Here is a 72,089-nt window from a genome sequence, read left to right as displayed (position 1 = left end):
AGGAAACCGTGTGTCCGTGGAGCTTGCCGGGACAGCAGAGACACGATTATGACCAATCCTCTGACACCGCAGTGGACCCGAAAAACAACCTGGCCTCATCTACACAGTGCCAGAGTTGGGCTCAAGTAGCATATTCAAGTCCCATTGCCCTCAACTGCAGGTTGCCAACGGAACATGAAAGGGGCCGGCCGGTGGTGCAGCGGTGAGGTCCGCACCTTCTGGGTCAGTGGCCCGGGGTGGGCCGGGTGGACCCTCGGGTGAGCCTGCTCACCACTGCTTCAGGCATTCTGGGGCAGGCGTCCGAGGTAGTGTAGAGGCAGATGGGAAGGGACGTTAGACAGGGCCAGACTTCCACAGCAAATACAGGAGCATTGCCAGCAGATGTGAGCTCAGCGATGCACTTCTGCCAGAACAAAACCGATTCAAAGTTGCAAAGCATAGAGAAACTGAAGCTGAAAAGAAAAAGTGAACAACTGCATGCCAGTGAGAAGGATGAGATCTCTATGAAGAAACTTAGCAAAACAGGTGAAAGCCAAGGCAATGGAAAACTAACAAACGTTGGGGGACAGAAGTTCAAGAAGACACAAGGAGAAAGAAGGAGATTCCAGGATCTAGGAGTGGAAGCATCAACACACTGGAGACGTCCCTACCGGAGCAAGGAATCTCTGGATTCCATGCAATCCCAGTCAAAGTTGCAGCAATGTTTCCCACAGAGACAGAAGATGGAATCCTAAAGCTTCTAGCCAGCAACAAGAGACCCTGACTAGGCAAAGGAATCCTCAGGAAAACGAAAAAAGCAGGACGTGGCACACTTTCCGATTTCAACATATAGGACGAAGCACTAGGTACCGAGACGGCACAGTCTGGGCCCCAAAACAGGCACACAGACCCATGCAACAGAATCGAGAACCCAGAGCCCAACTCACACGTACATGGACAACCCATTTTCGACCAGGCAGCCAAGAGGAGACAGCGGAGAAAGGAGAGTCTCTACCATAAACGGTGCTGGGAAGCCTGCACAGCCACATGGAACACAACGAGAGTACACCATGATGTTACACCTGGCACACACACCACCTGAAATGGATCAAAGCCTTGAATGGCAGACTTGAAACCGTGAACCTTGTAGCAGAAGACCTAGGCAGAGTGCTCTTTGCCATCGGTCTGAGCCGCCTGTTTGGAAGAAGCAAGTCCGACTGGGCCAGGGCAACCAAGTCAACAAGAAACCAACGGGACCACGTCAAATGCACACACTTCTGCCCAGTGAAGGAAACCATCGACTGAATGCAAAGATAGCACAACGACTGGGGGAGGATGTTTGCAAACCACACATCGGACAAGGGGTGAAAAGCCCAAAGATGCAATCAACTCGCACGTCCCCACAGGAAAAAAACAACAACAAGCCAGTGAAAACCTGGGCAGAAGATGGAACCGGAGATTTCTGCCAAGAAGATCGAAAGAGGGCCAACGGGTGCATGAACACTTGTTCACCGTCATTAAGTCTCAGGCCAATGCAAATGCAAACTGCAAGGGCACAGCAGCTCACTGTGGTCAGAATGGCTATAAGGAAGCAGACAGGAAGCCACAAGTGTCAGAGAGGAGGTGGAGAGAAGGGAAGCCTCCTGCACCGTTGGTGGGAGTGCAGACCGGTGCAGCCACTACGCCAAGCAGTGTGGAACTGCCTCAGAACTTTAAGAATCCATGTCCCATATGATCCAGCTATTCCTCTGCGGCGTGTTGATCCAAAGAACTCGGAAACACTCCTGCCTAAAGACATGTGCACCGCTGAGTTCACCACAGCGTCGCTCCCACTACCCAAGACTTGGAAGCCTCCCTGGAGCCCAGCAAGGGACGAGTGCAGAAGGAAGATGGGCTATAGCCACGCAATGGCATACCAGTCAGCCGGAACCAAGGATGCAATCCAGCCACTTGTGACCACCAGAATGGCTGTGAGGGTTTTAGGGAAGTGAAACAAGCCCCAGGGAGCAAGGCAAGTACCGTAGGACCTCACTTAAGAGGAGAAGAAAAAACAAGCGGTCAGGAACAGGTGGCACGGGACATTTCATTGGGGGTTCCCAGAGACAAAGCGGGGAGGTGTGAGAGGGTGAAACAGATGATGAGGCACAAGTGTGTGGTGAGGGCCTGCTATTAGGCTTATGCAGGGGAAGATGATGTAAGCTACACGGAAGTCTACATCGATGAGGATGCAAATCGGAAAGATATAGGATGTTCTAATGCAGGGTTGCGGCAATAAATTCACCTAAAAGCAAAAAAAAATCCAAAATGGGGTCCAGAATGACGGCATAAAGCTTTGGGGCTGAAAGAGATTAGAGAAGGTGAACTTCCAAGGCTGGAAAATCACCTCAAAATGCGTACTGATGCTACAGAAAGGTAGACCCTTCCAAATAGATGAAGAGGAATACTACCCACAGAACATGCTGCCTGCTAAACCCATGCACCCACGGAAAAGGTTACCGTCCAGGATGTTACTACTAATCACCTTCACGAATAATCCAAACAGGCCCACGTGTTCCCAAGCTCAGGCAAAAGGTTGGTCCAAAAGTCCACTTCAGGGCCGGCCCTGTGTCGGAGCGGGTAAGTGCCCACGTTCCGCTTGGCCGGCCCAGGCCTCACTGTTTCACCTCACGGGTGCAGATCACATTAGCAGTGTTAGGACATACAGATTTCATGGTACGGTGCGGACAGGGATCATAAACTAAGTAGCAATGGTGAGGTCTCGTTATCAATACGCACCAGAAAAAGAACCGTGAGGCTTTTACAATCCATGAACGCATCTGGTACACTTCCCCAGAGGAAGAAGGAAGGAAAACATGGGACCTGCCAAGGTGGAATCGGCAGAGTGCTAGGAGATGGCACGATCACTGCGCATCAGAGGACTGCCCGGGCAACTTCAACTTGGGAGGGAGTCCAGGACTTTCTCTGGGGAACGTCCACCCACTTGGCCATCTACATAAAATGTAAGAGGTAAAACCCAGGATAATCTTACAGGACAGAAACCAGTGTCTAGAGAGAATGTAGCAGGCCTTCCAAAGTTCGAGGAGCAAGACAGAAACCGACAAGAAATCGAGAAAAAGGAAAACTATCCTACCAGGAAAGGGTGAGGAGTCGGACTGGCCTGAGATGGCTCTGAAACTCTGTGTGCACGCAGGCTGTCAGGACAACTTCGAATTTTGAGGTTGTTTATGACATCACGAGGATCATGTCCGCCAAGATGGCCGCACGGTTACAGACTGAGGATTGGCCTAGGCTAGGCTATTACAGGGAGGGATACCCAGAAACAGCTTTGAGAAACAGAAAGCGGACACAGAAACTGGAAGACATAAAACAGACGCTGATTCGAGGGGTAAGAAAGGAATCCTTGGCAAGAAGCGAGAATAGAGGGACAAGCCCCGAGAGGAGAACGTTGTCATCTATTCAAGTCTATGGGGAGGCCATGCTGATTCAAGCTTGCAACTTGATTGGAAGCAAGAGGCCGGACTTGGGCCTTATCAGACCTACGTGGTCCTTCTGCCTTAAGCATAAGCCAAAGTCAAGAATGAGGTCTTGAGGACGTTGAAGAGAAGACTCGATGCCTCCTTTCCTAGGCCCCTGGCATTCTTTGCAGATCAGTCTCACTTTCCATAGCTCTGGCGTCACGGGGGCCCACCGGGTACATGCTAATGTGTCCCAAGAGATGTCTTGGAAGCCTTGAAGGAATGGAGCCCCGTCACGCTTGGGCTACGTCTCTTTGTTTGGAAGTGCTCTACAAGGGTGCTGAAAAGCACCCTTTTCCACAGGGCTTCGTTCCTTCGTGAAGGCTGCCCTCCCAGGCTAGTGTGCTCAGTTTGCCTCCATCGAAATTCTCTCCCCCTACCTCTTGCCGTAGAAGGATTATTGATTATGTGTTTTGACACCACATGTAAGGAAGTGGGCTGAAAATGAGAACATTACAATTCTGTTTCAAGAAAAATAAACAGGCCAGGGCTGAGGATGTAAGGCAAACAAATGGCACAGCCTATAGAAATAAAGTAAGCCCGTATCTAGACGGCACCTGGGGGAACGTTCCAGGATCAGGGGTGAAGTTCGAAACTTCCCAAATCCGGAAAGGAGACAGAAAAATATCTTTCCTGGAGAGAGGGATTCATCAGATTCGTCTAATTTGTCTTGGAAACATTATGTCCGTGAAGGGGGATGCCAGGACCACCTCGAGTTTGGAGTTTCTGACCTCAGGATGTCAAACCAACCCAGATGACCACGTGTTCCCAGTGCTTAGTTTGACCCAGGCTAGGACAGCAAAGACTCCTTCAAGTGACCGGAGCAAATTCAAAGACAACAACCAAGAGTCACGAAAGCACTCACACCTCGGCCTAGAGAACATACGGTGATTCCAGAAATGCCAAATGAATCACTTGGAATGAAGGGGAACGGACTGATAAGCATGTCTAAGGGGGAGAGCTGAGAAATACCATGACGATTCTCCTATGGAAAAGAGACAAAGGTCCCAGAAAATGAAGGCGAACAGAAATCACCCCTGGATAATCCACAATGAAAGATGATGTCCGTCTTTAGACAGACTCTGCTGGAACGTTTGAAAGGCAGAGAAATTCACAAGCCAAAAGACGGCAGCGAAGGTCAAGGCTGGGCTAAGTGGGAAGGGTGAGTTAGGAGACTGCTCCAAGCGCGCCAGGAAACCGTGTGTCCGTGAAGCTTGCCGGAACAGCAGAGACACGATTATGACCAATCCATCCTACATCGCAGTGGACCCGAAAAACAACCTGGCCTCATCTACACAGTGCCAGAGTTGGGCTCAAGTAGCATATTCAAGTCCCATTGCCCTCAACTGCAGGTTGCCAAGGGAACATGAAGGGGCCGGCCGGTGGTGCAGCGGTGAGGTCCGCACCTTCTGGGTCGGTGGCCCGGGATGGGCCGGGTGGACCCTCGGGTGAGCCTGCTCACCACTGCTTCAGGCATTCTGGGGCAGGCGTCCGAGGTAGTGTAGAGGCAGATGGGAAGGGACGTTAGACAGGGCCAGACTTCCACAGCAAATACAGGAGCATTGCCAGCAGATGTGAGCTCAGCGATGCACTTCTGCCAGAACAAAACCGATTCAAAGTTGCAAAGCATAGAGAAACTGAAGCTGAAAAGAAAAAGTGAACAACTGCATGCCAGTGAGAAGGATGAGATCTCTATGAAGAAACTTAGCAAAACAGGTGAAAGCCATGGCAATGGAAAACTAACAAACGTTGGGGGACAGAAGTTCAAGAAGACACAAGGAGAAAGAAGGAGATTCCAGGATCTAGGAGTGGAAGAATCAACACACTGGAGACGTCCCTACCGGAGCAAGGAATCTCTGGATTCCATGCAATCCCAGTCAAAGTTGCAGCAATGTTTCCCACAGAGACAGAAGAGGGAATCCTAAAGCTTCTAGCCAGCAACAAGAGACCCTGACTAGGCAAAGGAATCCTCAGGAAAACGAAAAAAGCAGGACGTGGCACACTTTCCGATTTCAACATATAGGACGAAGCACTAGGTACCGAGACGGCACAGTCTGGGCCCCAAAACAGGCACACAGACCCATGCAACAGAATCGAGAACCCAGAGCCCAACTCAAACGTACATGGACAGCCCATTTTCGACCAGGCAGCCAAGAGGAGACAGCGGAGTAAGGAGAGTCTCTACCATAAACGGTGCTGGGAAGCCTGCACAGCCACATGGAACACAACGAGAGTACACCATGATGTTACACCTGGCACACACACCACCTGAAATGGATCAAAGCCTTGAATGGCAGACTTGAAACCGTGAACCTTGTAGCAGAAGACCTAGGCAGAGTGCTCTTTGCCATCGGTCTGAGCCGCCTGTTTGGAAGAAGCAAGTCCGACTGGGCCAGGGCAACCAAGTCAACAAGAAACCAAAGGGACCACGTCAAATGCGGACGCTTCTGCCCAGTGAAGGAAACCATCGACTGAATGCAAAGATAGCACAACGACTGGGGGAGGATGTTTGCAAACCACACATCGGACAAGGGGTGAAAAGCCCAAAGATGCAATCAACTCGCACGTCCCCACAGGAAAAAAACAACAACAAGCCAGTGAAAACCTGGGCAGAAGATGGAACCGGAGATTTCTGCCGAGAAGATCGAAAGAGGGCCAACGGGTGCATGAACACTTGTTCACCGTCATTAAGTCTCAGGCCAATGCAAATGCAAACTGCAAGGGCACAGCAGCTCACTGTGGTCAGAATGGCTATAAGGAAGCAGACAGGAAGCCACAAGTGTCAGAGAGGAGGTGGAGAGAAGGGAAGCCTCCTGCACCGTTGGTGGGAGTGCAGACCGGTGCAGCCACTACGCCAAGCGGTGTGGAACTGCCTCAGAACTTTAAGAATCCATGTCCCATATGATCCAGCTATTCCTCTGCGGCGTGTTGATCCAAAGAACTCGGAAACACTCCTGCCTAAAGACATGTGCACCGCTGAGTTCACCACAGCGTCGCTCCCACTACCCAAGACTTGGAAGCCTCCCTGGAGCCCAGCAAGGGACGAGTGCAGAAGGAAGATGGGCTATAGCCACGCAATGGCATACCAGTCAGCCGGAACCAAGGATGCAATCCAGCCATTTGTGACCACCAGAATGGCTGTGAGGGTTTTAGGGAAGTGAAACAAGCCCCAGGGAGCAAGGCAAGTACCGTAGGACCTCACTTAAGAGGAGAAGAAAAAACAAGCGGTCAGGAACAGGTGGCACGGGACATTTCATTGGGGGTTCCCAGAGACAAAGCGGGGAGGTGTGAGAGGGTGAAACAGATGATGAGGCACAAGTGTGTGGTGAGGGCCTGCTATTAGGCTTATGCAGGGGAAGATGATGTAAGCTACACGGAAGTCTACATCGATGAGGATGCAAATCGGAAAGATATAGGATGTTCTAATGCAGGGTTGCGGCAATAAATTCACCTAAAAGCAAAAAAAAATCCAAAATGGGGTCCAGAATGACGGCATAAAGCTTTGGGGCTGAAAGAGATTAGAGAAGGTGAACTTCCAAGGCTGGAAAATCACCTCAAAATGCGTACTGATGCTACAGAAAGGTAGACCCTTCCAAATAGATGAAGAGGAATACTACCCACAGAACATGCTGCCTGCTAAACCCATGCACACACGGAAAAGGTTACCGTCCAGGATGTTACTACTAATAACCTTCACGAATAATCCAAACAGGCCCACGTGTTCCCAAGCTCAGGCAAAAGGTTGGTCCAAAAGTCCACTTCAGGGCCGGCCCTGTGTCGGAGCGGGTAAGTGCCCACGTTCCGCTTGGCCGGCCCAGGCCTCACTGTTCCACATCACGGGTGCAGATCACATTAGCAGTGTTAGCACATACAGATTTCGTGGTACGGTGCGGACAGGGATCATAAACTAAGTAGCAATGGTGAGGTCACGTTATCAATACGCACCAGAAAAAGAACCGTGAGGCTTTTACAATCCATGAACGCATCTGGTACACTTCCCCAGAGGAAGAAGGAAGGAAAACATGGGACCTGCCAAGGTGGAATCGGCAGAGTGCTAGGAGATGGCACGATCACTGCGCATCAGAGGACTGCCCGGGCAACTTCAACTTGGGAGGGAGTCCAGGACTTTCTCTGGGGAACGTCCACCCACTTGGCCATCTACATAAAATGTAAGAGGTAAAACCCAGGATAATCTTACAGGACAGAAACCAGTGTCTAGAGAGAATGTAGCAGGCCTTCCAAAGTTCGAGGAGCAAGACAGAAACCGACAAGAAATCGAGAAAAAGGAAAACTATCCTACCAGGAAAGGGTGAGGAGTCGGACTGGCCTGAGATGGCTCTGAAACTCTGTGTGCACGCAGGCTGTCAGGACAACTTCGAATTTTGAGGTTGTTTATGACATCACGAGGATCATGTCCGCCAAGATGGCCGCACGGTTACAGACTGAGGATTGGCCTAGGCTAGGCTATTACAGGGAGGGATACCCAGAAACAGCTTTGAGAAACAGAAAGCGGACACAGAAACTGGAAGACATAAAACAGACGCTGATTCGAGGGGTAAGAAAGGAATCCTTGGCAAGAAGCGAGAATAGAGGGACAAGCCCCGAGAGGAGAACGTTGTCATCTATTCAAGTCTATGGGGAGGCCATGCTGATTCAAGCTTGCAACTTGATTGGAAGCAAGAGGCCGGACTTGGGCCTTATCAGACCTACGTGGTCCTTCTGCCTTAAGCATAAGCCAAAGTCAAGAATGAGGTCTTGAGGACGTTGAAGAGAAGACTCGATGCCTCCTTTCCTAGGCCCCTGGCATTCTTTGCAGATCAGTCTCACTTTCCATAGCTCTGGCGTCACGGGGGCCCACCGGGTACATGCTAATGTGTCCCAAGAGATGTCTTGGAAGCCTTGAAGGAATGGAGCCCCGTCACGCTTGGGCTACGTCTCTTTGTTTGGAAGTGCTCTACAAGGGTGCTGAAAAGCACCCTTTTCCACAGGGCTTCGTTCCTTCGTGAAGGCTGCCCTCCCAGGCTAGTGTGCTCAGTTTGCCTCCATCGAAATTCTCTCCCCCTACCTCTTGCCGTAGAAGGATTATTGATTATGTGTTTTGACACCACATGTAAGGAAGTGGGCTGAAAATGAGAACATTACAATTCTGTTTCAAGAAAAATAAACAGGCCAGGGCTGAGGATGTAAGGCAAACAAATGGCACAGCCTATAGAAATAAAGTAAGCCCGTATCTAGACGGCACCTGGGGGAACGTTCCAGGATCAGGGGTGAAGTTCGAAACTTCCCAAATCCGGAAAGGAGACAGAAAAATATCTTTCCTGGAGAGAGGGATTCATCAGATTCGTCTAATTTGTCTTGGAAACATTATGTCCGTGAAGGGGGATGCCAGGACCACCTCGAGTTTGGAGTTTCTGACCTCAGGATGTCAAACCAACCCAGATGACCACGTGTTCCCAGTGCTTAGTTTGACCCAGGCTAGGACAGCAAAGACTCCTTCAAGTGACCGGAGCAAATTCAAAGACAACAACCAAGAGTCACGAAAGCACTCACACCTCGGCCTAGAGAACATACGGTGATTCCAGAAATGCCAAATGAATCACTTGGAATGAAGGGGAACGGACTGATAAGCATGTCTAAGGGGGAGAGCTGAGAAATACCATGACGATTCTCCTATGGAAAAGAGACAAAGGTCCCAGAAAATGGAAGGCGAACAGAAATCACCCCTGGATAATCCACAATGAAAGATGATGTCCGTCTTTAGACAGACTCTGCTGGAACGTTTGAAAGGCAGAGAAATTCACAAGCCAAAAGACGGCAGCGAAGGTCAAGGCTGGGCTAAGTGGGAAGGGTGAGTTAGGAGACTGCTCCAAGCGCGCCAGGAAACCGTGTGTCCGTGAAGCTTGCCGGAACAGCAGAGACACGATTATGACCAATCCATCCTACATCGCAGTGGACCCGAAAAACAACCTGGCCTCATCTACACAGTGCCAGAGTTGGGCTCAAGTAGCATATTCAAGTCCCATTGCCCTCAACTGCAGGTTGCCAAGGGAACATGAAGGGGCCGGCCGGTGGTGCAGCGGTGAGGTCCGCACCTTCTGGGTCGGTGGCCCGGGATGGGCCGGGTGGACCCTCGGGTGAGCCTGCTCACCACTGCTTCAGGCATTCTGGGGCAGGCGTCCGAGGTAGTGTAGAGGCAGATGGGAAGGGACGTTAGACAGGGCCAGACTTCCACAGCAAATACAGGAGCATTGCCAGCAGATGTGAGCTCAGCGATGCACTTCTGCCAGAACAAAACCGATTCAAAGTTGCAAAGCATAGAGAAACTGAAGCTGAAAAGAAAAAGTGAACAACTGCATGCCAGTGAGAAGGATGAGATCTCTATGAAGAAACTTAGCAAAACAGGTGAAAGCCATGGCAATGGAAAACTAACAAACGTTGGGGGACAGAAGTTCAAGAAGACACAAGGAGAAAGAAGGAGATTCCAGGATCTAGGAGTGGAAGAATCAACACACTGGAGACGTCCCTACCGGAGCAAGGAATCTCTGGATTCCATGCAATCCCAGTCAAAGTTGCAGCAATGTTTCCCACAGAGACAGAAGAGGGAATCCTAAAGCTTCTAGCCAGCAACAAGAGACCCTGACTAGGCAAAGGAATCCTCAGGAAAACGAAAAAAGCAGGACGTGGCACACTTTCCGATTTCAACATATAGGACGAAGCACTAGGTACCGAGACGGCACAGTCTGGGCCCCAAAACAGGCACACAGACCCATGCAACAGAATCGAGAACCCAGAGCCCAACTCAAACGTACATGGACAGCCCATTTTCGACCAGGCAGCCAAGAGGAGACAGCGGAGTAAGGAGAGTCTCTACCATAAACGGTGCTGGGAAGCCTGCACAGCCACATGGAACACAACGAGAGTACACCATGATGTTACACCTGGCACACACACCACCTGAAATGGATCAAAGCCTTGAATGGCAGACTTGAAACCGTGAACCTTGTAGCAGAAGACCTAGGCAGAGTGCTCTTTGCCATCGGTCTGAGCCGCCTGTTTGGAAGAAGCAAGTCCGACTGGGCCAGGGCAACCAAGTCAACAAGAAACCAACGGGACCACGTCAAATGCACACACTTCTGCCCAGTGAAGGAAACCATCGACTGAATGCAAAGATAGCACAACGACTGGGGGAGGATGTTTGCAAACCACACATCGGACAAGGGGTGAAAAGCCCAAAGATGCAATCAACTCGCACGTCCCCACAGGAAAAAAACAACAACAAGCCAGTGAAAACCTGGGCAGAAGATGGAACCGGAGATTTCTGCCAAGAAGATCGAAAGAGGGCCAACGGGTGCATGAACACTTGTTCACCGTCATTAAGTCTCAGGCCAATGCAAATGCAAACTGCAAGGGCACAGCAGCTCACTGTGGTCAGAATGGCTATAAGGAAGCAGACAGGAAGCCACAAGTGTCAGAGAGGAGGTGGAGAGAAGGGAAGCCTCCTGCACCGTTGGTGGGAGTGCAGACCGGTGCAGCCACTACGCCAAGCGGTGTGGAACTGCCTCAGAACTTTAAGAATCCATGTCCCATATGATCCAGCTATTCCTCTGCGGCGTGTTGATCCAAAGAACTCGGAAACACTCCTGCCTAAAGACATGTGCACCGCTGAGTTCACCACAGCGTCGCTCCCACTACCCAAGACTTGGAAGCCTCCCTGGAGCCCAGCAAGGGACGAGTGCAGAAGGAAGATGGGCTATAGCCACGCAATGGCATACCAGTCAGCCGGAACCAAGGATGCAATCCAGCCATTTGTGACCACCAGAATGGCTGTGAGGGTTTTAGGGAAGTGAAACAAGCCCCAGGGAGCAAGGCAAGTACCGTAGGACCTCACTTAAGAGGAGAAGAAAAAACAAGCGGTCAGGAACAGGTGGCACGGGACATTTGATTGGGGGTTCCCAGAGACAAAGCGGGGAGGTGTGAGAGGGTGAAACAGATGATGAGGCACAAGTGTGTGGTGAGGGCCTGCTATTAGGCTTATGCAGGGGAAGATGATGTAAGCTACACGGAAGTCTACATCGATGAGGATGCAAATCGGAAAGATATAGGATGTTCTAATGCAGGGTTGCGGCAATAAATTCACCTAAAAGCAAAAAAAAATCCAAAATGGGGTCCAGAATGACGGCATAAAGCTTTGGGGCTGAAAGAGATTAGAGAAGGTGAACTTCCAAGGCTGGAAAATCACCTCAAAATGCGTACTGATGCTACAGAAAGGTAGACCCTTCCAAATAGATGAAGAGGAATACTACCCACAGAACATGCTGCCTGCTAAACCCATGCACACACGGAAAAGGTTACCGTCCAGGATGTTACTACTAATAACCTTCACGAATAATCCAAACAGGCCCACGTGTTCCCAAGCTCAGGCAAAAGGTTGGTCCAAAAGTCCACTTCAGGGCCGGCCCTGTGTCGGAGCGGGTAAGTGCCCACGTTCCGCTTGGCCGGCCCAGGCCTCACTGTTCCACATCACGGGTGCAGATCACATTAGCAGTGTTAGCACATACAGATTTCGTGGTACGGTGCGGACAGGGATCATAAACTAAGTAGCAATGGTGAGGTCACGTTATCAATACGCACCAGAAAAAGAACCGTGAGGCTTTTACAATCCATGAACGCATCTGGTACACTTCCCCAGAGGAAGAAGGAAGGAAAACATGGGACCTGCCAAGGTGGAATCGGCAGAGTGCTAGGAGATGGCACGATCACTGCGCATCAGAGGACTGCCCGGGCAACTTCAACTTGGGAGGGAGTCCAGGACTTTCTCTGGGGAACGTCCACCCACTTGGCCATCTACATAAAATGTAAGAGGTAAAACCCAGGATAATCTTACAGGACAGAAACCAGTGTCTAGAGAGAATGTAGCAGGCCTTCCAAAGTTCGAGGAGCAAGACAGAAACCGACAAGAAATCGAGAAAAAGGAAAACTATCCTACCAGGAAAGGGTGAGGAGTCGGACTGGCCTGAGATGGCTCTGAAACTCTGTGTGCACGCAGGCTGTCAGGACAACTTCGAATTTTGAGGTTGTTTATGACATCACGAGGATCATGTCCGCCAAGATGGCCGCACGGTTACAGACTGAGGATTGGCCTAGGCTAGGCTATTACAGGGAGGGATACCCAGAAACAGCTTTGAGAAACAGAAAGCGGACACAGAAACTGGAAGACATAAAACAGACGCTGATTCGAGGGGTAAGAAAGGAATCCTTGGCAAGAAGCGAGAATAGAGGGACAAGCCCCGAGAGGAGAACGTTGTCATCTATTCAAGTCTATGGGGAGGCCATGCTGATTCAAGCTTGCAACTTGATTGGAAGCAAGAGGCCGGACTTGGGCCTTATCAGACCTACGTGGTCCTTCTGCCTTAAGCATAAGCCAAAGTCAAGAATGAGGTCTTGAGGACGTTGAAGAGAAGACTCGATGCCTCCTTTCCTAGGCCCCTGGCATTCTTTGCAGATCAGTCTCACTTTCCATAGCTCTGGCGTCACGGGGGCCCACCGGGTACATGCTAATGTGTCCCAAGAGATGTCTTGGAAGCCTTGAAGGAATGGAGCCCCGTCACGCTTGGGCTACGTCTCTTTGTTTGGAAGTGCTCTACAAGGGTGCTGAAAAGCACCCTTTTCCACAGGGCTTCGTTCCTTCGTGAAGGCTGCCCTCCCAGGCTAGTGTGCTCAGTTTGCCTCCATCGAAATTCTCTCCCCCTACCTCTTGCCGTAGAAGGATTATTGATTATGTGTTTTGACACCACATGTAAGGAAGTGGGCTGAAAATGAGAACATTACAATTCTGTTTCAAGAAAAATAAACAGGCCAGGGCTGAGGATGTAAGGCAAACAAATGGCACAGCCTATAGAAATAAAGTAAGCCCGTATCTAGACGGCACCTGGGGGAACGTTCCAGGATCAGGGGTGAAGTTCGAAACTTCCCAAATCCGGAAAGGAGACAGAAAAATATCTTTCCTGGAGAGAGGGATTCATCAGATTCGTCTAATTTGTCTTGGAAACATTATGTCCGTGAAGGGGGATGCCAGGACCACCTCGAGTTTGGAGTTTCTGACCTCAGGATGTCAAACCAACCCAGATGACCACGTGTTCCCAGTGCTTAGTTTGACCCAGGCTAGGACAGCAAAGACTCCTTCAAGTGACCGGTGCAAATTCAAAGACAACAACCAAGAGTCACGAAAGCACTCACACCTCGGCCTAGAGAACATACGGTGATTCCAGAAATGCCAAATGAATCACTTGGAATGAAGGGGAACGGACTGATAAGCATGTCTAAGGGGGAGAGCTGAGAAATACCATGACGATTCTCCTATGGAAAAGAGACAAAGGTCCCAGAAAATGGAAGGCGAACAGAAATCACCCCTGGATAATCCACAATGAAAGATGATGTCCGTCTTTAGACAGACTCTGCTGGAACGTTTGAAAGGCAGAGAAATTCACAAGCCAAAAGACGGCAGCGAAGGTCAAGGCTGGGCTAAGTGGGAAGGGTGAGTTAGGAGACTGCTCCAAGCGCGCCAGGAAACCGTGTGTCCGTGAAGCTTGCCGGAACAGCAGAGACACGATTATGACCAATCCATCCTACATCGCAGTGGACCCGAAAAACAACCTGGCCTCATCTACACAGTGCCAGAGTTGGGCTCAAGTAGCATATTCAAGTCCCATTGCCCTCAACTGCAGGTTGCCAAGGGAACATGAAGGGGCCGGCCGGTGGTGCAGCGGTGAGGTCCGCACCTTCTGGGTCGGTGGCCCGGGATGGGCCGGGTGGACCCTCGGGTGAGCCTGCTCACCACTGCTTCAGGCATTCTGGGGCAGGCGTCCGAGGTAGTGTAGAGGCAGATGGGAAGGGACGTTAGACAGGGCCAGACTTCCACAGCAAATACAGGAGCATTGCCAGCAGATGTGAGCTCAGCGATGCACTTCTGCCAGAACAAAACCGATTCAAAGTTGCAAAGCATAGAGAAACTGAAGCTGAAAAGAAAAAGTGAACAACTGCATGCCAGTGAGAAGGATGAGATCTCTATGAAGAAACTTAGCAAAACAGGTGAAAGCCATGGCAATGGAAAACTAACAAACGTTGGGGGACAGAAGTTCAAGAAGACACAAGGAGAAAGAAGGAGATTCCAGGATCTAGGAGTGGAAGAATCAACACACTGGAGACGTCCCTACCGGAGCAAGGAATCTCTGGATTCCATGCAATCCCAGTCAAAGTTGCAGCAATGTTTCCCACAGAGACAGAAGATGGAATCCTAAAGCTTCTAGCCAGCAACAAGAGACCCTGACTAGGCAAAGGAATCCTCAGGAAAACGAAAAAAGCAGGACGTGGCACACTTTCCGATTTCAACATATAGGACGAAGCACTAGGTACCGAGACGGCACAGTCTGGGCCCCAAAACAGGCACACAGACCCATGCAACAGAATCGAGAACCCAGAGCCCAACTCAAACGTACATGGACAGCCCATTTTCGACCAGGCAGCCAAGAGGAGACAGCGGAGTAAGGAGAGTCTCTACCATAAACGGTGCTGGGAAGCCTGCACAGCCACATGGAACACAACGAGAGTACACCATGATGTTACACCTGGCACACACACCACCTGAAATGGATCAAAGCCTTGAATGGCAGACTTGAAACCGTGAACCTTGTAGCAGAAGACCTAGGCAGAGTGCTCTTTGCCATCGGTCTGAGCCGCCTGTTTGGAAGAAGCAAGTCCGACTGGGCCAGGGCAACCAAGTCAACAAGAAACCAACGGGACCACGTCAAATGCACACACTTCTGCCCAGTGAAGGAAACCATCGACTGAATGCAAAGATAGCACAACGACTGGGGGAGGATGTTTGCAAACCACACATCGGACAAGGGGTGAAAAGCCCAAAGATGCAATCAACTCGCACGTCCCCACAGGAAAAAAACAACAACAAGCCAGTGAAAACCTGGGCAGAAGATGGAACCGGAGATTTCTGCCAAGAAGATCGAAAGAGGGCCAACGGGTGCATGAACACTTGTTCACCGTCATTAAGTCTCAGGCCAATGCAAATGCAAACTGCAAGGGCACAGCAGCTCACTGTGGTCAGAATGGCTATAAGGAAGCAGACAGGAAGCCACAAGTGTCAGAGAGGAGGTGGAGAGAAGGGAAGCCTCCTGCACCGTTGGTGGGAGTGCAGACCGGTGCAGCCACTACGCCAAGCGGTGTGGAACTGCCTCAGAACTTTAAGAATCCATGTCCCATATGATCCAGCTATTCCTCTGCGGCGTGTTGATCCAAAGAACTCGGAAACACTCCTGCCTAAAGACATGTGCACCGCTGAGTTCACCACAGCGTCGCTCCCACTACCCAAGACTTGGAAGCCTCCCTGGAGCCCAGCAAGGGACGAGTGCAGAAGGAAGATGGGCTATAGCCACGCAATGGCATACCAGTCAGCCGGAACCAAGGATGCAATCCAGCCATTTGTGACCACCAGAATGGCTGTGAGGGTTTTAGGGAAGTGAAACAAGCCCCAGGGAGCAAGGCAAGTACCGTAGGACCTCACTTAAGAGGAGAAGAAAAAACAAGCGGTCAGGAACAGGTGTCACGGGACATTTGATTGGGGGTTCCCAGAGACAAAGCGGGGAGGTGTGAGAGGGTGAAACAGATGATGAGGCACAAGTGTGTGGTGAGGGCCTGCTATTAGGCTTATGCAGGGGAAGATGATGTAAGCTACACGGAAGTCTACATCGATGAGGATGCAAATCGGAAAGATATAGGATGTTCTAATGCAGGGTTGCGGCAATAAATTCACCTAAAAGCAAAAAAAAATCCAAAATGGGGTCCAGAATGACGGCATAAAGCTTTGGGGCTGAAAGAGATTAGAGAAGGTGAACTTCCAAGGCTGGAAAATCACCTCAAAATGCGTACTGATGCTACAGAAAGGTAGACCCTTCCAAATAGATGAAGAGGAATACTACCCACAGAACATGCTGCCTGCTAAACCCATGCACACACGGAAAAGGTTACCGTCCAGGATGTTACTACTAATAACCTTCACGAATAATCCAAACAGGCCCACGTGTTCCCAAGCTCAGGCAAAAGGTTGGTCCAAAAGTCCACTTCAGGGCCGGCCCTGTGTCGGAGCGGGTAAGTGCCCACGTTCCGCTTGGCCGGCCCAGGCCTCACTGTTCCACATCACGGGTGCAGATCACATTAGCAGTGTTAGCACATACAGATTTCGTGGTACGGTGCGGACAGGGATCATAAACTAAGTAGCAATGGTGAGGTCACGTTATCAATACGCACCAGAAAAAGAACCGTGAGGCTTTTACAATCCATGAACGCATCTGGTACACTTCCCCAGAGGAAGAAGGAAGGAAAACATGGGACCTGCCAAGGTGGAATCGGCAGAGTGCTAGGAGATGGCACGATCACTGCGCATCAGAGGACTGCCCGGGCAACTTCAACTTGGGAGGGAGTCCAGGACTTTCTCTGGGGAACGTCCACCCACTTGGCCATCTACATAAAATGTAAGAGGTAAAACCCAGGATAATCTTACAGGACAGAAACCAGTGTCTAGAGAGAATGTAGCAGGCCTTCCAAAGTTCGAGGAGCAAGACAGAAACCGACAAGAAATCGAGAAAAAGGAAAACTATCCTACCAGGAAAGGGTGAGGAGTCGGACTGGCCTGAGATGGCTCTGAAACTCTGTGTGCACGCAGGTTGTCAGGACAACTTCGAATTTTGAGGTTGTTTATGACATCACGAGGATCATGTCCGCCAAGATGGCCGCACGGTTACAGACTGAGGATTGGCCTAGGCTAGGCTATTACAGGGAGGGATACCCAGAAACAGCTTTGAGAAACAGAAAGCGGACACAGAAACTGGAAGACATAAAACAGACGCTGATTCGAGGGGTAAGAAAGGAATCCTTGGCAAGAAGCGAGAATAGAGGGACAAGCCCCGAGAGGAGAACGTTGTCATCTATTCAAGTCTATGGGGAGGCCATGCTGATTCAAGCTTGCAACTTGATTGGAAGCAAGAGGCCGGACTTGGGCCTTATCAGACCTACGTGGTCCTTCTGCCTTAAGCATAAGCCAAAGTCAAGAATGAGGTCTTGAGGACGTTGAAGAGAAGACTCGATGCCTCCTTTCCTAGGCCCCTGGCATTCTTTGCAGATCAGTCTCACTTTCCATAGCTCTGGCGTCACGGGGGCCCACCGGGTACATGCTAATGTGTCCCAAGAGATGTCTTGGAAGCCTTGAAGGAATGGAGCCCCGTCACGCTTGGGCTACGTCTCTTTGTTTGGAAGTGCTCTACAAGGGTGCTGAAAAGCACCCTTTTCCACAGGGCTTCGTTCCTTCGTGAAGGCTGCCCTCCCAGGCTAGTGTGCTCAGTTTGCCTCCATCGAAATTCTCTCCCCCTACCTCTTGCCGTAGAAGGATTATTGATTATGTGTTTTGACACCACATGTAAGGAAGTGGGCTGAAAATGAGAACATTACAATTCTGTTTCAAGAAAAATAAACAGGCCAGGGCTGAGGATGTAAGGCAAACAAATGGCACAGCCTATAGAAATAAAGTAAGCCCGTATCTAGACGGCACCTGGGGGAACGTTCCAGGATCAGGGGTGAAGTTCGAAACTTCCCAAATCCGGAAAGGAGACAGAAAAATATCTTTCCTGGAGAGAGGGATTCATCAGATTCGTCTAATTTGTCTTGGAAACATTATGTCCGTGAAGGGGGATGCCAGGACCACCTCGAGTTTGGAGTTTCTGACCTCAGGATGTCAAACCAACCCAGATGACCACGTGTTCCCAGTGCTTACTTTGACCCAGGCTAGGACAGCAAAGACTCCTTCAAGTGACCGGAGCAAATTCAAAGACAACAACCAAGAGTCACGAAAGCACTCACACCTCGGCCTAGAGAACATACGGTGATTCCAGAAATGCCAAATGAATCACTTGGAATGAAGGGGAACGGACTGATAAGCATGTCTAAGGGGGAGAGCTGAGAAATACCATGACGATTCTCCTATGGAAAAGAGACAAAGGTCCCAGAAAATGGAAGGCGAACAGAAATCACCCCTGGATAATCCACAATGAAAGATGATGTCCGTCTTTAGACAGACTCTGCTGGAACGTTTGAAAGGCAGAGAAATTCACAAGCCAAAAGACGGCAGCGAAGGTCAAGGCTGGGCTAAGTGGGAAGGGTGAGTTAGGAGACTGCTCCAAGCGCGCCAGGAAACCGTGTGTCCGTGAAGCTTGCCGGAACAGCAGAGACACGATTATGACCAATCCTCCTACATTGCAGTGGACCCGAAAAACAACCTGGCCTCATCTACACAGTGCCAGAGTTGGGCTCAAGTAGCATATTCAAGTCCCATTGCCCTCAACTGCAGGTTGCCAAGGGAACATGAAGGGGCCGGCCGGTGGTGCAGCGGTGAGGTCCGCACCTTCTGGGTCGGTGGCCCGGGATGGGCCGGGTGGACCCTCGGGTGAGCCTGCTCACCACTGCTTCAGGCATTCTGGGGCAGGCGTCCGAGGTAGTGTAGAGGCAGATGGGAAGGGACGTTAGACAGGGCCAGACTTCCACAGCAAATACAGGAGCATTGCCAGCAGATGTGAGCTCAGCGATGCACTTCTGCCAGAACAAAACCGATTCAAAGTTGCAAAGCATAGAGAAACTGAAGCTGAAAAGAAAAAGTGAACAACTGCATGCCAGTGAGAAGGATGAGATCTCTATGAAGAAACTTAGCAAAACAGGTGAAAGCCATGGCAATGGAAAACTAACAAACGTTGGGGGACAGAAGTTCAAGAAGACACAAGGAGAAAGAAGGAGATTCCAGGATCTAGGAGTGGAAGAATCAACACACTGGAGACGTCCCTACCGGAGCAAGGAATCTCTGGATTCCATGCAATCCCAGTCAAAGTTGCAGCAATGTTTCCCACAGAGACAGAAGAGGGAATCCTAAAGCTTCTAGCCAGCAACAAGAGACCCTGACTAGGCAAAGGAATCCTCAGGAAAACGAAAAAAGCAGGACGTGGCACACTTTCCGATTTCAACATATAGGACGAAGCACTAGGTACCGAGACGGCACAGTCTGGGCCCCAAAACAGGCACACAGACCCATGCAACAGAATCGAGAACCCAGAGCCCAACTCAAACGTACATGGACAGCCCATTTTCGACCAGGCAGCCAAGAGGAGACAGCGGAGAAAGGAGAGTCTCTACCATAAACGGTGCTGGGAAGCCTGCACAGCCACATGGAACACAACGAGAGTACACCATGATGTTACACCTGGCACACACACCACCTGAAATGGATCAAAGCCTTGAATGGCAGACTTGAAACCGTGAACCTTGTAGCAGAAGACCTAGGCAGAGTGCTCTTTGCCATCGGTCTGAGCCGCCTGTTTGGAAGAAGCAAGTCCGACTGGGCCAGGGCAACCAAGTCAACAAGAAACCAACGGGACCACGTCAAATGCACACACTTCTGCCCAGTGAAGGAAACCATCGACTGAATGCAAAGATAGCACAACGACTGGGGGAGGATGTTTGCAAACCACACATCGGACAAGGGGTGAAAAGCCCAAAGATGCAATCAACTCGCACGTCCCCACAGGAAAAAAACAACAACAAGCCAGTGAAAACCTGGGCAGAAGATGGAACCGGAGATTTCTGCCAAGAAGATCGAAAGAGGGCCAACGGGTGCATGAACACTTGTTCACCGTCATTAAGTCTCAGGCCAATGCAAATGCAAACTGCAAGGGCACAGCAGCTCACTGTGGTCAGAATGGCTATAAGGAAGCAGACAGGAAGCCACAAGTGTCAGAGAGGAGGTGGAGAGAAGGGAAGCCTCCTGCACCGTTGGTGGGAGTGCAGACCGGTGCAGCCACTACGCCAAGTGGTGTGGAACTGCCTCAGAACTTTAAGAATCCATGTCCCATATGATCCAGCTATTCCTCTGCGGCGTGTTGATCCAAAGAACTCGGAAACACTCCTGCCTAAAGACATGTGCACCGCTGAGTTCACCACAGCGTCGCTCCCACTACCCAAGACTTGGAAGCCTCCCTGGAGCCCAGCAAGGGACGAGTGCAGAAGGAAGATGGGCTATAGCCACGCAATGGCATACCAGTCAGCCGGAACCAAGGATGCAATCCAGCCATTTGTGACCACCAGAATGGCTGTGAGGGTTTTAGGGAAGTGAAACAAGCCCCAGGGAGCAAGGCAAGTACCGTAGGACCTCACTTAAGAGGAGAAGAAAAAACAAGCGGTCAGGAACAGGTGTCACGGGACATTTGATTGGGGGTTCCCAGAGACAAAGCGGGGAGGTGTGAGAGGGTGAAACAGATGATGAGGCACAAGTGTCTGGTGAGGGCCTGCTATTAGGCTTACGCAGGGGAAGATGATGTAAACTACACGCAAGTCTACATCGATGAGGATGCAAATCGGAAAGATATAGGATGTTCTAATGCAGGGTTGTGGCAATAAATTCAACTAAAATCAAAAAAAAATCCAAAATGGGGTCCAGAATGACGGCATAAAGCTTTCGGGCTGAAAGAGATTAGAGAAGGTGAACTTCCAAGGCTGGAAAATCACCTCAAAATGCGTACTGATGCTACAGAAAGGTAGACCCTTCCAAATAGATGAAGAGGAATACTACCCACAGAACATGCTGCCTGCTAAACCCATGCACCCACGGAAAAGGTTACCGTCCAGGATGTAACTACTAATCACCTTCACGAATAATCCAAACAGGCCCACGTGTTCCCAAGCTCAGGCAAAAGGTTAGTCCAAAAGTCCACTTCAGGGCCGGCCCTGTGGCGGAGCGGGTAAGTGCCCATGTTCCGCTTGGCCGGCCCAGGCCTCACTGTTTCACCTCACGGGTGCAGATCACATTAGCAGTGTTAGGACATACAGATTTCATGGTACGGTGCGGACAGGGATCATAAACTAAGTAGCAATGGTGAGGTCACGTTATCAATACGCACCAGAAAAAGAACCGTGAGGCTTTTACAATCCATGAACGCATCTGGTACACTTCCCCAGAGGAAGAAGGAAGGAAAACATGGGACCTGCCAAGGTGGAATCGGCAGAGTGCTAGGAGATGGCACGATCACTGCGCATCAGAGGACTGCGCGGGCAACTTCAACTTGGGAGGAAGTCCAGGACTTTCTCTGGGGAACGTCCACCCACTTGGCCATCTACATAAAATGTAAGAGGTAAAACCCAGGATAATCTTACAGGACAGAAACCAGTGTCTAGAGAGAATGTAGCAGGCCTTCCAAAGTTCGAGGAGCAAGACAGAAACCGACAAGAAATCGAGAAAAAGGAAAACTATCCTACCAGGAAAGGGTGAGGAGTCGGACTGGCCTGAGATGGCTCTGAAACTCTGTGTGCACGCAGGCTGTCAGGACAACTTCGAATTTTGAGGTTGTTTATGACATCACGAGGATCATGTCCGCCAAGATGGCCGCACGGTTACAGACTGAGGATTGGCCTAGGCTAGGCTATTACAGGGAGGGATACCCAGAAACAGCTTTGAGAAACAGAAAGCGGACACAGAAACTGGAAGACATAAAACAGACGCTGATTCGAGGGGTAAGAAAGGAATCCTTGGCAAGAAGCGAGAATAGAGGGACAAGCCCCGAGAGGAGAACGTTGTCATCTATTCAAGTCTATGGGGAGGCCATGCTGATTCAAGCTTGCAACTTGATTGGAAGCAAGAGGCCGGACTTGGGCCTTATCAGACCTACGTGGTCCTTCTGCCTTAAGCATAAGCCAAAGTCAAGAATGAGGTCTTGAGGACGTTGAAGAGAAGACTCGATGCCTCCTTTCCTAGGCCCCTGGCATTCTTTGCAGATCAGTCTCACTTTCCATAGCTCTGGCGTCACGGGGGCCCACCGGGTACATGCTAATGTGTCCCAAGAGATGTCTTGGAAGCCTTGAAGGAATGGAGCCCCGTCACGCTTGGGCTACGTCTCTTTGTTTGGAAGTGCTCTACAAGGGTGCTGAAAAGCACCCTTTTCCACAGGGCTTCGTTCCCTCGTGAAGGCTGCCCTCCCAGGCTAGTGTGCTCAGTTTGCCTCCATCGAAATTCTCTCCCCCTACCTCTTGCCGTAGAAGGATTATTGATTATGTGTTTTGACACCACATGTAAGGAAGTGGGCTGAAAATGAGAACATTACAATTCTGTTTCAAGAAAAATAAACAGGCCAGGGCTGAGGATGTAAGGCAAACAAATGGCACAGCCTATAGAAATAAACTAAGCCCGTATCTAGACGGCACCTGGGGGAACGTTCCAGGATCAGGGGTGAAGTTCGACACTTCCCAAATCCGGAAAGGAGACAGAAAAATATCTTTCCTGGAGAGAGGGATTCATCAGATTCGTCTAATTTGTCTTGGAAACATTGTGTCCGTGAAGGGGGATGCCAGGACCACCTCGAGTTTGGAGTTTCTGACCTCAGGATGTCAAACCAACCCAGATGACCACGTGTTCCCAGTGCTTACTTTGACCCAGGCTAGGACAGCAAAGACTCCTTCAAGTGACCGGTGCAAATTCAAAGACAACAACCAAGAGTCACGAAAGCACTCACACCTCGGCCTAGAGAACATACGGTGATTCCAGAAATGCCAAATGAATCACTTGGAATGAAGGGGAACGGACTGATAAGCATGTCTAAGGGGGAGAGCTGAGAAATACCATGACGATTCTCCTATGGAAAAGAGACAAAGGTCCCAGAAAATGGAAGGCGAACAGAAATCACCCCTGGATAATCCACAATGAAAGATGATGTCCGTCTTTAGACAGACTCTGCTGGAACGTTTGAAAGGCAGAGAAATTCACAAGCCAAAAGAGGGCAGCGAAGGTCAAGGCTGGGCTAAGTGGGAAGGGTGAGTTAGGAGACTGCTCCAAGCGGGCCAGGAAACCGTGTGTCCGTGGAGCTTGCCGGGACAGCAGAGACACGATTATGACCAATCCTCCTACATCGCAGTGGACCCGAAAAACAACCTGGCCTCATCTACACAGTGCCAGAGTTGGGCTCAAGTAGCATATTCAAGTCCCATTGCCCTCAACTGCAGGTTGCCAATGGAACATGAAAGGGGCCGGCCGGTGGTGCAGCGGTGAGGTCCGCACCTTCTGGGTCGGTGGCCCGGGATGGGCCGGGTGGACCCTCGGGTGAGCCTGCTCACCACTGCTTCAGGCATTCTGGGGCAGGCGTCCGAGGTAGTGTAGAGGCAGATGGGAAGGGACGTTAGACAGGGCCAGACTTCCACAGCAAATACAGGAGCATTGCCAGCAGATGTGAGCTCAGCGATGCACTTCTGCCAGAGCAAAACCGATTCAAAGTTGCAAAGCATAGAGAAACTGAAGCTGAAAAGAAAAAGTGAACAACTGCATGCCAGTGAGAAGGATGAGATCTCTATGAGGAAACTTAGCAAAACAGGTGAAAGCCATGGCAATGGAAAACTAACAACCGTTGGGGGACAGAAGTTCAAGAAGACAAAAGGAGAAAGAAGGAGATTCCAGGATCTAGGAGTGGAAGCATCAACACACTGGAAACGTCCCTACCGGAGCAAGGAATCTCTGGATTCCATGCAATCCCAGTCAAAGTTACAGCAATGTTTCCCACAGAGACAGAAGAGGGAATCCTAAAGCTTCTAGCCAGCAACAAGAGACCCTGACTAGGCAAAGGAATCCTCAGGAAAACGAAAAAAGCAGGACGTGGCACACTTTCCGATTTCAACATATAGGACGAAGCACTAGGTACCGAGACGGCACAGTCTGGGCCCCAAAACAGGCACACAGACCCATGCAACAGAATCGAGAACCCAGAGCCCAACTCAAACGTACATGGACAGCCCATTTTCGACCAGGCAGCCAAGAGGAGACAGCGGAGAAAGGAGAGTCTCTACCATAAACGGTGCTGGGAAGCCTGCACAGCCACATGGAACACAACGAGAGTACACCATGATGTTACACCTGGCACACACACCACCTGAAATGGATCAAAGCCTTGAATGGCAGACTTGAAACCGTGAACCTTGTAGCAGAAGACCTAGGCAGAGTGCTCTTTGCCATCGGTCTGAGCCGCCTGTTTGGAAGAAGCAAGTCCGACTGGGCCAGGGCAACCAAGTCAACAAGAAACCGACGGGACCACGTCAAATGCGGACGCTTCTGCCCAGTGAAGGAAACCATCGACTGAATGCAAAGACAGCACCACGACTGGGGGAGGATGTTTGCAAACCACACATCGGACAAGGGGTGAAAAGCCCAAAGATGCAATCAACTCGCACGTCCCCACAAGAAAAAAACAACAAGCCAATGAAAACCTGGGCAGAAGATGGAAACAGAGACTTCTGCCAAGAAGATTGAAAGAGGACCAACGGGTGCATGAACACTTGTTCACCGTCATTAAGCCTCAGGCCAATGCAAATGCAAACTGCAAGGGCACAGCAGCTCACTGTGGTCAGAATGACTATAAGGAAGCAGACAGGAAGCCACAAGTGTCAGAGAGGAGGTGGAGAGAAGGGAAGCCTCCTGCACCATTGGTGCGAGTGCAGACCGGTGCAGCCACTACGCCAAGTGGTGTGGAACTGCCTCAGAACTTTAAGAATCCATGTCCCATATGATCCAGCTATTCCTCTGCGGCGTGTTGATCCAAAGAACTCGGAAACACTCCTGCCTAAAGACATGTGCACCGCTGAGTTCACCACAGCGTCGCTCCCACTACCCAAGACTTGGAAGCCTCCCTGGAGCCCAGCAAGGGACGAGTGCAGAAGGAAGATGGGCTATAGCCACGCAATGGCATACCAGTCAGCCGGAACCAAGGATGCAATCCAGCCACTTGTGACCACCAGAATGGCTGTGAGGGTTTTAGGGAAGTGAAACAAGCCCCAGGGAGCAAGGCAAGTACCGTAGGACCTCACTTAAGAGGAGAAGAAAAAACAAGCGGTCAGGAACAGGTGGCACGGGACATTTCATTGGGGGTTCCCAGAGACAAAGCGGGGAGGTGTGAGAGGGTGAAACAGATGATGAGGCACAAGTGTGTGGTGAGGGCCTGCTATTAGGCTTACGCAGGGGAAGATGATGTAAGCTACACGGAAGTCTACATCGATGAGGATGCAAATCGGAAAGATATAGGATGTTCTAATGCAGGGTTGCGGCAATAAATTCACCTAAAAGCAAAAAAAAAATCCAAAATGGGGTCCAGAATGACGGCATAAAGCTTTGGGGCTGAAAGAGATTAGAGAAGGTGAACTTCCAAGGCTGGAAAATCATCTCAAAATGCGTACTGATGCTACAGAAAGGTAGACCCTTCCAAATAGATGAAGAGGAATACTACCCACAGAACATGCTGCCTGCTAAACCCATGCACCCACGGAAAAGGTTACCGTCCAGGATGTTACTACTAATCACCTTCACGAATAATCCAAACAGGCCCACGTGTTCCCAAGCTCAGGCAAAAGGTTGGTCCAAAAGTCCACTTCAGGGCCGGCCCTGTGGCGGAGCGGGTAAGTGCCCACGTTCCGCTTGGCCGGCTCAGGCCTCACTGTTTCACCTCACAGGTGCAGATCACATTAGCAGTGTTAGGACATACAGATTTCATGGTACGGTGCCGACAGGGATCATAAACTAAGTAGCAATGGTGAGGTCACGTTATCAATACGCACCAGAAAAAGAACCGTGAGGCTTTTACAATCCATGAACGCATCTGGTACACTTCCCCAGAGGAAGAAGGAAGGAAAACATGGGACCTGCCAAGGTGGAATCGGCAGAGTGCTAGGAGATGGCACGATCATTGCGCATCAGAGGACTGCCCGGGCAACTTCAACTTGGGAGGGAGTCCAGGACTTTCTCTGGGGAACGTCCACCCACTTGGCCATCTACATGAAATGTAAGAGGTAAAACCCAGGATAATCTTACAGGACAGAAACCAGTGTCTAGAGAGAATGTAGCAGGCCTTCCAAAGTTCGAGGAGCAAGACAGAAACCGACAAGAAATCGAGAAAAAGGAAAACTATCCTACCAGGAAAGGGTGAGGAGTCGGACTGGCCTGAGATGGCTCTGAAACTCTGTGTGCACGCAGGTTGTCAGGACAACTTCGAATTTTGAGGTTGTTTATGACATCACGAGGATCATGTCCGCCAAGATGGCCGCACGGTTACAGACTGAGGATTGGCCTAGGCTAGGCTATTACAGGGAGGGATACCCAGAAACAGCTTTGAGAAACAGAAAGCGGACACAGAAACTGGAAGACATAAAACAGACGCTGATTCGAGGGGTAAGAAAGGAATCCTTGGCAAGAAGCGAGAATAGAGGGACAAGCCCCGAGAGGAGAACGTTGTCATCTATTCAAGTCTATGGGGAGGCCATGCTGATTCAAGCTTGCAACTTGATTGGAAGCAAGAGGCCGGACTTGGGCCTTATCAGACCTACGTGGTCCTTCTGCCTTAAGCATAAGCCAAAGTCAAGAATGAGGTCTTGAGGACGTTGAAGAGAAGACTCGATGCCTCCTTTCCTAGGCCCCTGGCATTCTTTGCAGATCAGTCTCACTTTCCATAGCTCTGGCGTCACGGGGGCCCACCGGGTACATGCTAATGTGTCCCAAGAGATGTCTTGGAAGCCTTGAAGGAATGGAGCCCCGTCACGCTTGGGCTACGTCTCTTTGTTTGGAAGTGCTCTACAAGGGTGCTGAAAAGCACCCTTTTCCACAGGGCTTCGTTCCTTCGTGAAGGCTGCCCTCCCAGGCTAGTGTGCTCAGTTTGCCTCCATCGAAATTCTCTCCCCCTACCTCTTGCCGTAGAAGGATTATTGATTATGTGTTTTGACACCACATGTAAGGAAGTGGGCTGATAATGAGAACATTACAATTCTGTTTCAAGAAAAATAAACAGGCCAGGGCTGAGGATGTAAGGGAAACAAATGGCACAGCCTATAGAAATAAAGTAAGCCCGTATCTAGACGGCACCTGGGGGAACGTTCCAGGATCAGGGGTGAAGTTCGACACTTCCCAAATCCGGAAAGGAGACAGAAAAATATCTTTCCTGGAGAGAGGGATTCATCAGATTCGTCTAATTTGTCTTGGAAACATTGTGTCCGTGAAGGGGGATGCCAGGACCACCTCGAGTTTGGAGTTTCTGACCTCAGGATGTCAAACCAACCCAGATGACCACGTGTTCCCAGTGCTTACTTTGACCCAGGCTAGGACAGCAAAGACTCCTTCAAGTGACCGGTGCAAATTCAAAGACAACAACCAAGAGTCACGAAAGCACTCACACCTCGGCCTAGAGAACATACGGTGATTCCAGAAATGCCAAATGAATCACTTGGAATGAAGGGGAACGGACTGATAAGCATGTCTAAGGGGGAGAGCTGAGAAATACCATGACGATTCTCCTATGGAAAAGAGACAAAGGTCCCAGAAAATGGAAGGCGAACAGAAATCACCCCTGGATAATCCACAATGAAAGATGATGTCCGTCTTTAGACAGACTCTGCTGGAACGTTTGAAAGGCAGAGAAATTCACAAGCCAAAAGACGGCAGCGAAGGTCAAGGCTGGGCTAAGTGGGAAGTGTGAGTTAGGAGACTGCTCCAAGCGGGCCAGGAAACCGTGTGTCCGTGGAGCTTGCCGGGACAGCAGAGACACGATTATGACCAATCCTCTGACATCGCAGTGGACCCGAAAAACAACCTGGCCTCATCTACACAGTGCCAGAGTTGGGCTCAAGTAGCATATTCAAGTCCCATTGCCCTCAACTGCAGGTTGCCAACGGAACATGAAAGGGGCCGGCCGGTGGTGCAGCGGTGAGGTCCGCACCTTCTGGGTCGGTGGCCCGGGGTGGGCCGGGTGGACCCTCGGGTGAGCCTGCTCACCACTGCTTCAGGCATTCTGGGGCAGGCGTCCGAGGTAGTGTAGAGGCAGATGGGAAGGGACGTTAGACAGGGCCAGACTTCCACAGCAAATACAGGAGCATTGCCAGCAGATGTGAGCTCAGCGATGCACTTCTGCCAGAACAAAACCGATTCAAAGTTGCAAAGCATAGAGAAACTGAAGCTGAAAAGAAAAAGTGAACAACTGCATGCCAGTGAGAAGGATGAGATCTCTATGAAGAAACTTAGCAAAACAGGTGAAAGCCATGGCAATGGAAAACTAACAAACGTTGGGGGACAGAAGTTCAAGAAGACACAAGGAGAAAGAAGGAGATTCCAGGATCTAGGAGTGGAAGCATCAACACACTGGAGACGTCCCTACCGGAGCAAGGAATCTCTGGATTCCATGCAATCCCAGTCAAAGTTGCAGCAATGTTTCCCACAGAGACAGAAGATGGAATCCTAAAGCTTCTAGCCAGCAACAAGAGACCCTGACTAGGCAAAGGAATCCTCAGGAAAACGAAAAAAGCAGGACGTGGCACACTTTCCGATTTCAACATATAGGACGAAGCACTAGGTACCGAGACGGCACAGTCTGGGCCCCAAAACAGGCACACAGACCCATGCAACAGAATCGAGAACCCAGAGCCCAACTCACACGTACATGGACAACCCATTTTCGACCAGGCAGCCAAGAGGAGACAGCGGAGAAAGGAGAGTCTCTACCATAAACGGTGCTGGGAAGCCTGCACAGCCACATGGAACACAACGAGAGTACACCATGATGTTACACCTGGCACACACACCACCTGAAATGGATCAAAGCCTTGAATGGCAGACTTGAAACCGTGAACCTTGTAGCAGAAGACCTAGGCAGAGTGCTCTTTGCCATCGGTCTGAGCCGCCTGTTTGGAAGAAGCAAGTCCGACTGGGCCAGGGCAACCAAGTCAACAAGAAACCAACGGGACCACGTCAAATGCGGATGCTTCTGCCCAGTGAAGGAAACCATCGACTGAATGCAAAGATAGCACAACGACTGGGGGAGGATGTTTGCAAACCACACATCGGACAAGGGGTGAAAAGCCCAAAGATGCAATCAACTCGCACGTCCCCACAGGAAAAAAACAACAACAAGCCAATGAAAACCTGGGCAGAAGATGGAACCGGAGATTTCTGCCAAGAAGATCGAAAGAGGGCCAACGGGTGCATGAACACTTGTTCACCGTCATTAAGTCTCAGGCCAATGCAAATGCAAACTGCAAGGGCACAGCAGCTCACTGTGGTCAGAATGGCTATAAGGAAGCAGACAGGAAGCCACAAGTGTCAGAGAGGAGGTGGAGAGAAGGGAAGCCTCCTGCACCGTTGGTGGGAGTGCAGACCGGTGCAGCCACTACGCCAAGCGGTGTGGAACTGCCTCAGAACTTGAAGAATCCATGTCCCATATGATCCAGCTATTCCTCTGCGGCGTGTTGATCCAAAGAACTCGGAAACACTCCTGCCTAAAGACATGTGCACCGCTGAGTTCACCACAGCGTCGCTCCCACTACCCAAGACTTGGAAGCCTCCCTGGAGCCCAGCAAGGGACGAGTGCAGAAGGAAGATGGGCTATAGCCACGCAATGGCATACCAGTCAGCCGGAACCAAGGATGCAATCCAGCCACTTGTGACCACCAGAATGGCTGTGAGGGTTTTAGGGAAGTGAAACAAGCCCCAGGGAGCAAGGCAAGTACCGTAGGACCTCACTTAAGAGGAGAAGAAAAAACAAGCGGTCAGGAACAGGTGGCACGGGACATTTGATTGGGGGTTCCCAGAGACAAAGCGGGGAGGTGTGAGAGGGTGAAACAGATGATGAGGCACAAGTGTGTGGTGAGGGCCTGCTATTAGGCTTACGCAGGGGGAGATGATGTAAGCTACACGGAAGTCTACATCGATGAGGATGCAAATCGGAAAGATATAGGATGTTCTGATGCAGGGTTGCGGCAATAAATTCACCTAAAAGCAAAAAAAAATCCAAAATGGGGTCCAGAATGACGGCATAAAGCTTTGGGGCTGAAAGAGATTAGAGAAGGTGAACTTCCAAGGCTGGAAAATCACCTCAAAATGCGTACTGATGCTACAGAAAGGTAGACCCTTCCAAATAGATGAAGAGGAATACTACCCACAGAACATGCTGCCTGCTAAACCCATGCACCCACGGAAAAGGTTACCGTCCAGGATGTTACTACTAATCACCTTCACGAATAATCCAAACAGGCCCACGTGTTCCCAAGCTCAGGCAAAAGGTTGGTCCAAAAGTCCACTTCAGGGCCGGCCCTGTGGCGGAGCGGGTAAGTGCCCACGTTCCGCTTGGCCGGCTCAGGCCTCACTGTTTCACCTCACAGGTGCAGATCACATTAGCAGTGTTAGGACATACAGATTTCATGGTACGGTGCCGACAGGGATCATAAACTAAGTAGCAATGGTGAGGTCACGTTATCAATACGCACCAGAAAAAGAACCGTGAGGCTTTTACAATCCATGAACGCATCTGGTACACTTCCCCAGAGGAAGAAGGAAGGAAAACATGGGACCTGCCAAGGTGGAATCGGCAGAGTGCTAGGAGATGGCACGATCATTGCGCATCAGAGGACTGCCCGGGCAACTTCAACTTGGGAGGGAGTCCAGGACTTTCTCTGGGGAACGTCCACCCACTTGGCCATCTACATGAAATGTAAGAGGTAAAACCCAGGATAATCTTACAGGACAGAAACCAGTGTCTAGAGAGAATGTAGCAGGCCTTCCAAAGTTCGAGGAGCAAGACAGAAACCGACAAGAAATCGAGAAAAAGGAAAACTATCCTACCAGGAAAGGGTGAGGAGTCGGACTGGCCTGAGATGGCTCTGAAACTCTGTGTGCACGCAGGTTGTCAGGACAACTTCGAATTTTGAGGTTGTTTATGACATCACGAGGATCATGTCCGCCAAGATGGCCGCACGGTTACAGACTGAGGATTGGCCTAGGCTAGGCTATTACAGGGAGGGATACCCAGAAACAGCTTTGAGAAACAGAAAGCGGACACAGAAACTGGAAGACATAAAACAGACGCTGATTCGAGGGGTAAGAAAGGAATCCTTGGCAAGAAGCGAGAATAGAGGGACAAGCCCCGAGAGGAGAACGTTGTCATCTATTCAAGTCTATGGGGAGGCCATGCTGATTCAAGCTTGCAACTTGATTGGAAGCAAGAGGCCGGACTTGGGCCTTATCAGACCTACGTGGTCCTTCTGCCTTAAGCATAAGCCAAAGTCAAGAATGAGGTCTTGAGGACGTTGAAGAGAAGACTCGATGCCTCCTTTCCTAGGCCCCTGGCATTCTTTGCAGATCAGTCTCACTTTCCATAGCTCTGGCGTCACGGGGGCCCACCGGGTACATGCTAATGTGTCCCAAGAGATGTCTTGGAAGCCTTGAAGGAATGGAGCCCCGTCACGCTTGGGCTACGTCTCTTTGTTTGGAAGTGCTCTACAAGGGTGCTGAAAAGCACCCTTTTCCACAGGGCTTCGTTCCTTCGTGAAGGCTGCCCTCCCAGGCTAGTGTGCTCAGTTTGCCTCCATCGAAATTCTCTCCCCCTACCTCTTGCCGTAGAAGGATTATTGATTATGTGTTTTGACACCACATGTAAGGAAGTGGGCTGATAATGAGAACATTACAATTCTGTTTCAAGAAAAATAAACAGGCCAGGGCTGAGGATGTAAGGGAAACAAATGGCACAGCCTATAGAAATAAAGTAAGCCCGTATCTAGACGGCACCTGGGGGAACGTTCCAGGATCAGGGGTGAAGTTCGACACTTCCCAAATCCGGAAAGGAGACAGAAAAATATCTTTCCTGGAGAGAGGGATTCATCAGATTCGTCTAATTTGTCTTGGAAACATTGTGTCCGTGAAGGGGGATGCCAGGACCACCTCGAGTTTGGAGTTTCTGACCTCAGGATGTCAAACCAACCCAGATGACCACGTGTTCCCAGTGCTTACTTTGACCCAGGCTAGGACAGCAAAGACTCCTTCAAGTGACCGGTGCAAATTCAAAGACAACAACCAAGAGTCACGAAAGCACTCACACCTCGGCCTAGAGAACATACGGTGATTCCAGAAATGCCAAATGAATCACTTGGAATGAAGGGGAACGGACTGATAAGCATGTCTAAGGGGCAGAGCTGAGAAATACCATGACGATTCTCCTATGGAAAAGAGACAAAGGTCCCAGAAAATGGAAGGCGAACAGAAATCACCCCTGGATAATCCACAATGAAAGATGATGTCCGTCTTTAGACAGACTCTGCTGGAACGTTTGAAAGGCAGAGAAATTCACAAGCCAAAAGACGGCAGCGAAGGTCAAGGCTGGGCTAAGTGGGAAGTGTGAGTTAGGAGACTGCTCCAAGCGGGCCAGGAAACCGTGTGTCCGTGGAGCTTGCCGGGACAGCAGAGACACGATTATGACCAATCCTCTGACATCGCAGTGGACCCGAAAAACAACCTGGCCTCATCTACACAGTGCCAGAGTTGGGCTCAAGTAGCATATTCAAGTCCCATTGCCCTCAACTGCAGGTTGCCAACGGAACATGAAAGGGGCCGGCCGGTGGTGCAGCGGTGAGGTCCGCACCTTCTGGGTCGGTGGCCCGGGGTGGGCCGGGTGGACCCTCGGGTGAGCCTGCTCACCACTGCTTCAGGCATTCTGGGGCAGGCGTCCGAGGTAGTGTAGAGGCAGATGGGAAGGGACGTTAGACAGGGCCAGACTTCCACAGCAAATACAGGAGCATTGCCAGCAGATGTGAGCTCAGCGATGCACTTCTGCCAGAACAAAACCGATTCAAAGTTGCAAAGCATAGAGAAACTGAAGCTGAAAAGAAAAAGTGAACAACTGCATGCCAGTGAGAAGGATGAGATCTCTATGAAGAAACTTAGCAAAACAGGTGAAAGCCATGGCAATGGAAAACTAACAAACGTTGGGGGACAGAAGTTCAAGAAGACACAAGGAGAAAGAAGGAGATTCCAGGATCTAGGAGTGGAAGCATCAACACACTGGAAACGTCCCTACCGGAGCAAGGAATCTCTGGATTCCATGCAATCCCAGTCAAAGTTGCAGCAATGTTTCCCACAGAGACAGAAGATGGAATCCTAAAGCTTCTAGCCAGCAACAAGAGACCCTGACTAGGCAAAGGAATCCTCAGGAAAACGAAAAAAGCAGGACGTGGCACACTTTCCGATTTCAACATATAGGACGAAGCACTAGGTACCGAGACGGCACAGTCTGGGCCCCAAAACAGGCACACAGACCCATGCAACAGAATCGAGAACCCAGAGCCCAACTCACACGTACATGGACAACCCATTTTCGACCAGGCAGCCAAGAGGAGACAGCGGAGAAAGGAGAGTCTCTACCATAAACGGTGCTGGGAAGCCTGCACAGCCACATGGAACACAACGAGAGTACACCATGATGTTACACCTGGCACACACACCACCTGAAATGGATCAAAGCCTTGAATGGCAGACTTGAAACCGTGAACCTTGTAGCAGAAGACCTAGGCAGAGTGCTCTTTGCCATCGGTCTGAGCCGCCTGTTTGGAAGAAGCAAGTCCGACTGGGCCAGGGCAACCAAGTCAACAAGAAACCAACGGGACCACGTCAAATGCGGACGCTTCTGCCCAGTGAAGGAAACCATCGACTGAATGCAAAGATAGCACAACGACTGGGGGAGGATGTTTGCAAACCACACATCGGACAAGGGGTGAAAAGCCCAAAGATGCAATCGACTCGCACGTCCCCACAGGAAAAAAACAACAACAAGCCAATGAAAACCTGGGCAGAAGATGGAACCGGAGATTTCTGCCAAGAAGATCGAAAGAGGGCCAACGGGTGCATGAACACTTGTTCACCGTCATTAAGTCTCAGGCCAATGCAAATGCAAACTGCAAGGGCACAGCAGCTCACTGTGGTCAGAATGGCTATAAGGAAGCAGACAGGAAGCCACAAGTGTCAGAGAGGAGGTGGAGAGAAGGGAAGCCTCCTGCACCGTTGGTGGGAGTGCAGACCGGTGCAGCCACTACGCCAAGCGGTGTGGAACTGCCTCAGAACTTGAAGAATCCATGTCCCATATGATCCAGCTATTCCTCTGCGGCGTGTTGATCCAAAGAACTCGGAAACACTCCTGCCTAAAGACATGTGCACCGCTGAGTTCACCACAGCGTCGCTCCCACTACCCAAGACTTGGAAGCCTCCCTGGAGCCCAGCAAGGGACGAGTGCAGAAGGAAGATGGGCTATAGCCACGCAATGGCATACCAGTCAGCCGGAACCAAGGATGCAATCCAGCCACTTGTGACCACCAGAATGGCTGTGAGGGTTTTAGGGAAGTGAAACAAGCCCCAGGGAGCAAGGCAAGTACCATAGGACCTCACTTAAGAGGAGAAGAAAAAACAAGCGGTCAGGAACAGGTGGCACGGGACATTTGATTGGGGGTTCCCAGAGACAAAGCGGGGAGGTGTGAGAGGGTGAAACAGATGATGAGGCACAAGTGTGTGGTGAGGGCCTGCTATTAGGCTTACGCAGGGGAAGATGATGTAAGCTACACGGAAGTCTACATCGATGAGGATGCAAATCGGAAAGATATAGGATGTTCTAATGCAGGGTTGCGGCAATAAATTCACCTAAAAGCAAAAAAAAATCCAAAATGGGGTCCAGAATGACGGCATAAAGCTTTGGGGCTGAAAGAGATTAGAGAAGGTGAACTTCCAAGGCTGGAAAATCACCTCAAAATGCGTACTGATGCTACAGAAAGGTAGACCCTTCCAAATAGATGAAGAGGAATACTACCCACAGAACATGCTGCCTGCTAAACCCATGCACCCACGGAAAAGGTTACCGTCCAGGATGTTACTACTAATCACCTTCACGAATAATCCAAACAGGCCCACGTGTTCCCAAGCTCAGGCAAAAGGTTGGTCCAAAAGTCCACTTCAGGGCCGGCCCTGTGGCGGAGCGGGTAAGTGCCCACGTTCCGCTTGGCCGGCCCAGGCCTCACTGTTTCACCTCACGGGTGCAGATCACATTAGCAGTGTTAGGACATACAGATTTCATGGTACGGTGCGGACAGGGATCATAAACTAAGTAGCAATGGTGAGGTCACGTTATCAATACACACCAGAAAAAGAATCGTGAGGCTTTTACAATCCATGAACGCATCTGGTACACTTCCCCAGAGGAAGAAGGAAGGAAAACATGGGACCTGCCAAGGTGGAATCGGCAGAGTGCTAGGAGATGGCACGATCATTGCGCATCAGAGGACTGCCCGGGCAACTTCAACTTGGGAGGGAGTCCAGGACTTTCTCTGGGGAACGTCCACCCACTTGGCCATCTACATGAAATGTAAGAGGTAAAACCCAGGATAATCTTACAGGACAGAAACCAGTGTCTGGAGAGAATGTAGCAGGCCTTCCAAAGTTCGAGGAGCAAGACAGAAACCGACAAGAAATCGAGAAAAAGGAAAACTATCCTACCAGGAAAGGGTGAGGAGTCGGACTGGCCTGAGATGGCTCTGAAACTCTGTGTGCACGCAGGTTGTCAGGACAACTTCGAATTTTGAGGTTGTTTATGACATCACGAGGATCATGTCCGCCAAGATGGCCGCACGGTTACAGACTGAGGATTGGCCTAGGCTAGGCTATTACAGGGAGGGATACCCAGAAACAGCTTTGAGAAACAGAAAGCGGACACAGAAACTGGAAGACATAAAACAGACGCTGATTCGAGGGGTAAGAAAGGAATCCTTGGCAAGAAGCGAGAATAGAGGGACAAGCCCCGAGAGGAGAACGTTGTCATCTATTCAAGTCTATGGGGAGGCCATGCTGATTCAAGCTTGCAACTTGATTGGAAGCAAGAGGCCGGACTTGGGCCTTATCAGACCTACGTGGTCCTTCTGCCTTAAGCATAAGCCAAAGTCAAGAATGAGGTCTTGAGGACGTTGAAGAGAAGACTCGATGCCTCCTTTCCTAGGCCCCTGGCATTCTTTGCAGATCAGTCTCACTTTCCATAGCTCTGGCGTCACGGGGGCCCACCGGGTACATGCTAATGTGTCCCAAGAGATGTCTTGGAAGCCTTGAAGGAATGGAGCCCCGTCACGCTTGGGCTACGTCTCTTTGTTTGGAAGTGCTCTACAAGGGTGCTGAAAAGCACCCTTTTCCACAGGGCTTCGTTCCTTCGTGAAGGCTGCCCTCCCAGGCTAGTGTGCTCAGTTTGCCTCCATCGAAATTCTCTCCCCCTACCTCTTGCCGTAGAAGGATTATTGATTATGTGTTTTGACACCACATGTAAGGAAGTGGGCTGAAAATGAGAACATTACAATTCTGTTTCAAGAAAAATAAACAGGCCAGGGCTGAGGATGTAAGGCAAACAAATGGCACAGCCTATAGAAATAAAGTAAGCCCGTATCTAGACGGCACCTGGGGGAACGTTCCAGGATCAGGGGTGAAGTTCGACACTTCCCAAATCCGGAAAGGAGACAGAAAAATATCTTTCCTGGAGAGAGGGATTCATCAGATTCGTCTAATTTGTCTTGGAAACATTGTGTCCGTGAAGGGGGATGCCAGGACCACCTCGAGTTTGGAGTTTCTGACCTCAGGATGTCAAACCAACCCAGATGACCACGTGTTCCCAGTGCTTACTTTGACCCAGGCTAGGACAGCAAAGACTCCTTCAAGTGACCGGTGCAAATTCAAAGACAACAACCAAGAGTCACGAAAGCACTCACACCTCGGCCTAGAGAACATACGGTGATTCCAGAAATGCCAAATGAATCACTTGGAATGAAGGGGAACGGACTGATAAGCATGTCTAAGGGGCAGAGCTGAGAAATACCATGACGATTCTCCTATGGAAAAGAGACAAAGGTCCCAGAAAATGGAAGGCGAACAGAAATCACCCCTGGATAATCCACAATGAAAGATGATGTCCGTCTTTAGACAGACTCTGCTGGAACGTTTGAAAGGCAGAGAAATTCACAAGCCAAAAGACGGCAGCGAAGGTCAAGGCTGGGCTAAGTGGGAAGTGTGAGTTAGGAGACTGCTCCAAGCGGGCCAGGAAACCGTGTGTCCGTGGAGCTTGCCGGGACAGCAGAGACACGATTATGACCAATCCTCTGACATCGCAGTGGACCCGAAAAACAACCTGGCCTCATCTACACAGTGCCAGAGTTGGGCTCAAGTAGCATATTCAAGTCCCATTGCCCTCAACTGCAGGTTGCCAACGGAACATGAAAGGGGCCGGCCGGTGGTGCAGCGGTGAGGTCCGCACCTTCTGGGTCGGTGGCCCGGGGTGGGCCGGGTGGACCCTCGGGTGAGCCTGCTCACCACTGCTTCAGGCATTCTGGGGCAGGCGTCCGAGGTAGTGTAGAGGCAGATGGGAAGGGACGTTAGACAGGGCCAGACTTCCACAGCAAATACAGGAGCATTGCCAGCAGATGTGAGCTCAGCGATGCACTTCTGCCAGAACAAAACCGATTCAAAGTTGCAAAGCATAGAGAAACTGAAGCTGAAAAGAAAAAGTGAACAACTGCATGCCAGTGAGAAGGATGAGATCTCTATGAAGAAACTTAGCAAAACAGGTGAAAGCCATGGCAATGGAAAACTAACAAACGTTGGGGGACAGAAGTTCAAGAAGACACAAGGAGAAAGAAGGAGATTCCAGGATCTAGGAGTGGAAGCATCAACACACTGGAAACGTCCCTACCGGAGCAAGGAATCTCTGGATTCCATGCAATCCCAGTCAAAGTTGCAGCAATGTTTCCCACAGAGACAGAAGATGGAATCCTAAAGCTTCTAGCCAGCAACAAGAGACCCTGACTAGGCAAAGGAATCCTCAGGAAAACGAAAAAAGCAGGACGTGGCACACTTTCCGATTTCAACATATAGGACGAAGCACTAGGTACCGAGACGGCACAGTCTGGGCCCCAAAACAGGCACACAGACCCATGCAACAGAATCGAGAACCCAGAGCCCAACTCACACGTACATGGACAACCCATTTTCGACCAGGCAGCCAAGAGGAGACAGCGGAGAAAGGAGAGTCTCTACCATAAACGGTGCTGGGAAGCCTGCACAGCCACATGGAACACAACGAGAGTACACCATGATGTTACACCTGGCACACACACCACCTGAAATGGATCAAAGCCTTGAATGGCAGACTTGAAACCGTGAACCTTGTAGCAGAAGACCTAGGCAGAGTGCTCTTTGCCATCGGTCTGAGCCGCCTGTTTGGAAGAAGCAAGTCCGACTGGGCCAGGGCAACCAAGTCAACAAGAAACCAACGGGACCACGTCAAATGCGGACGCTTCTGCCCAGTGAAGGAAACCATCGACTGAATGCAAAGATAGCACAACGACTGGGGGAGGATGTTTGCAAACCACACATCGGACAAGGGGTGAAAAGCCCAAAGATGCAATCGACTCGCACGTCCCCACAGGAAAAAAACAACAACAAGCCAATGAAAACCTGGGCAGAAGATGGAACCGGAGATTTCTGCCAAGAAGATCGAAAGAGGGCCAACGGGTGCATGAACACTTGTTCACCGTCATTAAGTCTCAGGCCAATGCAAATGCAAACTGCAAGGGCACAGCAGCTCACTGTGGTCAGAATGGCTATAAGGAAGCAGACAGGAAGCCACAAGTGTCAGAGAGGAGGTGGAGAGAAGGGAAGCCTCCTGCACCGTTGGTGGGAGTGCAGACCGGTGCAGCCACTACGCCAAGCGGTGTGGAACTGCCTCAGAACTTGAAGAATCCATGTCCCATATGATCCAGCTATTCCTCTGCGGCGTGTTGATCCAAAGAACTCGGAAACACTCCTGCCTAAAGACATGTGCACCGCTGAGTTCACCACAGCGTCGCTCCCACTACCCAAGACTTGGAAGCCTCCCTGGAGCCCAGCAAGGGACGAGTGCAGAAGGAAGATGGGCTATAGCCACGCAATGGCATACCAGTCAGCCGGAACCAAGGATGCAATCCAGCCACTTGTGACCACCAGAATGGCTGTGAGGGTTTTAGGGAAGTGAAACAAGCCCCAGGGAGCAAGGCAAGTACCATAGGACCTCACTTAAGAAGAGAAGAAAAAACAAGCGGTCAGGAACAGGTGGCACGGGACATTTGATTGGGGGTTCCCAGAGACAAAGCGGGGAGGTGTGAGAGGGTGAAACAGATGATGAGGCACAAGTGTGTGGTGAGGGCCTGCTATTAGGCTTACGCAGGGGAAGATGATGTAAGCTACACGGAAGTCTACATCGATGAGGATGCAAATCGGAAAGATATAGGATGTTCTAATGCAGGGTTGCGGCAATAAATTCACCTAAAAGCAAAAAAAAATCCAAAATGGGGTCCAGAATGACGGCATAAAGCTTTGGGGCTGAAAGAGATTAGAGAAGGTGAACTTCCAAGGCTGGAAAATCACCTCAAAATGCGTACTGATGCTACAGAAAGGTAGACCCTTCCAAATAGATGAAGAGGAATACTACCCACAGAACATGCTGCCTGCTAAACCCATGCACCCACGGAAAAGGTTACCGTCCAGGATGTTACTACTAATCACCTTCACGAATAATCCAAACAGGCCCACGTGTTCCCAAGCTCAGGCAAAAGGTTGGTCCAAAAGTCCACTTCAGGGCCGGCCCTGTGGCGGAGCGGGTAAGTGCCCACGTTCCGCTTGGCCGGCCCAGGCCTCACTGTTTCACCTCACGGGTGCAGATCACATTAGCAGTGTTAGGACATACAGATTTCATGGTACGGTGCGGACAGGGATCATAAACTAAGTAGCAATGGTGAGGTCACGTTATCAATACACACCAGAAAAAGAACCGTGAGGCTTTTACAATCCATGAACGCATCTGGTACACTTCCCCAGAGGAAGAAGGAAGGAAAACATGGGACCTGCCAAGGTGGAATCGGCAGAGTGCTAGGAGATGGCACGATCATTGCGCATCAGAGGACTGCCCGGGCAACTTCAACTTGGGAGGGAGTCCAGGACTTTCTCTGGGGAACGTCCACCCACTTGGCCATCTACATGAAATGTAAGAGGTAAAACCCAGGATAATCTTACAGGACAGAAACCAGTGTCTGGAGAGAATGTAGCAGGCCTTCCAAAGTTCGAGGAGCAAGACAGAAACCGACAAGAAATCGAGAAAAAGGAAAACTATCCTACCAGGAAAGGGTGAGGAGTCGGACTGGCCTGAGATGGCTCTGAAACTCTGTGTGCACGCAGGTTGTCAGGACAACTTCGAATTTTGAGGTTGTTTATGACATCACGAGGATCATGTCCGCCAAGATGGCCGCACGGTTACAGACTGAGGATTGGCCTAGGCTAGGCTATTACAGGGAGGGATACCCAGAAACAGCTTTGAGAAACAGAAAGCGGACACAGAAACTGGAAGACATAAAACAGACGCTGATTCGAGGGGTAAGAAAGGAATCCTTGGCAAGAAGCGAGAATAGAGGGACAAGCCCCGAGAGGAGAACGTTGTCATCTATTCAAGTCTATGGGGAGGCCATGCTGATTCAAGCTTGCAACTTGATTGGAAGCAAGAGGCCGGACTTGGGCCTTATCAGACCTACGTGGTCCTTCTGCCTTAAGCATAAGCCAAAGTCAAGAATGAGGTCTTGAGGACGTTGAAGAGAAGACTCGATGCCTCCTTTCCTAGGCCCCTGGCATTCTTTGCAGATCAGTCTCACTTTCCATAGCTCTGGCGTCACGGGGGCCCACCGGGTACATGCTAATGTGTCCCAAGAGATGTCTTGGAAGCCTTGAAGGAATGGAGCCCCGTCACGCTTGGGCTACGTCTCTTTGTTTGGAAGTGCTCTACAAGGGTGCTGAAAAGCACCCTTTTCCACAGGGCTTCGTTCCTTCGTGAAGGCTGCCCTCCCAGGCTAGTGTGCTCAGTTTGCCTCCATCGAAATTCTCTCCCCCTACCTCTTGCCGTAGAAGGATTATTGATTATGTGTTTTGACACCACATGTAAGGAAGTGGGCTGAAAATGAGAACATTACAATTCTGTTTCAAGAAAAATAAACAGGCCAGGGCTGAGGATGTAAGGCAAACAAATGGCACAGCCTATAGAAATAAAGTAAGCCCGTATCTAGACGGCACCTGGGGGAACGTTCCAGGATCAGGGGTGAAGTTCGAAACTTCCCAAATCCAGAAAGGAGACAGAAAAATATCTTTCCTGGAGAGAGGGATTCATCAGATTCGTCTAATTTGTCTTGGAAACATTGTGTCCGTGAAGGGGGATGCCAGGACCACCTCGAGTTTGGAGTTTCTGACCTCGGGATGTCAAACCAACCCAGATGACCACGTGTTCCCAGTGCTTAGTTTGACCCAGGCTAGGACAGCAAAGACTCCTTCAAGTGACCGGTGCAAATTCAAAGACAACAACCAAGAGTCACGAAAGCACTCACACCTCGGCCTAGAGAACATACGGTGATTCCAGAAATGCCAAATGAATCACTTCGAATGAAGGGGAACGGACTGATAAGCATGTCTAAGGGGGAGAGCTGAGAAATACCATGACGATTCTCCTATGGAAAAGAGACAAAGGTCCCAGAAAATGGAAGGCGAACAGAAATCACCCCTGGATAATCCACAATGAAAGATGATGTCCGTCTTTAGACAGACTCTGCTGGAACGTTTGAAAGGCAGAGAAATTCACAAGCCAAAAGACGGCAGCGAAGGTCAAGGCTGGGCTAAGTGGGAAGGGTGAGTTAGGAGACTGCTCCAAGCGGGCCAGGAAACCGTGTGTCCGTGGAGCTTGCCGGGACAGCAGAGACACGATTATGACCAATCCTCTGACATCGCAGTGGACCCGAAAAACAACCTGGCCTCATCTACACAGTGCCAGAGTTGGGCTCAAGTAGCATATTCAAGTCCCATTGCCCTCAACTGCAGGTTGCCAACGGAACATGAAAGGGGCCGGCCGGTGGTGCAGCGGTGAGGTCCGCACCTTCTGGGTCGGTGGCCCGGGGTGGGCCGGGTGGACCCTCGGGTGAGCCTGCTCACCACTGCTTCAGGCATTCTGGGGCAGGCGTCCGAGGTAGTGTAGAGGCAGATGGGAAGGGACGTTAGACAGGGCCAGACTTCCACAGCAAATACAGGAGCATTGCCAGCAGATGTGAGCTCAGCGATGCACTTCTGCCAGAACAAAACCGATTCAAAGTTGCAAAGCATAGAGAAACTGAAGCTGAAAAGAAAAAGTGAACAACTGCATGCCAGTGAGAAGGATGAGATCTCTATGAAGAAACTTAGCAAAACAGGTGAAAGCCATGGCAATGGAAAACTAACAAACGTTGGGGGACAGAAGTTCAAGAAGACACAAGGAGAAAGAAGGAGATTCCAGGATCTAGGAGTGGAAGCATCAACACACTGGAAACGTCCCTACCGGAGCAAGGAATCTCTGGATTCCATGCAATCCCAGTCAAAGTTGCAGCAATGTTTCCCACAGAGACAGAAGATGGAATCCTAAAGCTTCTAGCCAGCAACAAGAGACCCTGACTAGGCAAAGGAATCCTCAGGAAAACGAAAAAAGCAGGACGTGGCACACTTTCCGATTTCAACATATACGACGAAGCACTAGGTACCGAGACGGCACAGACTGGGCCCCAAAACAGGCACACACACCCATGCAACAGAATCGAGAACCCAGAGCCCAACTCAAACGTACATGGACAGCCCATTTTCGACCAGGCAGCCAAGAGGAGACAGCGGAGAAAGGAGAGTCTCTACCATAAACGGTGCTGGGAAGCCTGCACAGCCACATGGAACACAACGAGAGTACACCATGATGTTACACCTGGCACACACACCACCTGAAATGGATCAAAGCCTTGAATGGCAGACTTGAAACCGTGAACCTTGTAGCAGAAGACCTAGGCAGAGTGCTCTTTGCCATCGGTCTGAGCCGCCTGTTTGGAAGAAGCAAGTCCGACTGGGCCAGGGCAACCAAGTCAACAAGAAACCAACGGGACCACGTCAAATGCGGACGCTTCTGCCCAGTGAAGGAAACCATCGACTGAATGCAAAGATAGCACAACGACTGGGGGAGGATGTTTGCAAACCACACATCGGACAAGGGGTGAAAAGCCCAAAGATGCAATCAACTTGCACGTCCCCACAGGAAAAAAACAACAACAAGCCAATGAAAACCTGGGCAGAAGATGGAACCGGAGATTTCTGCCAAGAAGATCGAAAGAGGGCCAACGGGTGCATGAACACTTGTTCACCGTCATGAAGTCTCAGGCCAATGCAAATGCAAACTGCAAGGGCACAGCAGCTCACTGTGGTCAGAATGGCTATAAGGAAGCAGACAGGAAGCCACAAGTGTCAGAGAGGAGGTGGAGAGAAGGGAAGCCTCCTGCACCGTTGGTGGGAGTGCAGACCGGTGCAGCCACTACGCCAAGCGGTGTGGAACTGCCTCAGAACTTGAAGAATCCATGTCCCATATGATCCAGCTATTCCTCTGCGGCGTGTTGATCCAAAGAACTCGGAAACACTCCTGCCTAAAGACATGTGCACCGCTGAGTTCACCACAGCGTCGCTCCCACTACCCAAGACTTGGAAGCCTCCCTGGAGCCCAGCAAGGGACGAGTGCAGAAGGAAGATGGGCTATAGCCACGCAATGGCATACCAGTCAGCCGGAACCAAGGATGCAATCCAGCCACTTGTGACCACCAGAATGGCTGTGAGGGTTTTAGGGAAGTGAAACAAGCCCCAGGGAGCAAGGCAAGTACCGTAGGACCTCACTTAAGAGGAGAAGAAAAAACAAGCGGTCAGGAACAGGTGGCACGGGACATTTCATTGGGGGTTCCCAGAGACAAAGCGGGGAGGTGTGAGAGGGTGAAACAGATGATGAGGCACAAGTGTGTGGTGAGGGCCTGCTATTAGGCTTACGCAGGGGAAGATGATGTAAGCTACACGGAAGTCTACATCGATGAGGATGCAAATCGGAAAGATATAGGATGTTCTAATGCAGGGTTGCGGCAATAAATTCACCTAAAAGCAAAAAAAAATCCAAAATGGGGTCCAGAATGACGGCATAAAGCTTTGGGGCTGAAAGAGATTAGAGAAGGTGAACTTCCAAGGCTGGAAAATCACCTCAAAATGCATACTGATGCTACAGAAAGGTAGACCCTTCCAAATAGATGAAGAGGAATACTACCCACAGAACATGCTGCCTGCTAAACCCATGCACCCACGGAAAAGGTTACCGTCCAGGATGTTACTACTAATCACCTTCACGAATAATCCAAACAGGCCCACGTGTTCCCAAGCTCAGGCAAAAGGTTGGTCCAAAAGTCCACTTCAGGGCCGGCCCTGTGGCAGAGCGGGTAAGTGCCCACGTTCCACTTGGCCGGCCCAGGCCTCACTGTTTCAGATCACGGGTGCAGATCACATTAGCAGTGTTAGGACATACAGATTTCGTGGTACTGTGCCGACAGGGATCATAAACTAAGTAGCAATGGTGAGGTCACGTTATCAATACGCACCAGAAAAAGAACCGTGAGGCTTTTACAATCCATGAACGCATCTGGTACACTTCCCCAGAGGAAGAAGGAAGGAAAACATGGGACCTGCCAAGGTGGAATCGGCAGAGTGCTAGGAGATGGCACGATCATTGCGCATCAGAGGACTGCCCGGGCAACTTCAACTTGGGAGGGAGTCCAGGACTTTCTCTGGGGAACGTCCACCCACTTGGCCATCTACATGAAATGTAAGAGGTAAAACCCAGGATAATCTTACAGGACAGAAACCAGTGTCTAGAGAGAATGTAGCAGGCCTTCCAAAGTTCGAGGAGCAAGACAGAAACCGACAAGAAATCGAGAAAAAGGAAAACTATCCTACCAGGAAAGGGTGAGGAGTCGGACTGGCCTGAGATGGCTCTGAAACTCTGTGTGCACGCAGGTTGTCAGGACAACTTCGAATTTTGAGGTTGTTTATGACATCACGAGGATCATGTCCGCCAAGATGGCCGCACGGTTACAGACTGAGGATTGGCCTAGGCTAGGCTATTACAGGGAGGGATACCCAGAAACAGCTTTGAGAAACAGAAAGCGGACACAGAAACTGGAAGACATAAAACAGACGCTGATTCGAGGGGTAAGAAAGGAATCCTTGGCAAGAAGCGAGAATAGAGGGACAAGCCCCGAGAGGAGAACGTTGTCATCTATTCAAGTCTATGGGGAGGCCATGCTGATTCAAGCTTGCAACTTGATTGGAAGCAAGAGGCCGGACTTGGGCCTTATCAGACCTACGTGGTCCTTCTGCCTTAAGCATAAGCCAAAGTCAAGAATGAGGTCTTGAGGACGTTGAAGAGAAGACTCGATGCCTCCTTTCCTAGGCCCCTGGCATTCTTTGCAGATCAGTCTCACTTTCCATAGCTCTGGCGTCACGGGGGCCCACCGGGTACATGCTAATGTGTCCCAAGAGATGTCTTGGAAGCCTTGAAGGAATGGAGCCCCGTCACGCTTGGGCTACGTCTCTTTGTTTGGAAGTGCTCTACAAGGGTGCTGAAAAGCACCCTTTTCCACAGGGCTTCGTTCCTTCGTGAAGGCTGCCCTCCCAGGCTAGTGTGCTCAGTTTGCCTCCATCGAAATTCTCTCCCCCTACCTCTTGCCGTAGAAGGATTATTGATTATGTGTTTTGACACCACATGTAAGGAAGTGGGCTGAAAATGAGAACATTACAATTCTGTTTCAAGAAAAATAAACAGGCCAGGGCTGAGGATGTAAGGCAAACAAATGGCACAGCCTATAGAAATAAACTAAGCCCGTATCTAGACGGCACCTGGGGGAACGTTCCAGGATCAGGGGTGAAGTTCGACACTTCCCAAATCCGGAAAGGAGACAGAAAAATATCTTTCCTGGAGAGAGGGATTCATCAGATTCGTCTAATTTGTCTTGGAAACATTGTGTCCGTGAAGGGGGATGCCAGGACCACCTCGAGTTTGGAGTTTCTGACCTCAGGATGTCAAACCAACCCAGATGACCACGTGTTCCCAGTGCTTAGTTTGACCCAGGCTAGGACAGCAAAGACTCCTTCAAGTGACCGGTGCAAATTCAAAGACAACAACCAAGAGTCACGAAAGCACTCACACCTCGGCCTAGAGAACATACGGTGATTCCAGAAATGCCAAATGAATCACTTGGAATGAAGGGGAACGGACTGATAAGCATGTCTAAGGGGGAGAGCTGAGAAATACCATGACGATTCTCCTATGGAAAAGAGACAAAAGTCCCAGAAAATGGAAGGCGAACAGAAATCACCCCTGGATAATCCACAATGAAAGATGATGTCCGTCTTTAGACAGACTCTGCTGGAACGTTTGAAAGGCAGAGAAATTCACAAGCCAAAAGACGGCAGCGAAGGTCAAGGCTGGGCTAAGTGGGAAGGGTGAGTTAGGAGACTGCTCCAAGCGGGCCAGGAAACCGTGTGTCCATGGAGCTTGCCGGGACAGCAGAGACACGATTATGACCAATCCTCTGACATCGCAGTGGACCCGAAAAACAACCTGGCCTCATCTACACAGTGCCAGAGTTGGGCTCAAGTAGCATATTCAAGTCCCATTGCCCTCAACTGCAGGTTGCCAACGGAACATGAAAGGGGCCGGCCGGTGGTGCAGCGGTGAGGTCCGCACCTTCTGGGTCGGTGGCCCGGGGTGGGCCGGGTGGACCCTCGGGTGAGCCTGCTCACCACTGCTTCAGGCATTCTGGGGCAGGCGTCCGAGGTAGTGTAGAGGCAGATGGGAAGGGACGTTAGACAGGGCCAGACTTCCACAGCAAATACAGGAGCATTGCCAGCAGATGTGAGCTCAGCGATGCACTTCTGCCAGAACAAAACCGATTCAAAGTTGCAAAGCATAGAGAAACTGAAGCTGAAAAGAAAAAGTGAACAACTGCATGCCAGTGAGAAGGATGAGATCTCTATGAAGAAACTTAGCAAAACAGGTGAAAGCCATGGCAATGGAAAACTAACAAACGTTGGGGGACAGAAGTTCAAGAAGACACAAGGAGAAAGAAGGAGATTCCAGGATCTAGGAGTGGAAGCATCAACACACTGGAAACGTCCCTACCGGAGCAAGGAATCTCTGGATTCCATGCAATCCCAGTCAAAGTTGCAGCAATGTTTCCCACAGAGACAGAAGATGGAATCCTAAAGCTTCTAGCCAGCAACAAGAGACCCTGACTAGGCAAAGGAATCCTCAGGAAAACGAAAAAAGCAGGACGTGGCACACTTTCCGATTTCAACATATAGGACGAAGCACTAGGTACCGAGACGGCACAGTCTGGGCCCCAAAACAGGCACACAGACCCATGCAACAGAATCGAGAACCCAGAGCCCAACTCACACGTACATGGACAACCCATTTTCGACCAGGCAGCCAAGAGGAGACAGCGGAGAAAGGAGAGTCTCTACCATAAACGGTGCTGGGAAGCCTGCACAGCCACATGGAACACAACGAGAGTACACCATGATGTTACACCTGGCACACACACCACCTGAAATGGATCAAAGCCTTGAATGGCAGACTTGAAACCGTGAACCTTGTAGCAGAAGACCTAGGCAGAGTGCTCTTTGCCATCGGTCTGAGCCGCCTGTTTGGAAGAAGCAAGTCCGACTGGGCCAGGGCAACCAAGTCAACAAGAAACCAACGGGACCACGTCAAATGCGGACGCTTCTGCCCAGTGAAGGAAACCATCGACTGAATGCAAAGATAGCACAACGACTGGGGGAGGATGTTTGCAAACCACACATCGGACAAGGGGTGAAAAGCCCAAAGATGCAATCAACTCGCACGTCCCCACAGGAAAAAAACAACAACAAGCCAATGAAAACCTGGGCAGAAGATGGAACCGGAGATTTCTGCCAAGAAGATCGAAAGAGGGCCAACGGGTGCATGAACACTTGTTCACCGTCATTAAGTCTCAGGCCAATGCAAATGCAAACTGCAAGGGCACAGCAGCTCACTGTGGTCAGAATGGCTATAAGGAAGCACACAGGAAGCCACAAGTGTCAGAGAGGAGGTGGAGAGAAGGGAAGCCTCCTGCACCGTTGGTGGGAGTGCAGACCGGTGCAGCCACTACGCCAAGCGGTGTGGAACTGCCTCAGAACTTGAAGAATCCATGTCCCATATGATCCAGCTATTCCTCTGCGGCGTGTTGATCCAAAGAACTCGGAAACACTCCTGCCTAAAGACATGTGCACCGCTGAGTTCACCACAGCGTCGCTCCCACTACCCAAGACTTGGAACCCTCCCTGGAGCCCAGCAAGGGACGAGTGCAGAAGGAAGATGGGCTATAGCCACACAATGGCATACCAGTCAGCCGGAACCAAGGATGCAATCCAGCCATTTGTGACCACCAGAATGGCTGTGAGGGTTTTAGGGAAGTGAAACAAGCCCCAGGGAGCAAGGGAAGTACCATAGGACCTCACTTAAGAGGAGAAGAAAAAACAAGCGGTCAGGAACAGGTGTCACGGGACATTTGATTGGGGGTTCCCAGAGACAAAGCGGGGAGGTGTGAGAGGGTGAAACAGATGATGAGGCACAAGTGTGTGGTGAGGGCCTGCTATTAGGCTTACGCAGGGGAAGATGATGTAAGCTACACGGAAGTCTACATCGATGAGGATGCAAATCGGAAAGATATAGGATGTTCTAATGCAGGGTTGCGGCAATAAATTCACCTAAAAGCAAAAAAAAATCCAAAATGGGGTCCAGAATGACGGCATAAAGCTTTGGGGCTGAAAGAGATTAGAGAAGGTGAACTTCCAAGGCTGGAAAATCACCTCAAAATGCGTACTGATGCTACAGAAAGGTAGACCCTTCCAAATAGATGAAGAGGAATACTACCCACAGAACATGCTGCCTGCTAAACCCATGCACCCACGGAAAAGGTTACCGTCCAGGATGTTACTACTAATCACCTTCACGAATAATCCAAACAGGCCCACGTGTTCCCAAGCTCAGGCAAAAGGTTGGTCCAAAAGTCCACTTCAGGGCCGGCCCTGTGGCGGAGCGGGTAAGTGCCCATGTTCCGCTTGGCCGGCCCAGGCCTCACTGTTTCACCTCACGGGTGCAGATCACATTAGCAGTGTTAGGACATACAGATTTCATGGTACGGTGTGGACAGGGATCATAAACTAAGTAGCAATGGTGAGGTCACGTTATCAATACACACCAGAAAAAGAACCGTGAGGCTTTTACAATCCATGAACGCATCTGGTACACTTCCCCAGAGGAAGAAGGAAGGAAAACATGGGACCTGCCAAGGTGGAATCGGCAGAGTGCTAGGAGATGGCACGATCATTGCACATCAGAGGACTGCCCGGGCAACTTCAACTTGGGAGGGAGTCCAGGACTTTCTCTGGGGAACGTCCACCCACTTGGCCATCTACATGAAATGTAAGAGGTAAAACCCAGGATAATCTTACAGGACAGAAACCAGTGTCTAGAGAGAATGTAGCAGGCCTTCCAAAGTTCGAGGAGCAAGACAGAAACCGACAAGAAATCGAGAAAAAGGAAAACTATCCTACCAGGAAAGGGTGAGGAGTCGGACTGGCCTGAGATGGCTCTGAAACTCTGTGTGCACGCAGGCTGTCAGGACAACTTCGAATTTTGAGGTTGTTTATGACATCACGAGGATCATGTCCGCCAAGATGGCCGCACGGTTACAGACTGAGGATTGGCCTAGGCTAGGCTATTACAGGGAGGGATACCCAGAAACAGCTTTGAGAAACAGAAAGCGGACACAGAAACTGGAAGACATAAAACAGACGCTGATTCGAGGGGTAAGAAAGGAATCCTTGGCAAGAAGCGAGAATAGAGGGACAAGCCCCGAGAGGAGAACGTTGTCATCTATTCAAGTCTATGGGGAGGCCATGCTGATTCAAGCTTGCAACTTGATTGGAAGCAAGAGGCCGGACTTGGGCCTTATCAGACCTACGTGGTCCTTCTGCCTTAAGCATAAGCCAAAGTCAAGAATGAGGTCTTGAGGACGTTGAAGAGAAGACTCGATGCCTCCTTTCCTAGGCCCCTGGCATTCTTTGCAGATCAGTCTCACTTTCCATAGCTCTGGCGTCACGGGGGCCCACCGGGTACATGCTAATGTGTCCCAAGAGATGTCTTGGAAGCCTTGAAGGAATGGAGCCCCGTCACGCTTGGGCTACGTCTCTTTGTTTGGAAGTGCTCTACAAGGGTGCTGAAAAGCACCCTTTTCCACAGGGCTTCGTTCCTTCGTGAAGGCTGCCCTCCCAGGCTAGTGTGCTCAGTTTGCCTCCATTGAAATTCTCTCCCCCTACCTCTTGCCGTAGAAGGATTATTGATTATGTGTTTTGACACCACATGTAAGGAAGTGGGCTGAAAATGAGAACATTACAATTCTGTTTCAAGAAAAATAAACAGGCCAGGGCTGAGGATGTAAGGCAAACAAATGGCACAGCCTATAGAAATAAACTAAGCCCGTATCTAGACGGCACCTGGGGGAACGTTCCAGGATCAGGGGTGAAGTTCGAAACTTCCCAAATCCAGAAAGGAGACAGAAAAATATCTTTCCTGGAGAGAGGGATTCATCAGATTCGTCTAATTTGTCTTGGAAACATTGTGTCCGTGAAGGGGGATGCCAGGACCACCTCGAGTTTGGAGTTTCTGACCTCAGGATGTCAAACCAACCCAGATGACCACGTGTTCCCAGTGCTTAGTTTGACCCAGGCTAGGACAGCAAAGACTCCTTCAAGTGACCGGTGCAAATTCAAAGACAACAACCAAGAGTCACGAAAGCACTCACACCTCGGCCTAGAGAACATACGGTGATTCCAGAAATGCCAAATGAATCACTTGGAATGAAGGGGAACGGACTGATAAGCATGTCTAAGGGGGAGAGCTGAGAAATACCATGACGATTCTCCTATGGAAAAGAGACAAAGGTCCCAGAAAATGGAAGGCGAACAGAAATCACCCCTGGATAATCCACAATGAAAGATGATGTCCGTCTTTAGACAGACTCTGCTGGAACGTTTGAAAGGCAGAGAAATTCACAAGCCAAAAGACGGCAGCGAAGGTCAAGGCTGGGCTAAGTGGGAAGGGTGAGTTAGGAGACTGCTCCAAGCGGGCCAGGAAACCGTGTGTCCGTGGAGCTTGCCGGGACAGCAGAGACACGATTATGACCAATCCTCTGACATCGCAGTGGACCCGAAAAACAACCTGGCCTCATCTACACAGTGCCAGAGTTGGGCTCAAGTAGCATATTCAAGTCCCATTGCCCTCAACTGCAGGTTGCCAACGGAACATGAAAGGGGCCTGCCGGTGGTGCAGCGGTGAGGTCCGCACCTTCTGGGTCGGTGGCCCGGGGTGGGCCGGGTGGACCCTCGGGTGAGCCTGCTCACCACTGCTTCAGGCATTCTGGGGCAGGCGTCCGAGGTAGTGTAGAGGCAGATGGGAAGGGACGTTAGACAGGGCCAGACTTCCACAGCAAATACAGGAGCATTGCCAGCAGATGTGAGCTCAGCGATGCACTTCTGCCAGAACAAAACCGATTCAAAGTTGCAAAGCATAGAGAAACTGAAGCTGAAAAGAAAAAGTGAACAACTGCATGCCAGTGAGAAGGATGAGATCTCTATGAAGAAACTTAGCAAAACAGGTGAAAGCCATGGCAATGGAAAACTAACAAACGTTGGGGGACAGAAGTTCAAGAAGACACAAGGAGAAAGAAGGAGATTCCAGGATCTAGGAGTGGAAGCATCAACACACTGGAAACGTCCCTACCGGAGCAAGGAATCTCTGGATTCCATGCAATCCCAGTCAAAGTTGCAGCAATGTTTCCCACAGAGACAGAAGATGGAATCCTAAAGCTTCTAGCCAGCAACAAGAGACCCTGACTAGGCAAAGGAATCCTCAGGAAAACGAAAAAAGCAGGACGTGGCACACTTTCCGATTTCAACATATAGGACGAAGCACTAGGTACCGAGACGGCACAGTCTGGGCCCCAAAACAGGCACACAGACCCATGCAACAGAATCGAGAACCCAGAGCCCAACTCACACGTACATGGACAACCCATTTTCGACCAGGCAGCCAAGAGGAGACAGCGGAGAAAGGAGAGTCTCTACCATAAACGGTGCTGGGAAGCCTGCACAGCCACATGGAACACAACGAGAGTACACCATGATGTTACACCTGGCACACACACCACCTGAAATGGATCAAAGCCTTGAATGGCAGACTTGAAACCGTGAACCTTGTAGCAGAAGACCTAGGCAGAGTGCTCTTTGCCATCGGTCTGAGCCGCCTGTTTGGAAGAAGCAAGTCCGACTGGGCCAGGGCAACCAAGTCAACAAGAAACCAACGGGACCACGTCAAATGCGGACGCTTCTGCCCAGTGAAGGAAACCATTGACTGAATGCAAAGATAGCACAACGACTGGGGGAGGATGTTTGCAAACCACACATCGGACAAGGGGTGAAAAGCCCAAAGATGCAATCAACTCGCACGTCCCCACAGGAAAAAAACAACAACAAGCCAATGAAAACCTGGGCAGAAGATGGAACCGGAGATTTCTGCCAAGAAGATCGAAAGAGGGCCAACGGGTGCATGAACACTTGTTCACCGTCATTAAGTCTCAGGCCAATGCAAATGCAAACTGCAAGGGCACAGCAGCTCACTGTGGTCAGAATGGCTATAAGGAAGCACACAGGAAGCCACAAGTGTCAGAGAGGAGGTGGAGAGAAGGGAAGCCTCCTGCACCGTTGGTGGGAGTGCAGACCGGTGCAGCCACTACGCCAAGCGGTGTGGAACTGCCTCAGAACTTGAAGAATCCATGTCCCATATGATCCAGCTATTCCTCTGCGGCGTGTTGATCCAAAGAACTCGGAAACACTCCTGCCTAAAGACATGTGCACCGCTGAGTTCACCACAGCGTCGCTCCCACTACCCAAGACTTGGAAGCCTCCCTGGAGCCCAGCAAGGGACGAGTGCAGAAGGAAGATGGGCTATAGCCACACAATGGCATACCAGTCAGCCGGAACCAAGGATGCAATCCAGCCATTTGTGACCACCAGAATGGCTGTGAGGGTTTTAGGGAAGTGAAACAAGCCCCAGGGAGCAAGGGAAGTACCATAGGACCTCACTTAAGAGGAGAAGAAAAAACAAGCGGTCAGGAACAGGTGTCACGGGACATTTGATTGGGGGTTCCCAGAGACAAAGCGGGGAGGTGTGAGAGGGTGAAACAGATGATGAGGCACAAGTGTGTGGTGAGGGCCTGCTATTAGGCTTACGCAGGGGAAGATGATGTAAGCTACACGGAAGTCTACATCGATGAGGATGCAAATCGGAAAGATATAGGATGTTCTAATGCAGGGTTGCGGCAATAAATTCACCTAAAAGCAAAAAAAAATCCAAAATGGGGTCCAGAATGACGGCATAAAGCTTTGGGGCTGAAAGAGATTAGAGAAGGTGAACTTCCAAGGCTGGAAAATCACCTCAAAATGCGTACTGATGCTACAGAAAGGTAGACCCTTCCAAATAGATGAAGAGGAATACTACCCACAGAACATGCTGCCTGCTAAACCCATGCACCCACGGAAAAGGTTACCGTCCAGGATGTTACTACTAATCACCTTCACGAATAATCCAAACAGGCCCACGTGTTCCCAAGCTCAGGCAAAAGGTTGGTCCAAAAGTCCACTTCAGGGCCGGCCCTGTGGCGGAGCGGGTAAGTGCCCATGTTCCGCTTGGCCGGCCCAGGCCTCACTGTTTCACCTCACGGGTGCAGATCACATTAGCAGTGTTAGGACATACAGATTTCATGGTACGGTGTGGACAGGGATCATAAACTAAGTAGCAATGGTGAGGTCACGTTATCAATACACACCAGAAAAAGAACCGTGAGGCTTTTACAATCCATGAACGCATCTGGTACACTTCCCCAGAGGAAGAAGGAAGGAAAACATGGGACCTGCCAAGGTGGAATCGGCAGAGTGCTAGGAGATGGCACGATCATTGCACATCAGAGGACTGCCCGGGCAACTTCAACTTGGGAGGGAGTCCAGGACTTTCTCTGGGGAACGTCCACCCACTTGGCCATCTACATGAAATGTAAGAGGTAAAACCCAGGATAATCTTACAGGACAGAAACCAGTGTCTAGAGAGAATGTAGCAGGCCTTCCAAAGTTCGAGGAGCAAGACAGAAACCGACAAGAAATCGAGAAAAAGGAAAACTATCCTACCAGGAAAGGGTGAGGAGTCGGACTGGCCTGAGATGGCTCTGAAACTCTGTGTGCACGCAGGCTGTCAGGACAACTTCGAATTTTGAGGTTGTTTATGACATCACGAGGATCATGTCCGCCAAGATGGCCGCACGGTTACAGACTGAGGATTGGCCTAGGCTAGGCTATTACAGGGAGGGATACCCAGAAACAGCTTTGAGAAACAGAAAGCGGACACAGAAACTGGAAGACATAAAACAGACGCTGATTCGAGGGGTAAGAAAGGAATCCTTGGCAAGAAGCGAGAATAGAGGGACAAGCCCCGAGAGGAGAACGTTGTCATCTATTCAAGTCTATGGGGAGGCCATGCTGATTCAAGCTTGCAACTTGATTGGAAGCAAGAGGCCGGACTTGGGCCTTATCAGACCTACGTGGTCCTTCTGCCTTAAGCATAAGCCAAAGTCAAGAATGAGGTCTTGAGGACGTTGAAGAGAAGACTCGATGCCTCCTTTCCTAGGCCCCTGGCATTCTTTGCAGATCAGTCTCACTTTCCATAGCTCTGGCGTCACGGGGGCCCACCGGGTACATGCTAATGTGTCCCAAGAGATGTCTTGGAAGCCTTGAAGGAATGGAGCCCCGTCACGCTTGGGCTACGTCTCTTTGTTTGGAAGTGCTCTACAAGGGTGCTGAAAAGCACCCTTTTCCACAGGGCTTCGTTCCTTCGTGAAGGCTGCCCTCCCAGGCTAGTGTGCTCAGTTTGCCTCCATTGAAATTCTCTCCCCCTACCTCTTGCCGTAGAAGGATTATTGATTATGTGTTTTGACACCACATGTAAGGAAGTGGGCTGAAAATGAGAACATTACAATTCTGTTTCAAGAAAAATAAACAGGCCAGGGCTGAGGATGTAAGGCAAACAAATGGCACAGCCTATAGAAATAAACTAAGCCCGTATCTAGACGGCACCTGGGGGAACGTTCCAGGATCAGGGGTGAAGTTCGAAACTTCCCAAATCCAGAAAGGAGACAGAAAAATATCTTTCCTGGAGAGAGGGATTCATCAGATTCGTCTAATTTGTCTTGGAAACATTGTGTCCGTGAAGGGGGATGCCAGGACCACCTCGAGTTTGGAGTTTCTGACCTCAGGATGTCAAACCAACCCAGATGACCACGTGTTCCCAGTGCTTAGTTTGACCCAGGCTAGGACAGCAAAGACTCCTTCAAGTGACCGGTGCAAATTCAAAGACAACAACCAAGAGTCACGAAAGCACTCACACCTCGGCCTAGAGAACATACGGTGATTCCAGAAATGCCAAATGAATCACTTCGAATGAAGGGGAACGGACTGATAAGCATGTCTAAGGGGGAGAGCTGAGAAATACCATGACGATTCTCCTATGGAAAAGAGACAAAGGTCCCAGAAAATGGAAGGCGAACAGAAATCACCCCTGGATAATCCACAATGAAAGATGATGTCCGTCTTTAGACAGACTCTGCTGGAACGTTTGAAAGGCAGAGAAATTCACAAGCCAAAAGACGGCAGCGAAGGTCAAGGCTGGGCTAAGTGGGAAGGGTGAGTTAGGAGACTGCTCCAAGCGGGCCAGGAAACCGTGTGTCCGTGGAGCTTGCCGGGACAGCAGAGACACGATTATGACCAATCCTCTGACATCGCAGTGGACCCGAAAAACAACCTGGCCTCATCTACACAGTGCCAGAGTTGGGCTCAAGTAGCATATTCAAGTCCCATTGCCCTCAACTGCAGGTTGCCAACGGAACATGAAAGGGGCCTGCCGGTGGTGCAGCGGTGAGGTCCGCACCTTCTGGGTCGGTGGCCCGGGGTGGGCCGGGTGGACCCTCGGGTGAGCCTGCTCACCACTGCTTCAGGCATTCTGGGGCAGGCGTCCGAGGTAGTGTAGAGGCAGATGGGAAGGGACGTTAGACAGGGCCAGACTTCCACAGCAAATACAGGAGCATTGCCAGCAGATGTGAGCTCAGCGATGCACTTCTGCCAGAACAAAACCGATTCAAAGTTGCAAAGCATAGAGAAACTGAAGCTGAAAAGAAAAAGTGAACAACTGCATGCCAGTGAGAAGGATGAGATCTCTATGAAGAAACTTAGCAAAACAGGTGAAAGCCATGGCAATGGAAAACTAACAAACGTTGGGGGACAGAAGTTCAAGAAGACACAAGGAGAAAGAAGGAGATTCCAGGATCTAGGAGTGGAAGCATCAACACACTGGAAACGTCCCTACCGGAGCAAGGAATCTCTGGATTCCATGCAATCCCAGTCAAAGTTGCAGCAATGTTTCCCACAGAGACAGAAGATGGAATCCTAAAGCTTCTAGCCAGCAACAAGAGACCCTGACTAGGCAAAGGAATCCTCAGGAAAACGAAAAAAGCAGGACGTGGCACACTTTCCGATTTCAACATATAGGACGAAGCACTAGGTACCGAGACGGCACAGTCTGGGCCCCAAAACAGGCACACAGACCCATGCAACAGAATCGAGAACCCAGAGCCCAACTCACACGTACATGGACAACCCATTTTCGACCAGGCAGCCAAGAGGAGACAGCGGAGAAAGGAGAGTCTCTACCATAAACGGTGCTGGGAAGCCTGCACAGCCACATGGAACACAACGAGAGTACACCATGATGTTACACCTGGCACACACACCACCTGAAATGGATCAAAGCCTTGAATGGCAGACTTGAAACCGTGAACCTTGTAGCAGAAGACCTAGGCAGAGTGCTCTTTGCCATCGGTCTGAGCCGCCTGTTTGGAAGAAGCAAGTCCGACTGGGCCAGGGCAACCAAGTCAACAAGAAACCAACGGGACCACGTCAAATGCGGACGCTTCTGCCCAGTGAAGGAAACCATCGACTGAATGCAAAGATAGCACAACGACTGGGGGAGGATGTTTGCAAACCACACATCGGACAAGGGGTGAAAAGCCCAAAGATGCAATCAACTCGCACGTCCCCACAGGAAAAAAACAACAACAAGCCAATGAAAACCTGGGCAGAAGATGGAACCGGAGATTTCTGCCAAGAAGATCGAAAGAGGGCCAACGGGTGCATGAACACTTGTTCACCGTCATTAAGTCTCAGGCCAATGCAAATGCAAACTGCAAGGGCACAGCAGCTCACTGTGGTCAGAATGGCTATAAGGAAGCACACAGGAAGCCACAAGTGTCAGAGAGGAGGTGGAGAGAAGGGAAGCCTCCTGCACCGTTGGTGGGAGTGCAGACCGGTGCAGCCACTACGCCAAGCGGTGTGGAACTGCCTCAGAACTTGAAGAATCCATGTCCCATATGATCCAGCTATTCCTCTGCGGCGTGTTGATCCAAAGAACTCGGAAACACTCCTGCCTAAAGACATGTGCACCGCTGAGTTCACCACAGCGTCGCTCCCACTACCCAAGACTTGGAAGCCTCCCTGGAGCCCAGCAAGGGACGAGTGCAGAAGGAAGATGGGCTATAGCCACACAATGGCATACCAGTCAGCCGGAACCAAGGATGCAATCCAGCCATTTGTGACCACCAGAATGGCTGTGAGGGTTTTAGGGAAGTGAAACAAGCCCCAGGGAGCAAGGGAAGTACCATAGGACCTCACTTAAGAGGAGAAGAAAAAACAAGCGGTCAGGAACAGGTGTCACGGGACATTTGATTGGGGGTTCCCAGAGACAAAGCGGGGAGGTGTGAGAGGGTGAAACAGATGATGAGGCACAAGTGTGTGGTGAGGGCCTGCTATTAGGCTTACGCAGGGGAAGATGATGTAAGCTACACGGAAGTCTACATCGATGAGGATGCAAATCGGAAAGATATAGGATGTTCTAATGCAGGGTTGCGGCAATAAATTCACCTAAAAGCAAAAAAAAATCCAAAATGGGGTCCAGAATGACGGCATAAAGCTTTGGGGCTGAAAGAGATTAGAGAAGGTGAACTTCCAAGGCTGGAAAATCACCTCAAAATGCGTACTGATGCTACAGAAAGGTAGACCCTTCCAAATAGATGAAGAGGAATACTACCCACAGAACATGCTGCCTGCTAAACCCATGCACCCACGGAAAAGGTTACCGTCCAGGATGTTACTACTAATCACCTTCACGAATAATCCAAACAGGCCCACGTGTTCCCAAGCTCAGGCAAAAGGTTGGTCCAAAAGTCCACTTCAGGGCCGGCCCTGTGGCGGAGCGGGTAAGTGCCCATGTTCCGCTTGGCCGGCCCAGGCCTCACTGTTTCACCTCACGGGTGCAGATCACATTAGCAGTGTTAGGACATACAGATTTCATGGTACGGTGTGGACAGGGATCATAAACTAAGTAGCAATGGTGAGGTCACGTTATCAATACACACCAGAAAAAGAACCGTGAGGCTTTTACAATCCATGAACGCATCTGGTACACTTCCCCAGAGGAAGAAGGAAGGAAAACATGGGACCTGCCAAGGTGGAATCGGCAGAGTGCTAGGAGATGGCACGATCATTGCACATCAGAGGACTGCCCGGGCAACTTCAACTTGGGAGGGAGTCCAGGACTTTCTCTGGGGAACGTCCACCCACTTGGCCATCTACATGAAATGTAAGAGGTAAAACCCAGGATAATCTTACAGGACAGAAACCAGTGTCTAGAGAGAATGTAGCAGGCCTTCCAAAGTTCGAGGAGCAAGACAGAAACCGACAAGAAATCGAGAAAAAGGAAAACTATCCTACCAGGAAAGGGTGAGGAGTCGGACTGGCCTGAGATGGCTCTGAAACTCTGTGTGCACGCAGGCTGTCAGGACAACTTCGAATTTTGAGGTTGTTTATGACATCACGAGGATCATGTCCGCCAAGATGGCCGCACGGTTACAGACTGAGGATTGGCCTAGGCTAGGCTATTACAGGGAGGGATACCCAGAAACAGCTTTGAGAAACAGAAAGCGGACACAGAAACTGGAAGACATAAAACAGACGCTGATTCGAGGGGTAAGAAAGGAATCCTTGGCAAGAAGCGAGAATAGAGGGACAAGCCCCGAGAGGAGAACGTTGTCATCTATTCAAGTCTATGGGGAGGCCATGCTGATTCAAGCTTGCAACTTGATTGGAAGCAAGAGGCCGGACTTGGGCCTTATCAGACCTACGTGGTCCTTCTGCCTTAAGCATAAGCCAAAGTCAAGAATGAGGTCTTGAGGACGTTGAAGAGAAGACTCGATGCCTCCTTTCCTAGGCCCCTGGCATTCTTTGCAGATCAGTCTCACTTTCCATAGCTCTGGCGTCACGGGGGCCCACCGGGTACATGCTAATGTGTCCCAAGAGATGTCTTGGAAGCCTTGAAGGAATGGAGCCCCGTCACGCTTGGGCTACGTCTCTTTGTTTGGAAGTGCTCTACAAGGGTGCTGAAAAGCACCCTTTTCCACAGGGCTTCGTTCCTTCGTGAAGGCTGCCCTCCCAGGCTAGTGTGCTCAGTTTGCCTCCATTGAAATTCTCTCCCCCTACCTCTTGCCGTAGAAGGATTATTGATTATGTGTTTTGACACCACATGTAAGGAAGTGGGCTGAAAATGAGAACATTACAATTCTGTTTCAAGAAAAATAAACAGGCCAGGGCTGAGGATGTAAGGCAAACAAATGGCACAGCCTATAGAAATAAACTAAGCCCGTATCTAGACGGCACCTGGGGGAACGTTCCAGGATCAGGGGTGAAGTTCGAAACTTCCCAAATCCAGAAAGGAGACAGAAAAATATCTTTCCTGGAGAGAGGGATTCATCAGATTCGTCTAATTTGTCTTGGAAACATTGTGTCCGTGAAGGGGGATGCCAGGACCACCTCGAGTTTGGAGTTTCTGACCTCAGGATGTCAAACCAACCCAGATGACCACGTGTTCCCAGTGCTTAGTTTGACCCAGGCTAGGACAGCAAAGACTCCTTCAAGTGACCGGTGCAAATTCAAAGACAACAACCAAGAGTCACGAAAGCACTCACACCTCGGCCTAGAGAACATACGGTGATTCCAGAAATGCCAAATGAATCACTTCGAATGAAGGGGAACGGACTGATAAGCATGTCTAAGGGGGAGAGCTGAGAAATACCATGACGATTCTCCTATGGAAAAGAGACAAAGGTCCCAGAAAATGGAAGGCGAACAGAAATCACCCCTGGATAATCCACAATGAAAGATGATGTCCGTCTTTAGACAGACTCTGCTGGAACGTTTGAAAGGCAGAGAAATTCACAAGCCAAAAGACGGCAGCGAAGGTCAAGGCTGGGCTAAGTGGGAAGGGTGAGTTAGGAGACTGCTCCAAGCGGGCCAGGAAACCGTGTGTCCGTGGAGCTTGCCGGGACAGCAGAGACACGATTATGACCAATCCTCTGACATCGCAGTGGACCCGAAAAACAACCTGGCCTCATCTACACAGTGCCAGAGTTGGGCTCAAGTAGCATATTCAAGTCCCATTGCCCTCAACTGCAGGTTGCCAACGGAACATGAAAGGGGCCGGCCGGTGGTGCAGCGGTGAGGTCCGCACCTTCTGGGTCGGTGGCCCGGGGTGGGCCGGGTGGACCCTCGGGTGAGCCTGCTCACCACTGCTTCAGGCATTCTGGGGCAGGCGTCCGAGGTAGTGTAGAGGCAGATGGGAAGGGACGTTAGACAGGGCCAGACTTCCACAGCAAATACAGGAGCATTGCCAGCAGATGTGAGCTCAGTGATGCACTTCTGCCAGAACAAAACCGATTCAAAGTTGCAAAGCATAGAGAAACTGAAGCTGAAAAGAAAAAGTGAACAACTGCATGCCAGTGAGAAGGATGAGATCTCTATGAAGAAACTTAGCAAAACAGGTGAAAGCCATGGCAATGGAAAACTAACAAACGTTGGGGGACAGAAGTTCAAGAAGACACAAGGAGAAAGAAGGAGATTCCAGGATCTAGGAGTGGAAGCATCAACACACTGGAAACGTCCCTACCGGAGCAAGGAATCTCTGGATTCCATGCAATCCCAGTCAAAGTTGCAGCAATGTTTCCCACAGAGACAGAAGATGGAATCCTAAAGCTTCTAGCCAGCAACAAGAGACCCTGACTAGGCAAAGGAATCCTCAGGAAAACGAAAAAAGCAGGACGTGGCACACTTTCCGATTTCAACATATAGGACGAAGCACTAGGTACCGAGACGGCACAGTCTGGGCCCCAAAACAGGCACACAGACCCATGCAACAGAATCGAGAACCCAGAGCCCAACTCACACGTACATGGACAACCCATTTTCGACCAGGCAGCCAAGAGGAGACAGCGGAGAAAGGAGAGTCTCTACCATAAACGGTGCTGGGAAGCCTGCACAGCCACATGGAACACAACGAGAGTACACCATGATGTTACACCTGGCACACACACCACCTGAAATGGATCAAAGCCTTGAATGGCAGACTTGAAACCGTGAACCTTGTAGCAGAAGACCTAGGCAGAGTGCTCTTTGCCATCGGTCTGAGCCGCCTGTTTGGAAGAAGCAAGTCCGACTGGGCCAGGGCAACCAAGTCAACAAGAAACCAACGGGACCACGTCAAATGCGGACGCTTCTGCCCAGTGAAGGAAACCATCGACTGAATGCAAAGATAGCACAACGACTGGGGGAGGATGTTTGCAAACCACACATCGGACAAGGGGTGAAAAGCCCAAAGATGCAATCAACTCGCACGTCCCCACAGGAAAAAAACAACAACAAGCCAATGAAAACCTGGGCAGAAGATGGAACCGGAGATTTCTGCCAAGAAGATCGAAAGAGGGCCAACGGGTGCATGAACACTTGTTCACCGTCATTAAGTCTCAGGCCAATGCAAATGCAAACTGCAAGGGCACAGCAGCTCACTGTGGTCAGAATGGCTATAAGGAAGCACACAGGAAGCCACAAGTGTCAGAGAGGAGGTGGAGAGAAGGGAAGCCTCCTGCACCGTTGGTGGGAGTGCAGACCGGTGCAGCCACTACGCCAAGCGGTGTGGAACTGCCTCAGAACTTGAAGAATCCATGTCCCATATGATCCAGCTATTCCTCTGCGGCGTGTTGATCCAAAGAACTCGGAAACACTCCTGCCTAAAGACATGTGCACCGCTGAGTTCACCACAGCGTCGCTCCCACTACCCAAGACTTGGAAGCCTCCCTGGAGCCCAGCAAGGGACGAGTGCAGAAGGAAGATGGGCTATAGCCACGCAATGGCATACCAGTCAGCCGGAACCAAGGATGCAATCCAGCCATTTGTGACCACCAGAATGGCTGTGAGGGTTTTAGGGAAGTGAAACAAGCCCCAGGGAGCAAGGCAAGTACCATAGGACCTCACTTAAGAGGAGAAGAAAAAACAAGCGGTCAGGAACAGGTGTCACGGGACATTTGATTGGGGGTTCCCAGAGACAAAGCGGGGAGGTGTGAGAGGGTGAAACAGATGATGAGGCACAAGTGTGTGGTGAGGGCCTGCTATTAGGCTTACGCAGGGGAAGATGATGTAAGCTACACGGAAGTCTACATCGATGAGGATGCAAATCGGAAAGATATAGGATGTTCTAATGCAGGGTTGCGGCAATAAATTCACCTAAAAGCAAAAAAAAATCCAAAATGGGGTCCAGAATGACGGCATAAAGCTTTGGGGCTGAAAGAGATTAGAGAAGGTGAACTTCCAAGGCTGGAAAATCACCTCAAAATGCGTACTGATGCTACAGAAAGGTAGACCCTTCCAAATAGATGAAGAGGAATACTACCCACAGAACATGCTGCCTGCTAAACCCATGCACCCACGGAAAAGGTTACCGTCCAGGATGTTACTACTAATCACCTTCACGAATAATCCAAACAGGCCCACGTGTTCCCAAGCTCAGGCAAAAGGTTGGTCCAAAAGTCCACTTCAGGGCCGGCCCTGTGGCGGAGCGGGTAAGTGCCCATGTTCCGCTTGGCCGGCCCAGGCCTCACTGTTTCACCTCACGGGTGCAGATCACATTAGCAGTGTTAGGACATACAGATTTCATGGTACGGTGTGGACAGGGATCATAAACTAAGTAGCAATGGTGAGGTCACGTTATCAATACACACCAGAAAAAGAACCGTGAGGCTTTTACAATCCATGAACGCATCTGGTACACTTCCCCAGAGGAAGAAGGAAGGAAAACATGGGACCTGCCAAGGTGGAATCGGCAGAGTGCTAGGAGATGGCACGATCATTGCGCATCAGAGGACTGCCCGGGCAACTTCAACTTGGGAGGGAGTCCAGGACTTTCTCTGGGGAACGTCCACCCACTTGGCCATCTACATGAAATGTAAGAGGTAAAACCCAGGATAATCTTACAGGACAGAAACCAGTGTCTAGAGAGAATGTAGCAGGCCTTCCAAAGTTCGAGGAGCAAGACAGAAACCGACAAGAAATCGAGAAAAAGGAAAACTATCCTACCAGGAAAGGGTGAGGAGTCGGACTGGCCTGAGATGGCTCTGAAACTCTGTGTGCACGCAGGCTGTCAGGACAACTTCGAATTTTGAGGTTGTTTATGACATCACGAGGATCATGTCCGCCAAGATGGCCGCACGGTTACAGACTGAGGATTGGCCTAGGCTAGGCTATTACAGGGAGGGATACCCAGAAACAGCTTTGAGAAACAGAAAGCGGACACAGAAACTGGAAGACATAAAACAGACGCTGATTCGAGGGGTAAGAAAGGAATCCTTGGCAAGAAGCGAGAATAGAGGGACAAGCCCCGAGAGGAGAACGTTGTCATCTATTCAAGTCTATGGGGAGGCCATGCTGATTCAAGCTTGCAACTTGATTGGAAGCAAGAGGCCGGACTTGGGCCTTATCAGACCTACGTGGTCCTTCTGCCTTAAGCATAAGCCAAAGTCAAGAATGAGGTCTTGAGGACGTTGAAGAGAAGACTCGATGCCTCCTTTCCTAGGCCCCTGGCATTCTTTGCAGATCAGTCTCACTTTCCATAGCTCTGGCGTCACGGGGGCCCACCGGGTACATGCTAATGTGTCCCAAGAGATGTCTTGGAAGCCTTGAAGGAATGGAGCCCCGTCACGCTTGGGCTACGTCTCTTTGTTTGGAAGTGCTCTACAAGGGTGCTGAAAAGCACCCTTTTCCACAGGGCTTCGTTCCTTCGTGAAGGCTGCCCTCCCAGGCTAGTGTGCTCAGTTTGCCTCCATCGAAATTCTCTCCCCCTACCTCTTGCCGTAGAAGGATTATTGATTATGTGTTTTGACACCACATGTAAGGAAGTGGGCTGAAAATGAGAACATTACAATTCTGTTTCAAGAAAAATAAACAGGCCAGGGCTGAGGATGTAAGGCAAACAAATGGCACAGCCTATAGAAATAAAGTAAGCCCGTATCTAGACGGCACCTGGGGGAACGTTCCAGGATCAGGGGTGAAGTTCGAAACTTCCCAAATCCGGAAAGGAGACAGAAAAATATCTTTCCTGGAGAGAGGGATTCATCAGATTCGTCTAATTTGTCTTGGAAACATTGTGTCCGTGAAGGGGGATGCCAGGACCACCTCGAGTTTGGAGTTTCTGACCTCAGGATGTCAAACCAACCCAGATGACCACGTGTTCCCAGTGCTTAGTTTGACCCAGGCTAGGACAGCAAAGACTCCTTCAAGTGACCGGTGCAAATTCAAAGACAACAACCAAGAGTCACGAAAGCACTCACACCTCGGCCTAGAGAACATACGGTGATTCCAGAAATGCCAAATGAATCACTTGGAATGAAGGGGAACGGACTGATAAGCATGTCTAAGGGGCAGAGCTGAGAAATACCATGACGATTCTCCTATGGAAAAGAGACAAAGGTCCCAGAAAATGGAAGGCGAACAGAAATCACCCCTGGATAATCCACAATGAAAGATGATGTCCGTCTTTAGACAGACTCTGCTGGAACGTTTGAAAGGCAGAGAAATTCACAAGCCAAAAGACGGCAGAGAAGGTCAAGGCTGGGCTAAGTGGGAAGGGTGAGTTAGGAGACTGCTCCAAGCGGGCCAGGAAACCGTGTGTCCGTGGAGCTTGCCGGGACAGCAGAGACACGATTATGACCAATCCTCTGACATCGCAGTGGACCCGAAAAACAACCTGGCCTCATCTACACAGTGCCAGAGTTGGGCTCAAGTAGCATATTCAAGTCCCATTGCCCTCAACTGCAGGTTGCCAACGGAACATGAAAGGGGCCGGCCGGTGGTGCAGCGGTGAGGTCCGCACCTTCTGGGTCGGTGGCCCGGGGTGGGCCGGGTGGACCCTCGGGTGAGCCTGCTCACCACTGCTTCAGGCATTCTGGGGCAGGCGTCCGAGGTAGTGTAGAGGCAGATGGGAAGGGACGTTAGACAGGGCCAGACTTCCACAGCAAATACAGGAGCATTGCCAGCAGATGTGAGCTCAGCGATGCACTTCTGCCAGAACAAAACCGATTCAAAGTTGCAAAGCATAGAGAAACTGAAGCTGAAAAGAAAAAGTGAACAACTGCATGCCAGTGAGAAGGATGAGATCTCTATGAAGAAACTTAGCAAAACAGGTGAAAGCCATGGCAATGGAAAACTAACAAACGTTGGGGGACAGAAGTTCAAGAAGACACAAGGAGAAAGAAGGAGATTCCAGGATCTAGGAGTGGAAGCATCAACACACTGGAAACGTCCCTACCGGAGCAAGGAATCTCTGGATTCCATGCAATCCCAGTCAAAGTTGCAGCAATGTTTCCCACAGAGACAGAAGATGGAATCCTAAAGCTTCTAGCTAGCAACAAGAGACCCTGACTAGGCAAAGGAATCCTCAGGAAAACGAAAAAAGCAGGACGTGGCACACTTTCCGATTTCAACATATAGGACGAAGCACTAGGTACCGAGACGGCACAGTCTGGGCCCCAAAACAGGCACACAGACCCATGCAACAGAATCGAGAACCCAGAGCCCAACTCAAACGTACATGGACAGCCCATTTTCGACCAGGCAGCCAAGAGGAGACAGCGGAGAAAGGAGAGTCTCTACCATAAACGGTGCTGGGAAGCCTGCACAGCCACATGGAACACAACGAGAGTACACCATGATGTTACACCTGGCACACACACCACCTGAAATGGATCAAAGCCTTGAATGGCAGACTTGAAACCGTGAACCTTGTAGCAGAAGACCTAGGCAGAGTGCTCTTTGCCATCGGTCTGAGCCGCCTGTTTGGAAGAAGCAAGTCCGACTGGGCCAGGGCAACCAAGTCAACAAGAAACCAACGGGACCACGTCAAATGCGGACGCTTCTGCCCAGTGAAGGAAACCATCGACTGAATGAAAAGATAGCACAACGACTGGGGGAGGATGTTTGCAAACCACACATCGGACAAGGGGTGAAAAGCCCAAAGATGCAATCAACTCGCACGTCCCCACAGGAAAAAAACAACAACAAGCCAATGAAAACCTGGGCAGAAGATGGAACCGGAGATTTCTGCCAAGAAGATCGAAAGAGGGCCAACGGGTGCATGAACACTTGTTCACCGTCATGAAGTCTCAGGCCAATGCAAATGCAAACTGCAAGGGCACAGCAGCTCACTGTGGTCAGAATGGCTATAAGGAAGCAGACAGGAAGCCACAAGTGTCAGAGAGGAGGTGGAGAGAAGGGAAGCCTCCTGCACCGTTGGTGGGAGTGCAGACCGGTGCAGCCACTACGCCAAGCGGTGTGGAACTGCCTCAGAACTTGAAGAATCCATGTCCCATATGATCCAGCTATTCCTCTGCGGCGTGTTGATCCAAAGAACTCGGAAACACTCCTGCCTAAAGACATGTGCACCGCTGAGTTCACCACAGCGTCGCTCCCACTACCCAAGACTTGGAAGCCTCCCTGGAGCCCAGCAAGGGACGAGTGCAGAAGGAAGATGGGCTATAGCCACGCAATGGCATACCAGTCAGCCGGAACCAAGGATGCAATCCAGCCACTTGTGACCACCAGAATGGCTGTGAGGGTTTTAGGGAAGTGAAACAAGCCCCAGGGAGCAAGGCAAGTACCGTAGGACCTCACTTAAGAGGAGAAGAAAAAACAAGCGGTCAGGAACAGGTGGCACGGGACATTTCATTGGGGGTTCCCAGAGACAAAGCGGGGAGGTGTGAGAGGGTGAAACAGATGATGAGGCACAAGTGTGTGGTGAGGGCCTGCTATTAGGCTTACGCAGGGGAAGATGATGTAAGCTACACGGAAGTCTACATCGATGAGGATGCAAATCGGAAAGATATAGGATATTCTAATGCAGGGTTGCGGCAATAAATTCACCTAAAAGCAAAAAAAAATCCAAAATGGGGTCCAGAATGACGGCATAAAGCTTTGGGGCTGAAAGAGATTAGAGAAGGTGAACTTCCAAGGCTGGAAAATCACCTCAAAATGCGTACTGATGCTACAGAAAGGTAGACCCTTCCAAATAGATGAAGAGGAATACTACCCACAGAACATGCTGCCTGCTAAACCCATGCACCCACGGAAAAGGTTACCGTCCAGGATGTTACTACTAATCACCTTCACGAATAATCCAAACAGGCCCACGTGTTCCCAAGCTCAGGCAAAAGGTTGGTCCAAAAGTCCACTTCAGGGCCGGCCCTGTGTCGGAGCGGGTAAGTGCCCATGTTCCGCTTGGCCGGCCCAGGCCTCACTGTTTCACATCACGGGTGCAGATCACATTAGCAGTGTTAGGACATACAGATTTCATGGTACGGTGTGGACAGGGATCATAAACTAAGTAGCAATGGTGAGGTCACGTTATCAATACACACCAGAAAAAGAACCGTGAGGCTTTTACAATCCATGAACGCATCTGGTACACTTCCCCAGAGGAAGAAGGAAGGAAAACATGGGACCTGCCAAGGTGGAATAGGCAGAGTGCTAGGAGATGGCACGATCATTGCACATCAGAGGACTGCCCGGGCAACTTCAACTTGGGAGGGAGTCCAGGACTTTCTCTGGGGAACGTCCACCCACTTGGCCATCTACATGAAATGTAAGAGGTAAAACCCAGGATAATCTTACAGGACAGAAAGCAGTGTCTAGAGAGAATGTAGCAGGCCTTCCAAAGTTCGAGGAGCAAGACAGAAACCGACAAGAAATCGAGAAAAAGGAAAACTATCCTACCAGGAAAGGGTGAGGAGTCGGACTGGCCTGAGATGGCTCTGAAACTCTGTGTGCACGCAGGTTGTCAGGACAACTTCGAATTTTGAGGTTGTTTATGACATCACGAGGATCATGTCCGCCAAGATGGCCGCACGGTTACAGACTGAGGATTGGCCTAGGCTAGGCTATTACAGGGAGGGATACCCAGAAACAGCTTTGAGAAACAGAAAGCGGACACAGAAACTGGAAGACATAAAACAGACGCTGATTCGAGGGGTAAGAAAGGAATCCTTGGCAAGAAGCGAGAATAGAGGGACAAGCCCCGAGAGGAGAACGTTGTCATCTATTCAAGTCTATGGGGAGGCCATGCTGATTCAAGCTTGCAACTTGATTGGAAGCAAGAGGCCGGACTTGGGCCTTATCAGACCTACGTGGTCCTTCTGCCTTAAGCATAAGCCAAAGTCAAGAATGAGGTCTTGAGGACGTTGAAGAGAAGACTCGATGCCTCCTTTCCTAGGCCCCTGGCATTCTTTGCAGATCAGTCTCACTTTCCATAGCTCTGGCGTCACGGGGGCCCACCGGGTACATGCTAATGTGTCCCAAGAGATGTCTTGGAAGCCTTGAAGGAATGGAGCCCCGTCACGCTTGGGCTACGTCTCTTTGTTTGGAAGTGCTCTACAAGGGTGCTGAAAAGCACCCTTTTCCACAGGGCTTCGTTCCTTCGTGAAGGCTGCCCTCCCAGGCTAGTGTGCTCAGTTTGCCTCCATCGAAATTCTCTCCCCCTACCTCTTGCCGTAGAAGGATTATTGATTATGTGTTTTGACACCACATGTAAGGAAGTGGGCTGAAAATGAGAACATTACAATTCTGTTTCAAGAAAAATAAACAGGCCAGGGCTGAGGATGTAAGGCAAACAAATGGCACAGCCTATAGAAATAAACTAAGCCCGTATCTAGACGGCACCTGGGGGAACGTTCCAGGATCAGGGGTGAAGTTCGACACTTCCCAAATCCGGAAAGGAGACAGAAAAATATCTTTCCTGGAGAGAGGGATTCATCAGATTCGTCTAATTTGTCTTGGAAACATTGTGTCCGTGAAGGGGGATGCCAGGACCACCTCGAGTTTGGAGTTTCTGACCTCAGGATGTCAAACCAACCCAGATGACCACGTGTTCGCAGTGCTTACTTTGACCCAGGCTAGGACAGCAAAGACTCCTTCAAGTGACCGGTGCAAATTCAAAGACAACAACCAAGAGTCACGAAAGCACTCACACCTCGGCCTAGAGAACATACGGTGATTCCAGAAATGCCAAATGAATCACTTGGAATGAAGGGGAACGGACTGATAAGCATGTCTAAGGGGCAGAGCTGAGAAATACCATGACGATTCTCCTATGGAAAAGAGACAAAGGTCCCAGAAAATGGAAGGCGAACAGAAATCACCCCTGGATAATCCACAATGAAAGATGATGTCCGTCTTTAGACAGACTCTGCTGGAACGTTTGAAAGGCAGAGAAATTCACAAGCCAAAAGACGGCAGCGAAGGTCAAGGCTGGGCTAACTGGGAAGGGTGAGTTAGGAGACTGCTCCAAGCGGGCCAGGAAACCGTGTGTCCGTGGAGCTTGCCGGGACAGCAGAGACACGATTATGACCAATCCTCCGACATCGCAGTGGACCCGAAAAACAACCTGGCCTCATCTACACAGTGCCAGAGTTGGGCTCAAGTAGCATATTCAAGTCCCATTGCCCTCAACTGCAGGTTGCCAACGGAACATGAAAGGGGCCAGCCGGTGGTGCAGCGGTGAGGTCCGCACCTTCTGGGTCGGTGGCCCGGGGTGGGCCGGGTGGACCCTCGGGTGAGCCTGCTCACCACTGCTTCAGGCATTCTGGGGCAGGCGTCCGAGGTAGTGTAGAGGCAGATGGGAAGGGACGTTAGACAGGGCCAGACTTCCACAGCAAATACAGGAGCATTGCCAGCAGATGTGAGCTCAGCGATGCACTTCTGCCAGAACAAAACCGATTCAAAGTTGCAAAGCATAGAGAAACTGAAGCTGAAAAGAAAAAGTGAACAACTGCATGCCAGTGAGAAGGATGAGATCTCTATGAAGAAACTTAGCAAAACAGGTGAAAGCCATGGCAATGGAAAACTAACAAACGTTGGGGGACAGAAGTTCAAGAAGACACAAGGAGAAAGAAGGAGATTCCAGGATCTAGGAGTGGAAGCATCAACACACTGGAAACGTCCCTACCGGAGCAAGGAATCTCTGGATTCCATGCAATCCCAGTCAAAGTTGCAGCAATGTTTCCCACAGAGACAGAAGATGGAATCCTAAAGCTTCTAGCCAGCAACAAGAGACCCTGACTAGGCAAAGGAATCCTCAGGAAAACGAAAAAAGCAGGACGTGGCACACTTTCCGATTTCAACATATAGGACGAAGCACTAGGTACCGAGACGGCACAGTCTGGGCCCCAAAACAGGCACACAGACCCATGCAACAGAATCGAGAACCCAGAGCCCAACTCAAACGTACATGGACAGCCCATTTTCGACCAGGCAGCCAAGAGGAGACAGCGGAGAAAGGAGAGTCTCTACCATAAACGGTGCTGGGAAGCCTGCACAGCCACATGGAACACAACGAGAGTACACCATGATGTTACACCTGGCACACACACCACCTGAAATGGATCAAAGCCTTGAATGGCAGACTTGAAACCGTGAACCTTGTAGCAGAAGACCTAGGCAGAGTGCTCTTTGCCATCGGTCTGAGCCGCCTGTTTGGAAGAAGCAAGTCCGACTGGGCCAGGGCAACCAAGTCAACAAGAAACCAACGGGACCACGTCAAATGCGGACGCTTCTGCCCAGTGAAGGAAACCATCGACTGAATGCAAAGATAGCACAACGACTGGGGGAGGATGTTTGCAAACCACACATCGGACAAGGGGTGAAAAGCCCAAAGATGCAATCAACTCGCACGTCCCCACAAGAAAAAAAAACAACAACAAGCCAATGAAAACCTGGGCAGAAGATGGAAACAGAGATTTCTGCCAAGAAGATCGAAAGAGGGCCAACGGGTGCATGAACACTTGTTCACCGTCATTAAGTCTCAGGCCAATGCAAATGCAAACTGCAAGGGCACAGCAGCTCACTGTGGTCAGAATGGCTATAAGGAAGCAGACAGGAAGCCACAAGTGTCAGAGAGGAGGTGGAGAGAAGGGAAGCCTCCTGCACCGTTGGTGGGAGTGCAGACCGGTGCAGCCACTACGCCAAGCGGTGTGGAACTGCCTCAGAACTTGAAGAATCCATGTCCCATATGATCCAGCTATTCCTCTGCGGCGTGTTGATCCAAAGAACTCGGAAACACTCCTGCCTAAAGACATGTGCACCGCTGAGTTCACCACAGC

This window comes from Equus asinus, chromosome 4 (genome assembly GCF_041296235.1).
Source record: "Equus asinus isolate D_3611 breed Donkey chromosome 4, EquAss-T2T_v2, whole genome shotgun sequence".
Classification (NCBI taxonomy): Eukaryota; Metazoa; Chordata; class Mammalia; order Perissodactyla; family Equidae; genus Equus; species Equus asinus.
This window is presented reverse-complemented; position numbering follows the sequence as displayed.